Genomic DNA, 61387 nt, shown 5'->3' with positions numbered 1-61387 from the left:
AAGGAGGAAGCGATGAAATCCACGGGAATGGATTTCAAATCCCGTGTAAGGGTGAAGGATTCTCAAATCCAGTGTTGGTGGGATTTCAAATGAATCCCGGGATTTGAAATCCGACCATTTCTACAAACCAAACGTAGGATTGGAATGGATTTCAAATCCAAATCCCTCCAAATCCCTCAAACCAAACGCGCCCTAAATCAAAATGATGAAAGATGACCAAAATACCCTTTCTTTGAATTTGTATTTTTTTTCCTTGAACTAAAAATTTAAAAAAATTGGTTTAATGAGATAATTTTGTCATCCTAAGAAAATTGGTTGAAATGGAATTCCTTCGAAGGAATGATGAAATCCATGATTAATAGAATGTATAGAATTCAATTCCATATCATAGGTAAACCAAACGTCAAAATGAAATTTGATCGACAGAATTGATCATTCTCATTCTCATTCTCATTCCAATTCCAACAGAATCAAACCCGCTGTGATTCTACGATTATTGGAGTCATGTCTTCTTCTATTTGCAACATAAATCATTCAAGTGCATCTATCATTGTTTTTTGATCATTTCAGCTATTTAAAGTTTAGCTTCCTGATTTCAGTTGTCAGTCAAATGTATAACCATGTAGCATGTAATATGGTTATTCGACAAACACATAATAGAGAAAACTTGTGAATGAAGTTATTAAGATATAATTTTTGTGACGATACGTCATTTTCAAACCAAAGTACATTACAGTTTTTCTCAGACATCATAAAAGTTTCGTAATTTTCACTAGAAACTATAGAAGAATTTCATAAACTAGAATTTATCGTTCATTTTTTCTTGCTGGAGAAAATGAAAATATTAACCTTGTTTAATCAATTTTCGGGTAAAAATAATCAATTATTTAGAAAACCTGTCTGATATTGATGTTAATTCTTGAGGTTTTAATGTATTCCAGGTAACAAATATCGTCTTCACCTGAGAACTGTTTTTCCAAAGGCCCGATTTCTGCATTTTCTGTGTCAGTGAAAATCCGAGGCACACCTGCAAAACGGAACTTGAAAAATCATAAACCATGAAGCGGAGGCACGTGATGCCATATGTAGGTCCACCCCTCATTCACAAAAGTGGCTATGTGGATGAGAAGGGCAAATCACTTTTGCATACTTGTTCCTTGCAGGATCTATGAGCAATTGGTGCACCATCAAATAGTACTTTAGGTCTAAGCTAGTTCATAATCTAAGGATGCGTTTCGTACACTAGACAGGACAGAATATAACATAACAGGGATCACTGTTCCACGTTTGGTAGGAGAGTAGAACAGAGTCGAAGAGACGTGTTCCATACCCATCCCATGGAACAAGGTGGAACAACCTTATATTTTACCAATATAACCTCAAAATAAACCCTAATTCTCTTCTACAACATCAAAGACGCCTCACTTTTTACATTTTATTCATTCTTTAAATTTTATTTATTGTATTTTATGTTCTTTAAACTTTCACCTTATTGTCCTCAAAATATTATTTTTATGCGGTTTCTATATTTTGGTTAATTTATGTATTTAATTTTTATATCAAAATAATAAAAATATTTTATTATAAATTACATAAATTAATCAAAATATATAAACAACTCATCAGGGGTAAATTCGTCATTTTATATGTTTTATCCTGTCTAGTTCCGTCTTACCAAACAACTCTTCTATCTTGTTTGATACCAAACACACCCTAAGAGAACAAAGAAACGACTTGAGAAAGAATGTAGATGGTTTATGTACTGACCATGAAAACGCTCCCTCGCTTCTCCAGACATCAGTACAATATCGCCACTACGAAGGAACATAGCTAACGGTTCATCATTTCTGGACTTCCCTCCAAGAAGGAAAATAGCTTTGCATCCCAAACTTGAACGAGAAAGAAAATACTGTGTCAATGTACGGTCCAACACATATACCAATCCCAACTTGAATACATGAAAGGATAAACTAATCAAGCAATATACCCAAGACTCACCTCATGCTTACAATAGGTTTACTCCAATCTGCCTCCATGTCATCAAGGTGACCACCCAGCATATCACCTGAAAAATGAATAGATTCGATTACCATTTAATCGAACTACAAGGCTTTAAACATTTACCAATAACCTTATGAAATTAATCTTTAGAAAAATAGCAGGACAGTTGACACATGGATCTTGGATATTTAGTATGCAAATAGTACCTGAACCAAAGTAATTAACTATTGCAGCTTCTGGTTGAAATTCTTCTCCAACTGACATCGCAGGACCAGCCATTTTCTTAGCCAGTAGACAAAGTGCATCTGGGATCTTGTTGTGAGGGAGGGAAACATTATAGCTCCTCTACATAAAGATATATGTTACAAAATTTTAGAGTTGATTGACGAGAAAAATGAAAAATAAACATGTCGTAGTTAGATTGTTTCATTGAACATCTCTTCTTGATAAACTGGATATGCCCAGTGCTGAAACGGGGAATATTTTTATGCACTAACTATAAATAGTCATAGAGACGCAGCACATCACAATTATCATGTGAAGAAACATATTCACATATGTATATACAAGAGCCAATGGTAGCATATTGCAAAGCTGCATGTACTAAACAAGAAAATAGGCATATGACAGGATAAAACAATCACAGTGCACATAAACAAAACAGATAAGCTCTTTTCACTTGAAAGTGTTAGGGTCTTTTAGTTAGCAGCTTAATGAGCTTATTGGGACTCACAGCTTATTCGGTCAGCTATACATGACTGTTTGGTAGTGGCTTAATGATAAAGAAAGTGGTTACTCAATAACAATCTAGGGGAAGCTTTATGCAGAAAGCCAAGTTTTTTCCTTCCCAAAGAAAAATATGCTAATTAGTAATTCCATCTATGAAAAGATCCTCTCGAACAAAAACCTTCCCAATTTATACAGACAGATTAATCCACGACAACTTTATCCCTGCTGGACTTAATGGGAAACCAACCAAACAACCCCTTACTCTAGGTATATAAAAGGCAGGGTCATGAAAATAACAAAAACAGGGCTAAATAAGGTCATTACAATTAATGATGTGCAACAAGAGTGGAGTCAAAATTTTACTACCCAGTGACAATTTCCCAAGAACTAAAAGGCAAGCAAGTCGTATTGCAAATTTTCATCATAAATTATCAAGATAAAGTCTTTAGAGCTAATTTCAAGTTACAGACTCTTTTATACATATTCTTTGAAAAAAAGTTAGATTTATATCAAGAGAGTCAAGCAATTGCATAATTTTGAGGATGGTAACAAAAAGATAACCTTCGACCAGTCAAATTGCAGACCGAGGGTACTCCATCTCAACTTCCGTAGCAAGACAGATGCTGATATTGATTTACAAGTATTTCCACTTAATGATGAAGCAAGTTCTTCAGAAGAAGCCCACCGATGACTACTAACATTAACATCGACGTCAGTGGAATTATCTTCACCAGCTATCTTCTCCTCTTCAACTAACAATCGTCTATCTTCTGCGGCATTGAACAAATCAGGTATGGCTCCATAAAAAGCATTATGATTTGTTCTGTTAGGAGGCTGAGGGAAACTCACTAAGCTCTCCTTAATCCATCTGCATTGTTCCTCAATACTCAATGCAGCAGGGATGAAATAGAAACCTGCACTTGAGACCATATCACCATCACATATATGAATGCATCAACCACATAACATATATATCACCAATCAATATGCTGTATTCCAAACAATCCTATAAATGCAACAGAAACAGCATATACAAAGTAGAACACTGGCAAAGGAGTGTAATAAAAGAATTCAGTTTTGTAACTTTAGTTTCTGACTGGTTATAACTTCAAAACTTCCGAAACCAATTTGAAATCAAAAGAAAATTATCTGCATACCAGGGCAATCGTCCAAGCAGAAAACAGGTCTATCGAAGTGACACTCAAGCCTCGAAACTCCAACCGGAAGATCGCCATTTGTAGCAAAGGACTCCGTAATAGACTTGAAATCGATAACCTCCGATAAATCAACTGGCCTTGGTTGCTTCTTCCTAAAATCAAACAAACCAATGCACCAAATAGACTCTATAAGTAACAATCAACAGTAAAGAAAAGCACTGAAAACAGATTAATGGAACGAATTTCTTACCGTTTTGAAGATTTGGTATTCGGGTCGTAATATAGCTTGTACTTTTTCTCGGTTTTACGAAAGGCAGTTCGATCTGAATCGTCGTTTACGCTGTCGGATCTGTACATTTGATGTATATTCGAGTTTGAATCAAACGGAAAGAAAATGGGGATCACGAAATTAGGGTTTATCTTCAACAAGCAAAAAAATTTCTTTTCGAGCAAATTACGTTTTTTCTCCCTGTGGTTTATCGAAAATTGCAGATTTCACATCTTTAGTTTTGAAATTACAGGTTTCATTCCTATGGTTTGATATTATTGCTATTTTTTGTTTTTGTGATTTAAATTTCATTGCCTTTTTGTTAATGATATTTTAATCCTCGTATTTAAAGCTTGAAATTAGTACAAGTAACGAAAATAACAATGATTTATAAATCATAGAAATAAAAACAGCAATTTCAAAATTACAAGGACAAAATCCATAATTTCTAACAACCTATAGGAACGAAAAGAAGGATCTGTGAACGAAAAAAGGTTCTAGTGAAAATTGGAGTGAAGGTGAGAAACATAAGAACAAATCTCATCCTAGCTCATGAATTACGTCTGATACGAAAATTAACCTGATACATATTGATAAATTACATTACTCTTGATCCCGAACTATGATTGATCATTCCCTTTGTTTATCAACATAACTTTGTTCATACCAAAAACCAACATTTTTTATATAAAGCGGAAAATAGGATTTTCCGGCTTAAAATATATATTTTCATATTTACCCCTTAAAGGTAAAGGGCAATTTTGTCTTTTTATGCTATTGACAACCGCCCTACATCGAATGAAAACAAACTTCCTGCAAAATCTCTCCACCATTCTTTGGCGCGGAAATTTGCATAAACTGAATTCCGAATTTCCGATCAGAGCATTGTTTTTGGAGAGATAGATAGAAAATGGCGCGTAGGGCATTAATCAAAGCTGTGAGTCTGGAGGAATTATGGCGAACTTCCGTTGATCGCACCTCTTTTTCGTTATATCTTAGCCGGCAGAAATTTCAAACTCCCATTTCGAGTGGGAGATGTAGGTGTAAGATTATTACAAACGTTAGAGATTGCTGCTCGGAGAGACGAATTGATCCCCAGATTAATTGCTCTCGTGATGAAAATCTGTCGTCGTCCTCGTCAGTGGTTGCTGAGAATAGCCACGAACCGCCTCAAGAAGTTGATCTCCAGATTGTTTCAGGTCCTAACATGTAACCCTAATTCCCATTTCTTCAATTTGATTGCTCAGAATCTTCTATTTGTGTCTGAATTATGTTCTATTTTTGTTCTTTGGTGGAATTTGTGCTACTGCATTGAAAGATTACGAAGGTAGGGCATTGAGTGAAGAATTCTGAACTTCTTATTTAGAAATTACAAGGATACAATTGCTTCTAGGAGCTTGAAAGAATTGAAATTTGTGGTTATGAGAAATAGATTAACTAATTTGATGATGCATTGTTAAGCTGGCTAAGTTTTGTTTCTGTTTCTGACAATCTTAATCGTAACACTTGCTTCAAAGCCAGTGATGGACCTAGGGATATTTTTCATAGAATTGTCATTCATCTGTTCATTAGTTCATTGTTTTTCATATGTGTTCAAGTCTTTATTTGCAAAAAAAATCAGAAAAATAAATGAATCTAAACTTAAAAGCTAAAAACCATGAAAATGACGCTAACAAGATTCGAAGCCGGGTCTGGGATGGAAGAAAAGCCTTGCAAACCAACTCTACCAAGGGAAACTTGTGTCCTAGTAGTTCCAAAATATATATGATGGCACTTTTCACGACTATAATTTCTTACAAAGAAACGAAGCGGTGGCCCATGCCACCATATCTAATACAGTAGATCCGTCCCTGCATCATGCTAACCGCTCAAAGTAGCAAGTTTACTCGATTAACTTTCGAACGACTTAAAATTATGATGGAAAGTTGTTGGTAGACAGGGATCTCTGTTCATGATCATTTATAATATAGGACTAGATGTTATAGTCGGTCAATATTGTATAAGATACTCTGTCCTAAAACTCCAGAATCTGCGAAGATGATGAATACACACATTATCTCACATTTTTGTAAATGGTTTTTTGCAAATCGAACTTTTGAGTTGGGGAACAGATGGAGTGAAAATAGAGGATAACATGTTAATGTCACCAAATGCATTAGAATTAGGTAGGAATTACTAATTAAGGAGATGGTAAAACTAACTATTGGGTCTGATTCAGACACTTCAAAGACAGAAGGTAGAGTTGGACAAACCACAAATATGGTTTTTGGAGGTACGGTGATTGATGGTTCGACCTGTGAGTGGCTAACTCTTAATCAAAAGGTACTGATTGCTATTACTTTTATCTTCTATTTGATACTAACGAGTGTTTTATCCCAAACTAGTTGAGGTAGCTAGGCTAAGGATCAATGAAGAACTCAACCAATTAGTTTTCCTATCTAAGTGACTCCTTCCTTTGTCCATTTCTAATCCTTTTGTTTCCGTTCATCCACTCAATTTTCGTATTCTTTTCGTGGTTCAACATTCTTGTTCATAAATCGTTGCTCATCATTTTCCTATAAAACATACCATCAACTAACTACTATACATGTTTCCACTTTGGGGTCGTATACAACACCAATTGGGTAAGTGCTAACCAACTAAGATCATGGTTTGGGTAAGAGGTTTAGTCTGGTGAAGCGCCAACTGAAAATGGTTGTGTTCCGAGTGTTCACTGACAAAAGTAATTAAGATAATCACTGTCTGACTCGGTCAATAATATATTGATGGAAGACTTAGTCAGCACCTATGGTTTCTGTCAGAAGTGTTAGTAAACAACATCATCTCTAGGTGCTTCTAATGTAGCATCAAGAAAATTATCATCAGCAGTCCAATTTTTTCACTTCCCACTTGGTGCTTATTGAATGCGGCTTGATTTCGTATGTTTTGGGAGCTTTTAATGTAGATTTTTCAAAATAACTGGTTTGATGTATTTACTTGATAGGTAAACACTTACCCAAGTGTTCGAAGGTTTACAGCAATTGGGATCGGAGGCGATGATTTTGTGCAATCTATGGTTGGTGCTGTGGAGTCTGTCATTCAACATTCGATCCCACAGGTACACGTAGCTTGTAACTGTAGAACTTATAGAAAGATCATGGTTGTTTTTTATTTAACAACTATAGATTTAGACATAAATGGAGTGATCATGTTTAACAACAGGCCCATGTGAAGCAGAGAGTTTCATCAGGAGGAAAATACGTCTCGGTGAATATTGGACCCGTTCAAGTCATTTCTAGGGAACAGGTTCTTTCTCTTTATCAATCTATCAATTTTAGTTATAAATTGAGATAGGAAGCAGAGGCGGACCTAGTTAAGAGCATATGGTGGCACGTGCCACCACTTAATGGTTCCGGCATAATAAAAAATTACGTTTTTGAAAAGTGTCACCGTATTCTTTTTGTTGGGTACCCTTATATTTTATGAAACTACAACAATGGCACAAATTCTTGATGTTAAAGATGATTAGTTTGCTACCCTTTTGTTCAAAGTGCGTAGGTTCGAGTCTTTGTGCCCTTTAGCTTAAATTTTGAGTTATTTTTTTGTGTTTTAAAAAAAATTCAAAGATAAGACCATTGCAATATTAAAAGATGTTCCTTTTTCTGGGAAAGGCAAGAAACCAACTAACAAATTTCTAACAATTTTATGAAAAGTTTCTATAGATTGTTTTTTCTTATAGTTAAATGGTGCCACCATTTGAAAAAAAAATCTGGGTCCGTCTCTAATCGAAAGTAGAAAATCTTGATGATGACATACAAAAATCCATATGTTTTTCCAGGTTCGAGCTGTATATAATGCTATGAGGACCGATGAACGGATGAAATTCTTTCTATAACATACTTCTCTAGGAAACTATGTATATATAAAACCCTATGGAATCATATATAATTATACATAGAACTACAAAAGTATGGAATCTGGCTGCGTTTGGTTTTGGTTATTTCCTCCCTTTCAATTTCTGCTTTGTGGGTCTTATCTTAAAAAAAGTACTTGCATGTATTTTTCACCCCGGATGGAATTACAAAACTTGACTTGTCTTGTTGCAAATGTAAATGTAAATCATTCTTCGTGAATAATACAAAGTTGGACCACAAATTGTTTGATTAGAGTCAACATATAAGTGCATATATATATATATATATATATATATATATATATATGTGTGTGTGTGTGGTTAGTTCGTAATTAGCATTTTGCATGTGTCCAAAAAGACTTGATGCCTTTCGTCACAAGTGTTCTCATTGTCATTGTGATTAGATAATGTATCCATCGTTTGACTCATTCTTGTTTACTTGTGTTTGTTATCTACAGTTTTCTCAAAATTTGATATTATGTATTGTTTTAGATGTAAACCACTCATTGGATGATTTTGAATCAATTGGAGTATAGGGTCACATATGGCTTGGCCCACCACAGGCATAATCTTCAACCTGGCTCATTCGACTGGTCCAAACCGGCATAGTAACATTGAATATGGACAGTCTCGGTTTGTTGTTAAATCTTATACGGTGCGTTTGGTACACTGGACAAGAAATGATAAAACAGAACAAGAAAATCAATGTTCCACGTTTGACGTGACTTTAATGTGGAACAGACGAGAACATCGTAAAATAGGCGTGTTCCACCACCATCCCATACAACAAGGTGGAACAAGCATATGTTTTACCAATATACCTTCAAAATAAAACTTAATTCTCCTCTAAAACATTAAATACGTATAAAAGTAAAAATTGGAAATTACATAAACTTCATAATTTGTAATAAAAAATATTTATTTCATTTATAATTTAATAAATCACGTTAATTATTTAAAATACAGAAAAAATTATTCAAAATATAGAAAAGATATAAACAATTCGTCAAGAGTAAATTAATAATTTTCCTGGTCATGTCTTACTCTTACCAAAAGTTGAATAGTGGTTTTGTCATATCATGTTATGTCTTGTCTAAATACCACACACACCAATAATGAATAAGAGAAAAGAAAAGGATGTTGAACACATAAAACATCATAATTTAAACGGGTTGTTCTATATTTAGCACGACATTAGACTGAGACAAGGTAGTATTTGAGTGAGAAAAATGCAGTATTTATATCCCACCAAAATAATTGGAACAAGGTATTAAGAATGTGAAAAAGTATCAATATAAAATAAAAAATCTAAAACCTTTCACATTTCTTTCACTAACTTACTTCACTTTAATCCAGTCTTATCTAAATACCAAACATGTTAAATGGTCAAATAAAATAGGCTTTGGGTTTGAGTTTGGGTTTCAATAATGATCACAATTGGGGGTTGTACGTTTTGCAAGAACATTTGTACACTTGAAGAAAAGATGTGCATTTGAATCAAGAATATGGAAAAGTAAGGAGGTATTAATTAAGACTTGAGATGCCATGAGAACAAAATTCCAAAGTCGTAGCAAGTATGGTTAACCAACCACCCATTCCATTCTATCTATGCCTAATGCCTCTGCCTCCTTGTAAAGTGGTTTGATGAAATTTTAAATTCAAATTTAAGTTCAAGATTTGGCTTATAATTATATCTTCCTTTGATTTAAACAAGTTTACAGAGCCATGGAAAATCAAAAACACAAGTATTTTGAGTAAAGCTTAAGATTATATTCTCATATTTTATTTTATTTTTTGTTTAATAAAACATGTCGCTTATAAATAGATTATTTCATTTAAATCAATTAACAAATTGATTTTGTTACATAAAATTAAAAATTCAACATCGTTTTATATGAAAATAAATTCAAATCAATGAAAGCACGAAGAAAAATCACACATACAAGATAATATCGTTATTTATGAAAACGGAATGCAATATAATTATATATAAATAATGCATATTTTTGTAAAGTATGACGCATATTCGTTTTATTTGAGTATCTCCTTATAAAATATGTCATTGATTTTAACAAGTGGGGTCCACGTTCTTTCTTTTTTTTTTGAAATAAATTGGAGGGGTTTTGACAGAAAAATTGTATATATATAGAGAGAGTTTTATATTTGTAATAAAGTAATAGATAAAATGGGAGGTGCGACCATGCCTACCATTTTATATCGAGTAATTGCAACATGACCCCAACACACGTCCTCTTCACCCCCAAAAGATTCCAATCTTTTTTTAAATCCAAGTGGGGATTGATGGCATTTGGAAATCTAATGAATGTTCAACATGTCACCGTCTCTTCATTGTTTTTATTACCAATTTTTATATAAATTTATTGCTATTCATTTGTTTTACAACTTTTTAGAGGTTACCGGTTCGAATTTCTCAAGATTATTGAAGGTTTTTTTATTGTTCTCTAAAAATATTAGGATTAGTCATGATTGAACATCCACGTTTAAAAAAAAAAATACGAGTATGGCAGGGTTTATTTTTGAGTTTGCAAACCATTAACTATTAATGCGTATAATTGGATTAGCATTTAGTAATAGTTCAAACACTATATTAGGACATGTTATAGGTGGTTGATGCCTATTTAAGAGCTTTAGAAGTTCGATTTTGTTTTGAAAATGAAAAAAGGTCGGTGAATGCTGTAAAAGATGTAAGGGAAAAATTAAAAAAAAAGCTAACTAATTTTCTCATTTGACTGGTTTAGTCTCTAAACTATTTTTTTTAATAAAAAAATCATTAAACTTTCTTATTTTAAATAATTAAGTCCATAAATTATTATTATTTTCATTGAAAAACTTATTAAACTTTTACATTTTGAATAATTAAGACCCTTGATTTTTTTACAAAAATAAATAAACCATCGAATTTTTACTAATTAGTTAATGTGACTTTTTTAGATTAAACGTATGTAAGCAACCAATTTTTAAAAGTGTGGTTCAATCAAAATGAAAAAGTTTAATGGTTTTTTCATTAAAAAATAGTTTAGGGACTTAATCATTTCAAATGAGAAAGTTTAATGGTTTATTCATTCAAAAAATAGTTTATGGACTAAACCATTCCAAATGAAATTTTTTGTTAGGTTTTTTTGAAGTTTTCTCAAGTTTTAAATATGTCACATATTATAAATACATTAAAGGACGCTAGAAAGGTACTCGTACAATATGATCTCGATTTTAATGTTTTGTTTATTTTTGTTGTCTCAATCAATGTTATAATACAGTTTGAAAAAACAATAATGTTTTTATTTTTTAATATAATATAAATATGAAGATATTATAAAATTTTAAAAATATATATATTGATATTAGTACCAAACTAACTTTTAAGAATTCTTTTTTTTGTATGTAATTTATTTAATTCATTTTTTATTATAACTTAATTTAGGTTTAATAACGAAATTTTTAATTTTTAATTTAATAATATAATTTTTTATGAAGATAATAACTAAATATTTTGTTAAAACTCAACAATTATTCTAACTATATTTTAGATTTTTTATATTTAAATGAAATATTTATTCTCTATTTTATTATATTTATCTGCAGTTAGTTACATGAATTTAAATATGAAGCTTTAATAAGTTATATTTACGCACAATTTTTACTTGTAATCTTAAATTTTAAGTAATATGTATCAATAAACAGTACTTTATGCAACAAAAATGATTTTTAAGAGTTTTTGCAAATATTATATAATATAGTATAGATAATTCAACTTTCAAATTATTTGTAAAAATACCATAAAATGAAGAAAATACTACCAACTTCAATTAATTTAGTGAACGAGGGGGTACATTGTGAAGGGGACACTATGTAGTATGTAGGGTGTAACAAAAAGGGGAGCCACACGCATGGCGATGTCGTGGGGAGGTGGTGCCATGGGGAAGGGAGGTCGATGGTGCCCGGAATGATCCAGAATTTTATTTAAACTGTGGCATCATGTGACTATAAAAAATAAATATAGTGGCATCATTTGACAATAAGAAACAAATATAGAGAAAAAATTCAAATGGTGACGCCATTTAACTAAGAAATTGATATTAACATGATTCGATCTCGAGTAGAGGTGGAAGAAAAATCTTACACACCAACTCTACCAAAGTAAGACTTGTTCTGATTGTAGTTTTAAAATACATACAGTGGTATACAACACATTAATATGGTGACACTTTTTACGACCCTGAGTTTTTTACATTACAACAAATAAACAATATTGTGACACAAGACATCCTATGCTCTACACTAGATCTGTCCCTACGATGGTGGTTACTGGTGGATGAGGGTTGGTTATACTTGTACAAATTGCACAATACAAGTCGTGTTGCATGACTTTTAAATTTCAAAATGAAAATTGAAATTTTAAATTCTACAAAATTTGCAATCATATAACCATTTTTAATTAAATTTTGATGAAAATGATAGCGTTGGTGAATAAATATATGATGTTTTAAATACTATAATTTTATAATTGATTTGAATATTATCAACAACTTGGAGTGAGAGGATTAGGCACGGAGTCTACGTCACTACTATAATACTTTTATTTTACTTCTTCTTAACATTTCTTAAATTTTAATTTACCAATTTTTTTTGTATTACAACTTTATATATAATTATTTTTATAAATCACAAAAAAATAAAAATATTCGTAAGTCGCTTTAAAGTGGATTCGAGAAATTTCTTTTATAACCGACTCCCGGTTTATTTTATGCGTTCCAAAAAACATATTCAACTTTAAATGTTATATTAGTTTGTTTAAACAAAAAGTTGACAATTACATTCAGGTGGAAAATTAAATTAATAACATTTTCTGATTAAAAATTTAAAATCTTTTATGCTGATTCTTTGACTTGGGAAAAAGTTATTTTCTTTTTATTATATTAAAAGCAAAATAATACTTTAATTTTTATCATGATATCATTAATAATTACATGTTTTTGTTTCATTAGAAACTTACATTGTGTTTTCGAAAGAAAAAAAATTTATGCGTGTCCATGAAAAGGAAGTAAAATGAAATAATTTTTCATGTTCCTACACAGAAGAGAAAGGAAAGGAAAAGAAAGATGACAGTTTTACCGATATACTCTTTAAAAATATATTCTTTATAATGAATGATTAGATCGTTTTATAATTTTATTAACCTTTTTAATTAGATTTAATGTCTTTTCTTTCCTTTCACATTTTAGAGGAACAGGAAATTTATCATTATTTTCTTTCTCTTTCATTTCATTTCATTTCTCTCCTAAGAAAGTTTTAGAACATGAGTTATTTTTTCTACTTTCCTCCTTTTCCCCTCCCTTTCATTTTCTTTCCTTCGTAAAAAAAGTTTTAAGAACACAACGTTAGAGTATCTTCAATAATTGTGTTAAAATAGTGACTTTGAAGATATTTACGATATATTTTTACTCCAATAGTTAAGAGAGAGGGTAGAAATCTTCTATAAAATTTCATATTTATGATAGAGAAGTTATATTTAATTTTTTCTCCCCAACAGGAGGCATTGAAGATTTGAAGTTAAGTATTTAAGAGAGAGAAATAATATTTTATAAAATATATAGAAAATTTTAATATTATAGTTAACGCCAGATGTGTTAAAATAGAATCGTTGTTGGAGTTGAATGTAATTTATTTCTACTTTGAGACATGTCCTATATTTAGATAAAATCACTCCATCTCTTAGTCTTTTACTAACCAAGTCACATCTTATCATATTAATTATTTTATAAGGATATTATTTATAAAAAGGGGGGGGGGGTTCATTCAATCATAAATGACATATTTAATGAATAAGTAATATTTGAAAAAAGATTAAATATTGAAATAATGAAAATAGGGGCAGGTGACGCCATTTGTAGGTATTGTTTTTTTATTTGCTGTCTCCTTGGTTTGTTTATAATACTAGAAAGGGTGACATGTTTGATGTGTTCATAACCTTAACCTTAACCTTAACCTTTGCAACCTCTTCTCCATTCTTTGTTCACCCATGGGAAGAAATGCACAAGAACAAGTGATCCTACAACAACAATCAAAGGTATACTCAAAGTTGTGTTTTCTACGTATTTTTAGTAATTTACTGAACGATACTAACAAACTGCTACAACTTTTTTGTTTTTAATTTAATCTAAGATGGATGAAATTGAAATCGCAAAATCGATGATAACTTCCTTGCCAACTTCACCAAATCACAACATTGGAAGCAGACCAACAAGCATGGTAATGAAGGTAAGTTCTCCTTCTCTTCATTTTACCCTATTTCAAAATTGTTTGCTTTATCATGAAAATGAAAAGAGCTCATATTATTTATGGTAACTTTTATCAAATCAATGCTTAATGATCTAATTTTTGCACCATGATATTTGTTCATCTTTTATTCAAAATAACTCGTATTAATAGATTTTAGGATTCTTGTTTTCGTTTTTACGAATGGGATGACAGATTTATAATGGATAACAATCTAGAAATCAGTCTCTATTGTAGAAAACGCTGCATCAGTTCATATCTTCATCCAATATATAATTGAACTCATAATTCACAGTGGTGGTCTCAAATACAAGCACCAGTCTTTTAGGTTTTGGTTTTTTTTGATATATATTCCATTTGTTTTGAATATGATAACAGAAAGCACATACGGTGTTTCCGGCACACTTGGTGGCCGAAGCCATATCAACGCTCCATGGACTCGACCTGAGATGGTCAGGTCCGATCACGCCACAAGAAATGGAATACGTGAAACAATATATTTTTGCAAAGTACCCTGAATATTGCAACGGACTTATTGTTGAAGAGGGAGACAAGATCGATTTATACAATATTTGTAGCAATGATGAATCAAGTTTGGAAGCAAGTATAATTAGTGATGACAAACGAAAGTATTCCCCTAGAGTTATCACAATAAAAGACTCATCTTCGCCCTCATCCTTCAGTCCTACATATGATCTTGATGGTACACAATTAGAGCCTTCAAAATTGCTTGAAATTTTGAACAAAAAATCCTCGTTCCAAGGTAATTTCATGTCCATTCCGGAGATCCAAGTCCGGAATAAAGCCTTGCAAAATTGCGGGTTACAAGAAGATGAATATCTCGTCTTATTCACACCAACATTTAAAGAAGCCATGGTGATGATAGGGGAATCTTACCCTTTCTTTAGAGGGAATTATTACATGAGTATTATTAATGAAAAAGAAGATTCTGTTAGAGAATTTGTAGGTACTAAGGACTCGAAAGTCGTAGCTGCTCCAGAGTCATGGTTGGATCTACGAATTAAAGGATCACAACTTAGCCAGTATTTCAGGAGAAAGTGTAAATACAGTCCAAAAGGGCTTTTTGCATACCCTGCCTATGTTAATGGGACTAGTTATTCAATGCACTGGATTTCAGAGGCTCATCGGAATTCTTGGCATGTGCTTTTAGATGCCACCGAATTGGAACCAACAAAGGAGCGATTGACATTGGCGCTTCATCGACCCGATTTTGTGATATGCACCGTAGATAATACGCATGCTCAACCATCAAAAATTATTTGCCTTTTGGTGAGAAGAAAATCGTTCGAGACTACTCAACCTTTAGTGAGTGATTCTTGATATGAGTCAAAAGGGTTTGTATCTAAAACGTTTCTACCTGTGTATGATTTCTTTGAGTTTGAGGTGTCAGAGTCAAAAGATTTTTACAATATATGTAATAATAGAAGGGTTGATTTATAATATTTGAGTTTTTAAATAATAAATTACAAAAATTCAAAACTATTGGCATGATATAGTTATTATATTGCTATTGTTAGATGTTTATGCCAAAAGGGTTTGTAAGTTACGTACAACCCTCATTATTGCCCCAATTCACAAGTATCGTGTGCATATGACAAAAATTAGAACGCACAAAGACTTCAAATTTTGCAACAACAAACATATAAATAGCAACAACTTCAAATCCTAACCCTACAAAGATATAAATATCATTAAAATTAACACTTAATAAACATACTAGTTGTGTATCCGTGCAATGCGACGAATGCAAAGTTTTGTTGTAAACCGAAAACAAAAAATCAATACAATTTTTTATCAAAAAACAAAATCCAAAATTTATATGTCAAATCTAAAAAAATTATGTAATTTATTTTTATAAAGTACGTTTATTTTTTAGATACAAATAGTGATGTCTTATTTAGTTAAGATTCATTAATTATCATATATTTGAATGTGTTTATGAATTAATTGTTAATTAGTTTATAGAGTTTAAAAAATTGTACATATACAATAATCACCTGTAAACTTGAAATTTAAGGATAATATATTACTAAGCATCTAATGTTTAATAAATTATTTTTCAGATTTTTATCTAATTGATAATATGGTTTGGGAAATAACATGAACACTTTAACACTAAACTCCACAAATTTTCTTTTTTACTATTTGATCCCTTTTAATTTCATATTTGAAATTGCCATCGGATCTATAAAGTTCTGACTTTAACAATTAGCATCAAACATTAAGTATTTTTTTTTTTTATTAAAATAAAACTTAGGGGCCGTGTATCAAAAGTTTACCCAAGTAAGTGTTTACCAAGTCACATTACCTTATCAGTTAAATATGATAATGACCAAGAATCTTAACTGGTAAAAACGAGGGAAAGAACGATAGTCTTACTCGGTAAATGATGGTGGTAACTCTTATCATGATTAGCACTTACCAGATAAATTGTTGCATGTGATGTTATTTTTGTTGACTAAAATTTTACCCGATAAATAAATAATAATATTAAATTTTACCGATAAACATTTATGTGATAAATTGTTTGGTAAATAAGTAATAAACTAAAAAATTAAGGAAGCCCCTAGGCAAAGTGGGTAGTGGGTAGAGGAAGGAGCACAAAATCTTGAGTGAGGGTGAAGTTTGAAAGTGGGGTCAGCTAAAGTTAATGTATGGTTTTGCTTGTAAAATTCAGCCCTATATATTATATATTTATATGTTTTATTAAAAAGGTATCCTTTTTTTCTCATAAAATCATCTGAGCGACAAGGACAAACTTGTAATTTCACTTTGTGGATGTCAAATGTTAAGTTAATTTACTTTGGTTAAACATACTAAGACAACACAAAACAACCAATTTTATAAATTTAAAACTACAACCGAAGTGAACAAATGATACATAACATGACCAAATAAGGGTTTAAAGCTAAAGTTCTTGAATAATCATGTTGCCTTGTAAAATCTAATGTGTTAGGTCAATTTATTGAAGTTATCATCACGGCATAACTTTACTGCTAACCTTGCAGTTCATTATCTCAGTCAATTAAAGAAGATTCACGACGTTAAAAACTCTCCATCTTAAATACATTAATAAAATAAACGGCATGGCAATCAAATAATCTAGCTCATACCTATTCTTATTACCATAACTCATAAATTGACAATTTAGATCGAAAGACGAGCCCTTTTTAAATAGTGGGAGGTTCAATTAAGAAGACAAAATATTGTGAAAAAGTGTAAGAAAAGAAGGCATGAGAAAGATTTATATGTGAATCATTAAAAAAAATCCATTTGAATATATATATATATATATATATATATATATATATATATATATATATATCCATCTTCAACTAGATTTTTTAGATTGTAACTGTAACTGCATAAGCATACAAACATTTTGCTTCTTGTCAATAGACAACTATAATAAATTAAATTAGTTATTTAATGAAAATACAAAACANAAGAAAAGAAGGCATGAGAAAGATTTATATGTGAATCATTAAAAAAAATCCATTTATATATATATATATATATATATATATATATATATATATATATATATATATACCCAATAATCTGTAATGGTGGTTCACTGTAACTGTAACTGCATAAGCATACAAACATTTTGCTTCTTGTCAATAGACAACTATAATAAATTAAATTAGTTATTTAATGAAAATACAAAACATTTTCAATAATGCAACACCCAATCATCCTCTGTAAGGCCCCAAGCCCAATGGGGCACGCTGATTTAAGATTTTCGATTTCGATTTTAATTTAAATTCATAATAAAAATTATTGATAATTCATAATTTGAGGTTTATCAAGAGTTTACAAATCTCATTTTTTTTATTCATTTGGGATGAATTGTTACAATCTTACTATCAAAAAATTTATCTTCATAGCCAAAAATAAAATACAATGTATTGAGAATAAGGAGAATTCTATCTTTACGTATGTTTATATATATATATATATATATATATATATATATATTAGTGTTTAGTAGTCATATCTATGCTTGTGCACATTTAACGGTTTTCAAAGTCGTGCTATATATGTTATTTTGATAAACAATTGACTTGCGTCATTTTTGCAAATATTACTAAAAATTTGAATTGATAACGACATGTTCTGTGTTCGTGTTCATTTTCCGATCATATTTAACTTAACAACTCATGAATGAAAAAGTAGATAAAAGCATATAATTATGAATCAACATCAACTAAATAACCACTCAGAATGGGAGGAAATAAGGTGCATCTATGCAACGAATTAAAATACGATATGAAATCCGTAATTTATTAACGTTTACTAATCCTTGGGTTACAAATTTCTTCTATGAACTCAAGTCAGATCCAAGCTTTACAAGTGAATATAGGCTCAATTGGCCTTTCATACTCGCTTTAATCCGGTTATAAAAAATGACTTAATAAGATAATATGTTCTTATTCGTGATGAATTTATATTAATGCTTGAAGTTTTTTATACATCTCTGATGCACAAGCATTCTCCTATCATTTCCTTTCAATGGTTTTAGTGTTTTGGGTACATAAAATTATGTGAATTTGAATTGGGCTATAAAATGGTCAAACTTTCACTTGATTCCTATTTTGGGGAACCAACTTTAAAAATCGTCATTTTAGGGAATTAACTTTCACCTGATTCCTATTTTGGGGAACCAATTTTCAAAATCGTCATTTTGGAAAACCAACTTGCATATAATTCCTATTTTAGGGAACCAACTTGCAAAATAATTATAGAAAAATGGAAAAATTACACCAAAATAGAACCAACTTTCACTTGATTCCTATTTTGGGGAACCAAATTTTAAACTCATCATTTAGGGTATCTGTCAAACTTTTTGTTCATTTAAGGGTCTGGTTGATCTGTTGAACACGTAACAAGTAATTTAAGGGTCTCTATCAAACTTTTGGTTGGATTTGCCAAATTTGATTTAAACTTTAATATTGACACAGATTGGTTAGATATAAAAATCTTGAATTTGATATTTAATATTTATTTTTTATTGCATCAATTAATTTTTTCTATTAAATTGATTTTTTTATTGCATTGGTAAAAAAACAATTTTTATCATGGTAATTTGGATTTTTTTCAAAAAAATATTCAATTTGATATCTGAATTTAAAAAAAACGAGATTTCAAATGAGAAATAGATTTTATTGCATTAATTTTTGAAAAAAAAAAACGAATTTTAGTTATTTTTTATAATTATTTTGCAGGTTGGTTCCCCAAAATAGGAATCAGGTGCAAGTTGCTCAAAATGACGGTTTTGAAAGTTGGTTCCCCAAAATAGAAATCAGCTGAAAGTTGGTTTCCCAAAATGACGATTTTAAAAGTTGGTTTCCCAAAATAAAAATCAGGTGAAAGTTAGTTCCATTTTGATGCAATTTTTTCAAATTAAAATGTATACTTCAACAATTAATTGGGCTACAAAATCTAAAAAATAATTGCATTTTTTATTTTGAGTACCTGNCACCCCACAAATTCTGTCTTATAGCATTTCATTGAAACCAAAAAAAAACATTTGTTTATTTACTTTTATATACACCGTTATTTCAAATAAATAGTTTCAAATTGAATTTATTTTAATAATCTTGAGTAAATCTATCTATCTATATATATATAGAGAGAGAGTTGAGTTATTATGTAACCATTTATATTTGTACAACCAATATAACTCAATCTCAATGGTTCATTTAATTTAATGAATATGTGATTTCATAAAGTTTTGGTTGTTTTCTTAATATAAAGTATTGATCATAATCAATGAACCATAGTCATCTTACATAAATATTTAAATCATAATAAATGAACTCTCGTCATTTCCATAAATATTTCAATTGCATTGGTTGTACAAATGTATGAGTTGCATTTGAAACGTCCTCCCTCTCTCCCTCTCTCTCCCTCTCTCTCTCTATATATATATATATATAAATGTTGTGGCATTCTAAAATTTGAGTATTTTAAAATTTTAAATTGTGGTGTACTCTTAGTTATTTCATATTGATTAGGAGATGAAACATTGGAGAATGAAAGTGTGTATATTATAGGATGACCGGTAAATTTAAGAATTTGAAATGAGGTGATGTCTTTTAAATCTAAAAGGGGTTGTGCAACTTTTCGGTTTTCCTATTTTTGGCCAACCATCATTCATTTAAAAAATTTATTTACTAAAAATGAATACAAATAGAATAAAGTTGAACTATAAATCATAACCATAAAAACTCTAGAAAGGATGCATATCTAAAAGGAAGATGGTAGATGAATGAAATGAAATTGCTAAAAAGATGATGGAATAAACAAAACGATATTTTAAAATTTGAGAATTCAAAATCCTCAATTTTGATGTTATTTTGGTTATCACACATTGAGTAGGAGATGAATAACGGAAGCATGTATATTAAAGAAGGATAAGATGAGTTTGATAATATAAAATGTTGTCATATCTTTCAAATCTAAAAGGGTTTAAACAACATTTAAGTTTATCTCTTTTTGACCAACCTATAAATGTATACAAAAAATAAAACTATCTATTCCATATATATATATATATATATATATATGTATATATGTATGTATGTATGTATGTATGTATGTATGAATGAGTTGCCAAATGTCCCTTGGAAGGCCAGTCTACCACAAGATCAAGTTAAAGGGACGTAGGAATTGCCCTTAACTGTCTGGAAGGTTGAATTAGCTTTCTATCTTAGTCAAGCTTTGAAGCCCCTACTAGGAGGGGATATTTGAAGAAGCGCATGTTTGGAACCCTATATACAAGGGGCTGGTCTCGATCTTGCATATATATATATATATATATATATATTATTTGAGTATTCTCAAATATTGCTTTACAGTATTGTTTTGGTTATCACACGTTTGTAAGAGAATGCTAGATTTGAGAACTGAGATGGGTATAAGAGAGGATGAGGGATGACTTTGATAATTAAAGGTTTTACTTGGCTAAAAATATTTTTTAACCAACACTTAATAGATTTTTTTATTATAAAATATGACATAAAATTATATATATAAGTTCAAGTTTAGGGAAAAACTGTAAAAATATATGTAAATAGAAAAATCATTATAAAAGAAATAACCTAGAGTATTTGAGGTGAGATTATGAGATTTTTGTATTCTCAATTCTTTCATTGTGGTACTATTGTTTTAGTAATCCCACGTTGATAATAGAATGTTAGATTGAATGATGAAGGCGACTATAATAAATGAGAAAACAACACTTTATATAAATTTTGAAATGTCTTTAATTTGATAATATCCCACATTGATGAGAAAGTGATATTTTTTTCAATGAAAGATGTAAATATATTGTTCAGCGACGTGTCTTTAGAAAGAAGATTAAAAAATGTATGAAAAATGTGAGCATATATTGATGAAAGAAGATGATGTTTTTTTGACAACTTATATGGTTGGCTAGTTTTCGCCGGCATCTTTTTTGGAAAAAAAATCTTTAAACTCTTCGTAACAACAACAAAGATATGGTTGTGGGATATGTTTTTGAGTTCTAAACAACAAAATTATTACCAACACATCTCAATCTCTTCGTAACCAAAAGCGATTATTAATATATGCAAACGAATCACTTATGGGAATACATTCGGTGTTTTAAGTTGTATCTAATTAATTGTTAATCGAGCAATTACATTTTGTCTTAACCCACTCAAGTACTTGCTTAAAATATTTATTGTTACCATGCAACACACTAGTGATACATAAAAGAACTTGTAAATGAAATATTTCCTTTTTCGGTTTTTCTTTTCAATTATCATTAATTATTATGACTTTTATATATATATATATATATATATATATATAATCATGTTAATAAATATGTATCTTTTAGTTCAAAATGAAAAGGTTTTACGAAATAAGGGATGATGAATAGGGAAATCAAAGGAAATAGTTATTTTTATGGACTAAATTAATTCCTCAACCGTTTTTTCCTAGAAATTTCAAAAAGAATATCATTACCCCTACAAGTGCAACCTTGATGCTTGCAAAAAAGCTAAAAGACAAAAAAAAATCAATTTTCACTCAAATGCGTAAAAACACCTTCACAAACAGATGATATTTGAAAAAAAAAAATTCACTTTTCACACACGTTCGCAAGTGAATGAAAATTGATTTTTTATTTTTTTTTTATCTTTTAACGTCTTCACAAGTTAGGGATGTACCATTTACAAAGAGATAGTGATATTTTTAAAATTTTCAAAAAAAAAATGGCTAAGATTTTTAATTTCTCATGAATATTCCTTACCCCTTGTGAACTTAAAGTAATTCTTTTTTCCTTTTGCTAATAAGTTATCATCGGTATTTATATTTAATAAGGATTTACTTTAATTAAAAAGGGACATGTATTCATCTATTAAACTGGAGCCTTTTATTTTTCAAAATGAACGCAAATAGACGCAAATGGTATAGAGATTTCAAAAATAAAAATAAAAATAAATTACTAAAAAGTCCAAAAACACTCGTCTCCTACCAATCATCCTAGCAAAACCAACCGCCGTCGGTCACGTTACTCGCCGGCGGTATCTCAAAATGCCACAACCGTCCCACCGCATGCTTCAAATACTTCTGACACAAAAACTCGTTCGCGTAAGCTTTCTCCACCTTCCGATTAACATCGTGCAAAAACACGTGCGTCACGCCGGACTTTTTCCTGTTCCTCGCCATCACAGTCGCGGAGTAAATCGCAGCCATCCTTCCCGGCGCTGCATCAAAATAACCCCTCGGTGCATCGATCATTATCATATCCCACTCGTTATCGTACACCTCATCAGGTAAACTCGTGAGTGCTAACCTGCACCGGGTATTCCCCCGGATGTATGATTTCGCCGGAGCACATTCCGGTTCCGATCGGTACGTATTCATAAGCTCATCGGCTTCGGAAAGCTTCGTTCGGTACTTAACGACGGCGGCGTTGAGATCCGGCGCGTCTTTCAGCACCGTCTGAACCCACGTCGGATCTTCTTCGAGAAACAGCGTTCTTCCACGGCTGTTAAACGAAGCCCACATCAGTGAATCGTGACCGAGCCCAAAAACGAGGAAGTTGCAGGGGGAAATCGATCGGAGAACGTCGAAGGAGATGGTGATTTCCGAGAACGATTGTTGAGGGACGATTCGGGAAGTGGCGTAGTGGAGGATGGCTTTGAGTTGAATCGGAGATGTCATGGAATGAAAGTTATCGGAGATGGGTTGATTGCAGAAGAAGCGGCGGTTGCCGGGACCGGTGAAGGTGAATACGAGGAGGCCGGCGGCGATGAGAGTTATGGCGGATAAGGCGATGAAGAGTCGCCGTTCAGGGAGGTGTGGGAGATTATTTTTCATGGTTTTTTGTGAAGTGTTTGAGTTTTCCGACCAATGGGAAGGACATATGAAGATCTAAGATTTGGGTTTATGACAGTGGAGATATAGATGACGGTGTTAGACGCGTTGAAGAAAAGATAACGGCGTTAGACTGGAATACTATTGGTTGGTTCGTCTTGACCATTCTATTTTGGATGTGGGTTTTAGATATTTTAGTTTTTTTGACGTTAAAGATTTCATGAGTAAATGCTCTATAACATATTTTATTAAAATTGCAAAATTAAATGTTAAAATTACAGAGATTCAAAATAAGATTAAAACGTTGTTTGACCATTGCTAAATGGTTTAGTGTAGAATAATTAAATAGTTAGAATCATTAAAAGATTCGCATGATATAGTACAAAATAAAATAGAATTATTTGGTAATTATTTAGAATGAAATTATGACGTTGAATGATTAATGGAGGCTCAGGATACAAAATCATTCAGAAGGTTTTAGAACCATTAAGAGACCGATTTTTTTTTTGTCAAACAAAATTCACCTCTTAACGATTTAAATGTTGTCTCTTAATGAAATTATTAAGAGGTAAACAAATAACCATTAGATTTATACTTTTTTAATTTAATCTGAAATAAAATATTGAATTTAAGTGGAAATTAACCTGTTATATATTATATAAACATAAAATAATCAAATATATATATACCCACATATATATAATCAAACACTCCTTAAATGATTTGTATGTTTGTGAATTTAATTTATATGATATAAAGTATTATATACATAAAAAGGTGATAATTAAGATATATGTGTGAATTTTATTTATATTATATACCTAAAAATTTTGTAATTAAATTATGTATGAATTTCATTTATATTATATAAAATATGATCTACTTAAAAGATTATGCTTAAAAAAACCCGGGGTGTATGAAATGTTAATATATCACGATGTTTCATGCTATAAAGAATGAAACAATTAAAAAGATTCGTGCATCGCAAGTTATTATATTTTTTGAATAAAACAATTTGATGATATTTCTATGCATAATATATATTTGGATTTATAACACATTAAGAAAAATAAGATTTTAAAGTGTTTATTATAAAAAAATTAAAGAAAATATAGAAAAGATGAAAGTATCCATCTCAAATATCTTTTCTATTCCCCACTAAACTAAAGCTCTTTTATTAGTTTTATCGCCGGTTACTCGATTATAAAAGACTCGTTCGATATCTTGTTTTAGAGTAAACACTTGTTTTCATACTTGTCTTTTTACTCCACTATCGACAACTAGACATGACTATAGTGTTTGTCCTTTTGTTTTATGTAGAAATATATAGGCAATCTAGACTCTAAATACGTAGATGCGTAGCATGTGTTGATATATTAATAATTACGCAAGTCGTCGATGTTTTAGGAAATAAAAAGTTTGTTAAATTCGTTTGTTGAGTAAATTAAAAGCAAAATCTATTAAACGATATGAAAGTATAATTTTGAAGCAAGCAAAATGCAACAACAACATCAAATCATAGACTAGGAATGGATCATATAGAAACTTTGTTCAAAAATGTGGGAATTAAATGCATTCATATTTTAATCCTAATATTCATATTGTAATCCTTAAAATTAAAAATTTACTGAAGTTGAAGTATATTATATTCATTCCAAAATAAATGTCTACAGTTGAAATAGCATATAAATTTAAAAATATGTAATTATTAAACTTTTTAATCAGTCAAAGAACAATTTTATCCTTAATAATATATATATATATATATATATATATATATATAGTTGATCTTATAAAGAGGGTTGAATAGAAAAGTAGTTATTTATGTTTGAAAATAAATATTTATTTTTAAAAATATAAGAGAAAAATATGCACAATTGGTCTTGTATAGAAGGTGTATTTTTTTAAAGAGCAAATTGTATGAAAAAAGTAATGTACTTTAACTTGATTTTTATTTGAGTAAAGTATTTTTAAAACTTTCATTTTGGTACCTAAAATATAAAGTTTTAAACATTTAAGTACTCAAGTAACCGGTTGAAGCATTAATCGGTTATCATGCTGATGTGGCGAGTGATGTGGTATCAAACTCAATACTATTTGCTATTCAACTCAATTTCATCATAATCGGTTAATACTTCAACTGGTTACTCGAGATACTTAAATGTTTAAAACTTTACATCTTAGGTATCAAACAAAAAGTTTTAAAAATACATTACCCAAAGTAAGAATCAAGTTAAAGTATGTTATTTTTTCATGCAATTTGTTTTTTTTTTAAACTTGAATTTTTGTTTTTCCATAAAAATATAAAGAAAGAAAGTACGTGGAAATGTTCCAAGTTTCATTTAGAAGAGGTATGGCTCCATTTTGTGAAGCGTCAAAGTCAACCAACGAAGACATGAACTTGTATAAATTAAATTTGTAAATTAAATTTTTATTTTTGTCTTAAAAGTTATTTCGTAATTTTTTTTATTTACATCTATTGACTACTAATTAATAAGTATCATGAAATATGTAGTAAGATTATTAATTACGGTCACCAATAACAATATTTACATTTTATCATAATCATTTACATCATGACTAAATTAAATATTTTCTTTTTAGAAAGACAACAATTTATTAAAAAAAAGGATCAAAGCTATGAAGTGCTATATCGAAACAAAAGATTGACTTGGAATTTGTAAGGGAAAAAAAGATCCACGAGTCAAACTACAGGGGTTAGGATGTAATTAATGAAGTTGAGGGACTAAAATCAGATTTTTGGTGAAATAGAGGGATGAAAAATGCAATTGACTCTAAATAATACTGCTACTTCTACATATGTGGTGAAGTCGTGTTGAAGATGGATGAGTGATGGGAATTAAATAGTATATTTGTCAAAGTAATGTTGGCACAGGCTTCTTGATTTCCGTGACTCCACTACGTGCCGCCACGTACCCCTTCCCTTCCCACAAATCTTATTTATTAATTTTAATTTAGTTAAATCTCGTGGTTTCTCTCTGCAAAATAACATTCTTTCAAATAATTTACATTTATATTATATTTATAAAAAACGTATATATCAAGAAAATGCTTTTTTTATTCTTTAACCATTCCCAATTTCTCCCTTTTTTATGTCTATTTTCTTGTAGAAATGTAAACACAATTTCCAACTCCATCACACTCCCTCAACTCAAGCAACCGGAAATGCTTAAAAAAAAAAAATCAAAGTAAAATTTATAATTTTCTTTAAAGATGGTTTTATTGATGCTTATATAATGGAAACATTTTTTTTAATCATTGTGTTTATTCTGTGTTTGGTGATTATCCTATTCTTATATTTGATGTATGTGCGTTGAAATCTGATCTACATGTTTTCTGATATTTTCACTGATTAGTTCTTTATTTTTTTTTGTTCACTATCAATATATTGTTCATTTTGTCAATATTGATTTTGATTACTTCTTTAATATAAAAAGACACCTACAACCATAAATTTTCAACGTGTACCAACTAAAGTTATTGGTAACCAATTCAATTGATATAAAGACTTTGATGGTTTTCCGATTGGGTTTCAATTATTGATAAAACGGTCATACTTCCTTCATCTAAACTATAACTTAATTTAGCAGCTCATTTCAAAATATGTGAACGTAGATGTTAGTAGTTGATCTTTTTACCAGTTATAACTGATACAATTCTTGGTATAGGAGAATTTTTTTTTGGATTCACACTAATAACACCCCCACATTGATGGTAACCCAAATTTTGCTAGCATGTAAATTTGAAAAATTAAAAAGCATTTCAATGTGAGTTACAAATAAAAGTCATGTTCTCATAGTTATGTGATTGTACGAAATCGACCCAAAAATTTTCAAATTGTGTAATTTAAATAAACAAGGAACTCAAAAAGAAAATCATGGCGTTTCGAGTGAAAACGTTAGTCTCGTGATTGTGTGATGCTACTTACACAATCTTGGCTTGATAGAAACTCAAAATTACCGTGATGTATTTTTTTTTTAAAATAAGCAACTTGTTAAAATATCAACTCGATATAACTTAATTGATAATAGCTTGATAGTTGCTCAGTAGAAACCCTAATTTTGTAGCTTGTTGATCTAGAAAATACAACAAAACTGAAAATGTAATTTTTATTCGGTCTAAGAAAAACCCTATAAAATTAACCGATAACCAAAATTTAAAAACAACCAAAGATGAAACTATACGCTTAATAATGGTTTTATTTGTCTAAAAATAACAAAAATTGTTAATAATAATAATAAGATTATTATAAATATAAAATATATTCAGTTTAACATGAACCAAATAAGATAAGTGAGGATGGAAAAGGAGAAAAGTATTGGGCGGTTAATGCGTCCCCAGTCCCGAGATTGTTTAGGCCCCTCATCCCCGATCCATTTAATCCCTAATGGGTTCGGGGAACCCATTGGGTACCCATTTAGTTAAAAAAAACAATGTCATTTAAAATTAAAATAATAATAAATTGTCACTACATTAATTACCAATATTAAAAATCGAATATATTTGTTATGGTACTAAATGTTTACAAACATACATATATTTGTTTATTTATACACATTATATACATATATTTAACAAAAAATGTTAATCAGAGTTGGATTAGGGGCGGATAATGCTATTCCAACCCCCTTTCAGGTATACAAATAAACGTCCGTTCCCGTCTTGTTAATTGTCAAAGCGGAAAATCCTTGCTCCATTAAGGTCGGGTACCCATAGATACCCGCTCCAATGGATAAAGTTTCCATCTTTAAAGATAACCGAAAACCAAATTAAAATAACCGGATTAATAATTACAACTATAAACCAAATGACTCATTTAAGTTAAAGCATAAAATAATGATGTATGTCATATTTGATATCATAAAACAAATATCAACTTAATTTATATCGATAATTTAATTAAAAAATTAAATGGAAAAACAAACCTCGCTAAACATATTGTGATATTGCTGTTCTGTGGGTTCGGCCGACAAGCGAAATAAAAGAAGTCGTGTCACTGTCAACTGCTGGTGAATTGATATTGATTTTGGGCCGATATATTGGGCTATTTACTAATGGACTTTTTTACTTCATATTATTGGGCCATGAAGATTAAAAATGCTATAGTTGGACATGGACTTGGATTGAAATTGAATTAGGGACTTGTCTTAATTGTCTAAATTGCATTTGCAGGTGTTTATCTAATCGTGAAACTCCTAAGATTCGTTTTTTGGGCGTGAAATTATATAACTAAAAGTTGCCAATACATAGTATGACTATAATTAAACCATTAAATTGGAATAACATTTGAAAGGTTCGAAGTACGTCGAAACATCGATATAAATAATAATGTAATGTTGTACTCGAAATATGTTTGATGGATCCTCGTAGCTCAGATCAAAGAGTGGATGTTGTATGACATGAGGTAATAATGGTATCATCACGTTTGATATATGATCAGTCTAACATAAGATTATGTGTTTTAGAAGAAAACTATAAATGTTCGTGTTTAGTGGTTTTTGTTTTACTATTCAACCACAATACAATATGTGGTCAGAAAATCGAAACTATTTTTAAACTAGGCATGATTTATATGACAAAATTGTTTCACCGTGTCATTATAATTTATTCTCCAAAAATAGTTAACGTTGCCTGGAACCTATGATTTTTAATATAGGGAACAAAGAATGTTAAGGCTTAGATATTTTCGATTCGAAAATACCTACATTTTTTAAAATAATTTGTTCTTAGTCGAAGTAGGAAATAGTGTTTGATAAAATTCAATATATTTAAGCTTTTTTATGCTTTGAACTAATGGTTTTTAAAAGAGTGATATATCATATGAAGTATTTTGAAGTTTGGGGTCTTGACAATCAAAGCACCTAGAATAGATGTGCTTCAAATGATGTAAACAATCAAAGTATTTTAGAGTTATGTTGTTTATTTAAATGATTTAAGTAGCTAAATTTCATGCTTTTTTATATTAAAATTTTAACATAATTTAAATACACATTAAATAAGATTGTATTGAGATACAAATTTATCAGTGACCAGCTAGACATATAAAAATTATTCCATTACAATCTTTATTAGTTTTCATATAGAAATTATGACTAAACTAAATATGAAAAGAACCCGTACAAGCCATGGTCCATTACACCTACTATCGAGATTAACCGTCCAATAATCGAGATACAAGTATGGTTATCATTTTGTGAACTGTTTTCATGATTATGTTGATACTCGTACATTTAGTTTCAACTAGGTGACATTAATTGTTAGATGGTTGCATTTAATTTGACTCCTAATGTTGTTGTCTATGTAACTATAATTTCCTTGTTAATTTTTGGAAAGTACAATCAACCGAGTGTTTTCTGAACAACATTATTCATTTGTTTTAAAATAAATGACTGTATTATTATATTAATTTGTCTCAAAATAAGCACTTACTTTTAAACGGAAACGTTTATTTTTTATTAAGGATAAAATTGTCATTTTAAGCTAAAAAAATGCAATAATTAAGCATTTTTTGTTATGAATATTTATCTTAACATCCATGGATTGAGTTATGCGAGAACGAAAGAAAATATTTATATTATTGAATCAATCATAATTGAAGAATTTTAATAGATCAACATTAATAGGAAGTACCAAATCAATTCATTTTTGAAATTCAATTTAAGATTAAAATTGATAAGAATCCGAATTTACTTTTACATATAAGTATTTCCACTTAACTCTTTATTATCACACGTTATGCATATTTCATATAAAAAAAGATTTTTTTTAAGGCTGATGTGACTTATATAAAATAATAATATTAATTTGAACGGTTGGATTAACATTTTGATACAATAAATTCTTTAAGGGTGCGTTTGGTGCGCAGACAGGACTGGACAGGACAGGACGGGACAGGACGGGACAGGACAGGACAGGACAGCTGTTCAGCGTTTGGTAAGACAGGACAGGACAAGACAGAACTGGTTAAAATGACCAATTTACCCCGTAAACCAATTCATCAACAACAACATTCAGCAATCATAATCAATTCAGCAATTATAATCAATGTAAACCAATTCATCAACAACAACATTCAGCAATCATAATCAATGTAAACCCTAAATCGATTGCTGTAATCCTCTTAGCATAAACAAGCTGGTAAAAATGTAGTTGCTGTAATCCTCTTAGCATAAACCCTAAATCGATTCAAACCTAGCAAACCCTAAATCGATTCAAACATAGCGATGGAGAAGGAGAAGGTTAGGGCAATCATGTACCTGATGAAGGAGAAGGTAATGTGATGGAGGCAGACTGTGTGTATGGACTAGAACTCCCGTCGCCGTCAAGATGGAGGGTGTGCGATGGAGGGTGTCGTCGCTGTCGAGATGGAGGGTGTACGATGGAGGGTCGCCGATTGAGGCTGTGCGATGGAGGGTCGCCGATTGAGGCTGTCGAGATGGAGGGTGTACGATGGAGGGTCGCCGATTGAGGCTGTGCGATGGAGGGTCGCCGATTGAGGCTGTCGAGATGGAGGGTGTACGATGGAGGGTCGCCGATTGAGGCTGTGCTATGGAGGGTCGCCGATTGAGGGTGTGCGATGGAGGGTCGCCGATTGAGACGCTGTGAAGTACGATGGAAGAAGACGGTGGAAGGGATTGAGGGTAAAGGGGTAAAAAATTCCTTGTTCTAGTTAGTTCCAGGGGTAAAGGGTGGACTCCCTTGTCCCACCCTTGTTCTAGTTAGTTCCAGTTAGTCCCACATAAAACCATAACAAACATGGTACAAGTGTGTTCTGTTCTGTCCTGTCCCACCCTGTTCTGCCTACCAAACGCACCCTAAAGAAATATTTATGAAAGTTTAATGCATGGTGACGTGGATAGACTAGCGAGTTGACAACTCATCCATCCAAACTCATTTAACGGGAAGCAAATAAATGACAACAACCACCTGCTGTCACCGCCATTACTTCTTGCAACAACCTCTCGTCAATTATTAAACCATCCCTCCATTCCTAGATAAAATACAAGAAAAAACCAACTTAATCACACAAAAACTGCAACAATTTCCAAAATGTGGATCAAAAATGGATTTGCTGTTTTGATCACGGTGGTGTGGATGAGTGGTGGTGTGACGGCGGCGGAGCAGTCGTTAGGGGAGCAGTGTGCGTCGAAGCTGACGGCGGTGATGACGTGTGTGGCGTTTGCCACCGGAAAAGAGGCTGCGCCGCAGCAGAAATGCTGTGACTCGGTGAAGGAGATGAAAGATAGTAATCCAGCGTGTCTATGTTTTGTTATACAGCAGATTCATAACGGTACAAATCCAGCTTTGCAAAAGATGAAGATTCAAGAGAGCCGCCTTCTGCAGCTGCCGGCGGCGTGTAAGATCGCTAACGCCAGCATCACCGATTGCCCAAGTAATTAATTACTCTCTCTCTTCTTTTAACAGTTTCAAGTTCTAATAAAATACTTTATAGAATTTAGTTCCTAAGCAACTAAGGTTATAAACATATATATTTTCGAACTCGATTCGTTCGAAAGCTCGACTAACTTCACGAGCTGAGCCGTTCAAACATACATATTTTCGAACCAAATATATTTATATGCTTACAACTTTTATAATCAAATATAAAAATCTTCGAACTTGAGTAAATAAACAAGTTAATTGATCTCAAATTCGAGCTTAAAAACGGGCATTGAGCTCGAGCTCAAACATTGAAAAAATATTTGAACTCGAGCTCGAATCTGACTTTGAAAAAGTTAATTGAGCTCGAGTGCTTGATATTCTTTTTTCGAGTCGAGCTGGAATAACATGCTACTTGACTCAATTCTATTAGTTTACACCCCTATTCGTAAGACCAAAACATAAAATTAAACGTCATATTTAAAAGCATTACAATAGGTTTATTGGATGTTTTCAGTTGTTCTATAACATATTCTTTAAATCGTTTCTAATAAAATGTTTTATTAGCTATTTTTTATGATACTTCTGAAAAATGTTATATGAACCCATTTTTTTTAGAACGTTTCTACATTTTTTACATCCTATAAAATCAATTTTGTTGTAGTGTTTATTAATTAATGAATAATAATTTTTATTTTTAATCTTTATAATATGAAAATAATGATAGGGCTTCTGAAGCTACCAGCAAATTCACCGGATGCGGCCATATTCACTAGTAATAGTTCGATCGTCCCTACGACGGCCGGAGGAATGCCATCGTCAACGTCGTCGTCCCGTTCAGATGCGGTGAAGTATGATGCACCGCTGGTTGTAGCTTCCATTTTCATTCCTGTAACATTGTTGTTAGCTACAAACCTTTTATTTCCGAACCTAGATGGCTAAGATCTTAATTAGGTCCATGGCTTGGCTTTTGGTGCTTAATTATTATCTTGTCCATGGTTTGTGGTTTAGTCTTTGTTTGATGCATTGGTTACTCGAGACCTTTTCTTAAATTGGATAATGTTTGGTAGTTTGATTTTTCCATAATAATGTTTTTTTAATTTCGTGTTAATGGTGTTATTTTGGTTTTCTATTGAAATACGACGTACATTTGTTTGAGAATATTTTTTTTTATTGAAATGTATTAAGTTCATGCTCTTCTTACTTAATATCATCATATGCCACTGCCAGAGACGAAACATGTATATAATGATAGTGATACGAGAGTTCCTAAACGACTTGAAGCTCTTATACTGTAACAACTGTTAGATTCAAACACTTGTCTATTTATATACTCCAATGTTACGCCTAGATAAAACATATTGGACACTGATTAACAGGCTCAATTGAGCAATTCAATCGTAGTTTAGAATATTCAAACCTATTAACACCTGTTTTGTGCACTTGAATGTAGAAATGGTAGTCAAAATTGTCTTTTCCATTTTTCTTTTTTACAATTTTAAAAATATAAATAAAAAAATTTAAAATAGTTTTTGGATCACATAACTTAGTCTTATTTATGGCTAATTTCGCCCCTACTTAAACCATAAATAAAGCTGATATAAAGTTTTAGATATATTAAACTTGACAGTTACATCATGTATTTTAAACAAATGATAATAAATATTTTAAATGAAATTTCATACTTGATACATGTTATAAAAACCTTATGATTTTCTTGAAATATAAAAAATAGGAAAAGAGCTTATCAGTCAGTCTATAATAGTTATATATACCTAGGTTTTGGCTTGTCACAATTAATTGTAGGTTTTTTTTTTTTATTAAAAAAAAAAGAACTAGAAAAATCTGTTTGTACCTCACACGGGAAAATCTTTTCATTCTTCCCAGTTCCCAATTCCCAATTCCCAATTCCCAATTCCCAATGAGGTAAAAAATGTATGAATGCTGTTGGAAATTAAATGGGCTAAACTATCGGGCCGGACTTACATGAAACATCATTGGGCCATGGTCTTGTATCGGATAGTAACATAACATTGCTGGGGCTGGGGCTGGGGCTGGGGCTTGATCCGATGTGAACCCTTTATTTGATCTCCAGCAATTTCGTCACTCTCCTCTTCCTCTTCCTCCCTGTCACCAAGTCCCTTCTTCATAGCCAATTCAACGAATTTCTCCGATCGCTATCGTGATGTCTCAGGTAAATCTCCGTCTAGAGCCTCAAATCAATCACTAATTTTATACCAAGATCTAAAATTTTGAACTCGATTATTATCCTTTTCGATCCAAATACCTTTTTTTCGCAGATTTAAGAAATAAATATTAGGTTTTTTAATCCCAACTCTCATGCTTTTCCTGTGTTTTATACGATTTGGTTTTGTTTTTGTTTGTTATGTGGTTTTAGGTTGATAACAGAAACTCCTCGGCGGCCAAACGTGCCAGAACTGATGGTATGCCCAATTGTTAAAGCGTTTGTTTATTCCACTGTTTGTTCATTTTTTTTCTTGTTTATTTTGCTTGTTTGTCAGTGGTTGACTATGTGAAGGGTTTATCCTTAGGACGATGTTGTTGCTTTCTTTCTTTGTCCCTGAATTGGAGTCCCTTTTTGGCTTTTTTTTCTAAGTGTTGAACGGGTTAGGTTAACTTCTAAATTGGTAGGAATTGCTTTGGGTTATAAGGGAACAACCAAATAGCCACATTCTTATATGAAAAAGCATTTCAGTAGAGAACATTCTGGGATCGTAAACCAAAACCACTACGCAAATTTTGATTGTTCAAAATGATATTTTAAATTTAGAGTAGACTCTAGTTACAGGAAAAGGGGAGCATGCTGTATGCATATTCTTGTAACTTAGTGTTTCTTTGTTGATATGTCATATGTGATGAAGGTGTTTCAATTCACATTGGCGTCTCAAAAGTTGATAACTGTTTACAAGCTTTCTCTGATGTAAGCCAGTGTTTAGGACCTTAGATCTCAAAGGATTTGCAATGATATTGGATGTCCTTTGGTTCAAGATTTGATCTGATTTTGCTTCAAGGTCCATGATATGCAATTTTATTTTTAAAGACACCAATAGGTGTACTCGCAAGTTGTTAAAGTATATATTTATAGAAAGTTGTTTTATTTCAATCTAGTAAAACCACAGGCTTTCTTTAATTATGATACATAATTTAAAAAAGTTTCCAGGTTCTGAAAATTAAACCCTGCGTTAAAGGAGGCGTGTTGTAATGGTTTCTTCCAACATTATCTAGTTCCCAATACTACAGATGTCTTTATTGGAGTTGTTTATGATATTAGGTGGTCGTAGAGAAGATGACTGGACCTGCCCCAGCTGTGGAAATGTCAATTTCTCTTTCAGGACAACTTGCAATATGCGCAACTGTACACAACCTAGGCCAGCTGATCATAATTCTGTACGGTCTACATTTATTTCTATTAAAATATTTGTAGATAATTTCTCCTTTTCACTGAAGGGGGAGCTTGTGATAAGTGTTGCATTTTATTTATTGGTTGGTATTTATTGTGATGCAGATAAGTAATGTTTTATTTCATTGACTTGCATATAAAACGGAAAAATAACTAATGATGTCACCAGTTGCAACTTGCTCTGCCTCCCTTTCTTTGTCTATCATAGTACTATTTTAAGATCCCACATCGGTTGGGGAGGGGAACAAAGGTTGCCTTATAAGGAACTGAATACCTTCTCTATCAAACGGGTTTTAAAATGGTGAGTCCAAGTTATGCATGTAGGGATGTTGCAACTATAGTAGTTATGCATGTAGGGTAAGTTTGGCACCAACAGAGATAGTGCCTTGGTGCAAGCACCAGACATCATTTTCTAAGCTTACTATGTTACTTTATTGGTCAATATAGTAGGTAATATTGTATGATGTTTTTATGTTTTTTAATGTATTCACATGTTTATATATGCACTCATTCATTGTTATTTCGTACAAGAAACTTGTTGTAAGTAATAGTTATCTAACTTTCCCTCTCTAAAGTGGATATAACATGAGTGACTGCAGCTTGCTTTACTTCAAATGATAAATTGCATTTACTGATATCACATCCATTTTAGTTTGACAGAAAAATTAGCTGACTATAACTTGCAAGTTTTTGATGAATGGATATACATATATATATATATATATATAATACATCAAACACCATCACTTACTTTGTTGACTGATGAAGTAACATTGAACATCATAATCTTTCCGGTTTCTAATAATATTTGTATAATTAATAATACATTTGTGCTAATTGTATACTTCTAAGTCACATTGTAAGTTGTAATACAAAAATTAAACGTATCGATTGATAATGATTTCTTCCATATTGCGTTTACCTGCGAACAATGTACCAGTTCAAAATTTTCTTTCTCAGCATTTAAGATCTGAATGCAAAAATAAAATTAATTTAGGGACACATTGAAGTATTTCAGGAGACTGTCTCCGTGTCATGCACTGTATCCAAGAATGACGCGCATGGCACTTGTTTTTTTTCCTTTGAGTGCATCATTGCAGAATGCCATGACATGAATGTTCTGAGATCAGACATGCTACTTGGAACTGATAAGTTATAGTTGCTTTTGAAGATAGACGATGATAACTACATCACACCATACTGGTATTGGTATTAAAAGGGAAACAGTTGGTGTCAAAATTTTGTAAAAGTTTATTAGGATTATGAATATTTCTATGTATGAACTGTGAGGTTGAGTTATTTTATTAACTTCATATAATGGTTACCACGTATCATATTGTTAGCATAATGGTACTACCAAATTTGCATGTACAGAAATCTGCTCCAAAGCCAATGCAGACCCCACAAGCCTACTCTTCTGCTGCTCCTTATGTTGGTCCTGGTGCTCCTTCGTCAATGTATATTGGCGTTCCACCTTATGGTTCATCTTTGTTCAATGGATCATCCATGCCTCCTTATGATGTTCCATTTTCTGGAGGCTCTGCTTATCATTATAATTACGGAAGTCGTATTTCTGGAGGTAGCCCTTATCGACCACTACACCTTTCTGCTCCACCCCCCTACTCTGGTGGATCCATGATAGGTAATGATGGTATGTGTCATTCTAATAGTTCTACATTTGATAGTTTTGTTTACTTTTATTCAGGAACGATAGTTGGCATCCATTTGATACTATTGCCCATTTTTTATGTAGTGCAAGACTTGACTACCAATGTAATGTTTTTTTCTGCATCATTTAGTAGCACTTATGCATGACTAGATAATTGGCAAGAAGTTGGGATCTCTTTTCAACGTTTCATTTTGTGATACTGAGCTGACGAGTGCTGACTGTGATCTCTCTCTCTTGTATCTAATCATTCATATTCTAAAGCATTTGCTTCTCTAGGTGTTTCCATTATGAGGCTTTGATGTTTTCCATTTTACATCTGTTTGTGCAGGTGGCATGTATGGCGTACCTCCATTAATGGACCGATATGGGTTGGCCTTGCCCATGGGCCACAATGCTATGGTATATTTGAAATCTGTCTCTAGCAATATATTAATTTTCTTTAAATGAGAATTCCATTGAATTCCCTTTTCTGGTTAACAACTTTTCTTTTGTCATTTGAATACCAAGATAAAAGCATTTCTACTGATGCTTTAAGATTACACTATATCATGAATTGATCGGTTTGACCCTTGAAACTCAATAGGGACCACGGCCTGGATTTTACCCTGAGGAGAAGGTTCCAAAGAAAGGTATTGGATAAATGATTATTTCATATGCTTTAAACCATTAGACAAACACAGGATTTATTCGTTAACTAATGTTCTTCTTTCCTTCAAAACACGTAGATGGAAAAAGTGACAACGACTGGAAATGTCCTAAATGTGGAAATGTCAATTTCTCATTTAGGACAGTTTGTAACATGAGGAAGTGTAATACTCCAAAACCAGGAGCTCAGGTATTAGCTATTTTCTTTGCTTTATTTTACTAGACTTGTGTTAAAGTATATCCGTGGCATGTCGGTTTCTTGTTTGATGGTATTCAAGCATTTTGTATTACATATGCTACTAATGACTGACTGTGAAACTTTGCTGTTTAAATTTGCAGGCTGCAAAGCCAGGCAAGAGCTCCAGTAAGTTGATTTTCCTATACTTTGCTAGTTTTCTGTATATAACATGTCATATTCGGTATTCGTAATCTATGTGTGTGCCTATTCTGTTTCAGAACCAGATATGCCTGATGGGAGCTGGAAGTGTGATAAATGTAACAACATAAACTACCCATTTAGAACCAAATGTAACAGACAAAACTGTGGTGCTGAGAAACCATCAGAATCGCAGAAGTCCCCTTCAGAAGAGGCAGAAGAAAATGATCAGGTCTGTCTTGTAATATGTTTAGTTCAATTAAACTTATGTTGTTTGAAAATGTTTTTATTTTCATTTGCTTGTACCCTTTGTGAATGTAAAGTGAAACATCTCGGCAGCCATTTACCTACGTTGAGCACGCACTTCTCTTTGCCATTTAATCTTTTCCATTTTTCGTTTATTTTAAGTCTTTCTACAAAGTTACTTTCTGTTGTTAAAGGGCGTGGTCATCCAGTTATTAATTTGCATTTATCTACTGTTCCAGTGAGTACTAGGACATGTTCCAGAGTTGTCGAGCAATTGCCCAGTATTGGTCTGAAAGTCGGTCATGTCGTCGTCGTCGTCTTCTTCATGTTGCTGCGGTTTTCGAGTTACTCTCTTATGGTTTGTGTCGTCAACTTGTATTGAATGGAAATTGGTATCTTTTTAATGGTCTTTCTATGGATTTCTTTTATTAGATACAACAGTGTCCCTTCCCGTCATGTTGTGGTGAGATGTTTCTGGTTAGTTGCTCTGGTAACTGTTCTAGGTGGTATATTATACCTTTTTTTGCATTTTTTCAAGTAGGTGGTACATCAGCACTGATTTGCATTTGGTAACTGCTGCTCAACTCCTAACATGGTATCAGTGTCTCGTGTTAGAAGTTGTATAAGGGGATGTTTGGTTGGTTTTACATCAAGTCCAGTATGGATACGGCTGTCTGTGTGGATTAATCTGTATAGATTGGGAAGGTTTTTGTTTGAGAGGGTTTTTTCATATATGTAATGAGCATGTTTTTTAATTGGGAATGGCAGGTTTGGGAAAAAAACTTGGCTTTTTGCATAAAGTTTCCCTTTAGAAGCTTACTGAATAAGACACTTTCTATATCATTAAGCCACTACCAAACCGTCATATATAGCTGACAGAATAAGCTTTAGAGTCCTATTAAACTCGTTAAGCTGCTAACCGAGTAGCATTTGATTTGGTCAATGGAAAACATCACCTTTTTTTTCTGGCCGGTTGTATGTCTTTTAGTTGTTTTTTTTGTTTGCTTGCTTGGACATGGGAAAACATGAACCAGATGGAGGAAAAGGTTTCAGTTGCGGTTTTGTGTTGTATAGATTTGTCTTTAAGCTTCCTTTTCCAGTAAATAAAAGGGGCTTTTTGGCCATTGTTGCTTGTTAATTCTATGTGGGGTGGTTTGGAGGGACTGGTTAGGTCGGTCTAAGGTCCGATAGTTGTTGACGAGATCTGGGTGCTGGTTTTTCATTTGTTTTTGTTTGTCATTGGTACTAGATATAGGGGGTTTCTTTGTTTCCGGACCTAACGTGTTCATGTTTTGGTCCCCAATCGAAGTCTAATGTTAGTGTGGCCGGGCCAAGGTGTAGTTTGTTTGTGGTATTTTTATCTGTTTGGAACTTGGGGTGTTTATTTCAGTCTTAACAATTTTGGTTTTTGAAAGTAGTCAGTTATTGTTATTGTTATTGTTGAGATGTCGAAGGTTTGTGGTGTCAAAAGATCTCTTCCTAATCGCTAATTAACATTCTAATTTGGTTCTGCACCTTGATTGAAACAAATTAAATACTGAATAGCGAGTTGTAAAGAAAACCATAAATGGTAAGTAGGTTTTACATGTTAGATGACGAACAACTTATTTGCATTCGTTATTATTGTATTTCAAATAATATTTAATGAAAGACATGTATGTGATTATACCCAAAAGATGCATTTATTGACCGTCTTCTTTTTGCCTGTTAGAATTATGTGCAAGTAGGGCTGTATACATGGGTATATACATAGACCAAGTATCGTGTCATAATAGGAGCTAAAAAATTTGGATCCTTGATCAAAACAACCCATGAATTATGTTTTAGAAGAGATTAATATAGCGTATCTCATCTGTGTTGATCTAGTGTTTTTTTTTTTCCAATTAGGATTGATCCAATGATAGAGATCACTTCTTATCTTTCTCATCATAACTTTCATTCTTACTGAAACTCAATCTTTTATATATATATATATAGAGAGAGAGAGAGAGAGAGGGGGGGGTAGGGTTATGATGTGAAGGTGAGAATAAATTGTTCATATATACTTGTATACTTTTATTTACTTATTTTTATCATCATGATCGAAACTTTAACTGCATGCAAAAGTGATTGATTAAATATATATAAAAATGACTGAAAGTGAAGACAAAAACTCATTGTTTTCATCATAATTGTTATTCTCATAGTATCTTCCATCTATGCATGTATAAAATCAGGATGATGTAGGAATTCTTTTTGTTGGGATATGTGGGTAAAATATCAACACATGTGACTTTATGTACCACTTGGTCTCCAAGAACCCTCAAAATGTATTGGGAAGTGGGAACCCCACTTTATGAATCACTGTGAATGTTTTGAACAATTGTCAGAGCATTATGTCTTGCGTCTTCAGTTGATTAGAATCCAAGTACACAATGCAATAATTCAATTTACTGAAAGGAAGGGTACAATGATCATTTAATACCAACTTACTTTCTACTTCCATCATTATTTTTGGCATCTACCTAAGAGCCACATGTGCCTTGTGGTTGCATCAAATTGTGGGAATAGAACATGGGACACATCTCCAGTAACAATTGCTTCATAGCTAGCCTAGGCATCACACTACAAAATGTTAAATGTTTTCACCAACACAACACTTTTATATTTGGATAATGCTATCTTGATGTTAAAATCAAGTCAATTTATACATTTAAACGGTAAAAAGTAGGTTTTGATGTTAATTTATATAAGAAATAAATTTATAGGTAGGAATGTAATTAACCCTTCCCTCGTATCTTCTGCTGTCTGATGGCGTTGGGGTATTTTCCCCAAAGTATCATCACTGGAAAAAGGCATTAATTAATCAAAACGTTTTATAGTAATAATGCACAATTACATTTTAAGAAAATGTTGAATCAATGGAAACATCAAGTCTACGTGGTGGGTTGACTTTGCATTTAGCCTAAAGTCAACTCTTGGTTCTTACAACAGTCCAATCTTTTAACCTAAGAATGGAGCTCAAGGGGATTGGATACATCATCCATTGGGGTGGAATAGAAAGGAGTTCTCATATGGTGATTTGAAAATCTGGAACTCCTGGAAATGGTTATTGGTTTTGACATGAATGCTGGGATCCATGGACTGCTGATCAGCCTGCCAGTAGTCTTGGGAAGAAAGTGCGGGAACCGCAGGTTGAGGCATGCTGGGACTAGCTGAATGCTGCATCCGATGATGATGGTCGAGCACTATGGAGTTTGGATCGCATGAACCCCAGCTATTATTATTGTTTGACAGAAGAGAGAGAGCACGTCGAAGATCAACTGCATCTACATTCGAAGACAACGGTTCTTCGAAACCTGCATAAGAAACTAGTCATCCAACGCGGACATGGATACCAAAACAACGAAACTAGTTGTTATCTGACATGTGAATATATTTGATATACTTTCAAACATTATATTAAAATAGTCTGTCCATGAAAAGTTATGAATAATTAGGTCTAATTCCTGGCCACTGAGTTTAGTCACAATCTGCCGGGATTAGTCTCTGCAAAGCCCAGGACACCCTTTCAAAAAGAAAAGTCATGAATAACCCATCATTTGTTGTTAGGGTTCACTGGAATCCATCCTCCTTTTACATGCAAACCCCTAAACATTGCAACCTAAGCCAACGTAACATCAAGGGATCATATTTTGCCTCGAGTGAATGAGCTTTCCGGTTAATGTATTTGTAGTTTTTTTTGCAAACCAACAATTGTACTTGTTTGAACAAAGTTGGATTGACCGATTATGGACCATCGTATTTGAAGTTTCATTGCAAAATAATAGTTAGGAATTTCCTGAAATCAGCCATCTGGGCATATACTGTAGTCTTTCTTTTTGCCTTTAAGCAAGGATAAAGGTTAGTCTGCAATGAAACCACAAGGACGATGGTTAAAAACCTAATTCACTCGTTTTGCCACTAAGCTTAAGGAGCAAACACCAGCCATATGCATCAAATTGCACCCAACACGTGAAAGGGCCAACATATGCCAAATATTATGATGGGAAACTACAAGTTTGTCATATTAAACGTAAATCACCAGAAACTAGGTCTTCATAACAAACTTAGAGCAACGGTATCTTTTTAAGCTGCATGCATGTAGGTTTTCGATTATCCCTAGTATCATTATGATTCTTGGCACAGAGCAAACCATTTTCTGCAATTTTCAGACACTACCATCTCCTATTAAGGCCACTCTTACCATCTTTTCAAGACGCATTAAGGTTAATGTTGTGCAAACCATCCGCTATGATTTTCGGAAGCTATCATTTACTATTAAAGCACTTAATTTAGGAAAGAAACATTTCAACTACTAATAAGAATATACTAAGAATTGATCTTCTCCGGAGACATGATTAGTAGGCTTCTGTTTCAATATAGAATTTGATAGTTATATATTGCCGACTTCAGCTAGTGGTTCTCAGGTTGAAACAAATTATTGTTTAATCAAGTAGCATATATGACAAGCATTCCGGAGAAGAAAAGATTACTTATCTAGAGAGAAAGCAAGAAAACTAACCTAAATCAAAAATCTCGGCTCTGGCACCCTTGGATGGCACCGATCTATTGAGAGCAAGGGTAGGCATGTTGAGAGCATCTGATAATTGAACTCCTGTAGAATGAGACAACACATCAAAGCCCCCAAAATTTTCAGCTTTCACTTGTACCACAGAATACTTGGAATTGCATGTGCTTTCCCAAGTAGAACTTATAGCAGGTCTAGTTTGAACCAGATGAGTATCTGTATATATAAAAGCATAAGGGTCTGTTTGTTAGCAGCTTAATGAGCTAAATATGACTCGCAGCTTATTCGATAAGCTACACATGATCGTTTGGTAGTGACTTAATGATACAGAAAATGGCTTATTCAGTAAGCTTCTAGGGGAAAGCTTCGTGCAGAAAGCCAAAGTCTTTCCAAACATGTCCCTCCCAATTAAAAAACACGCTACTTTTATCTATGAAAAAAACCCATCTCAAACAAAAACCTTTCCAATCTATTCAGACAGATTAATCCGCACAGAAAACTTTATCCTTGATGAAAAACAAACCAAACCAAACCAAACATCCCCTGACAGAGCATGATAATTAAGGGGATCATAAAGTTAATTCGAAGATGGATTCAGTACCATAGAATGATGAATAAGGACTCCTTGAGTTAAACTGGTTTGGTTCCTGCTGTGGTTTCCTACGCCGTGCATTGTGATCAGAAAGTCGCCTTCGGCAGCTTCGCTTCTCGTCATCAAACTCCGACATACTGTGAAATCTATACCAATTGCAAAGAAATTATAGATGGATATGTTGATGAAATCAAGGAGAGACCAAGGTTGCATATGCTGACCTGCTACATTGTTGGCAAAAACGACGCTCAAGACCCGCCACAATAACTTTTGGGCATTTGGAATGAGTATCACAAACTCTATGTTTGCGATGGTACTCCTTAGCAGATGAGAGATCAAGGTTGCATCCTTCAACTTGACAATGGGAAATAGGTGTACTTTGGCAAGATGATTTAACTTTCTTCCCCATCGATACAGATGATACAGGAATACCCAAGATAGAGGATGATTTGTTATTGCTCTTGACATAAGTGTTCTCAAAGTATGTTCTTTTCCCAAGTTCCAAACCAATGAATGGTTCACCAGAACAAACTGAAGCCTCTAGAGGAGAAGTAACATTTAGCTCACCTCTATCAAACTCTTTCTCTTTGCTATAAGAATCAGGGAAACATCCAAATCCCTCGAATGAAATATTGGATCCTTTCATACCATCCTTGAATGAAGATTCCGTTGAAGCCGATATTGAGCTCTTTGTTGATGAGTTATTCCCTACATCAGATGCAGAACCTCCATCTCCAGCAACAACTCCAGACAGGTTAAAAGACCCCTCTATGTCCTCACCCTCTCCGATCGCCCAATAAGCCGATTGCAACTTTTTAGAACTTGCAGCACCTTTCGAATTGAATACATCAAGATTTTCCCAGTCCCACTTCGTATTCCACTCCATTTCCCAGAGACGATTTCTTCAGATGCTTTCACTTGGTCCTCTTACACGAAGTGGAAGTTGACTTACATCCACGATATCTAAAAGAAAGAAAAGGGAAAGTCTAATTGGAATTAGTAGAATATCAATTACTTGGTGAACAACAACACAAGCGGAATTCAGTGGATAAGATGAAGTGGAATGTTCCCAAACTTCCTGCAAGCTTTATGGCGAAATTATAACACTTTTACAGATTATAAGCTTCCATGATAATATGGTGACGAAAAGTCTCTCTCTTTTTCTTTGGTTTTGTTTTCTTCTGTATCTAACCCCAATAATTGAAAGAGAGAAATTAAAGAAGAAAAGAAAAAGAGGAATCTTATAAAAGAACCCCCTTTACTTTCTTCCCAAAGGGACAACAAATACAAAGTACAGAGTGAATAGGACTCAACAGTAGCGACCAAGAAGTGTTGGATTATTTTCAAACATTCCCACCAGAGTACCAAAACCGAACCATTAGACTCTTTTGCACTCGGCTGTGTCCTTGAATATATACACAGGAGAACAGACCTGGTTTATTTTTGAGAAAGTATTGATTCGAATCTTTCAACACTTGAGGGTGTATTTAGCATCCAGACAACACAATACAGTGCGGACATTGCATGACAGAATAACGACGGTCCCCCATCATATATGGAAAGCATTTAAGAACAAGTAAAAATACTACGCAGTTCGATTAGATATCGGTTGATCCTGACGTTGAAACGTCGTTTTCCCTAGCTAGGAAGTAATAGAAAAAGGGAGAAATCATTTACATTCTCAAACCATATAGAAACTAATTCATTCATTTGAATTTTCACTTATTCATGCACATTTGAAAGGATTCATTAGTAGATTAATATTAATAAACAATCATTCACTAATACAAGTAAGATAACTACCATCGAATACAATTCCTTTTTTTTAAAACATATGGTAAATTCCAAAGCTAGGGTTTCCAAAACGGGAAATCCTAACTTTTGAACTAAATTGAAACAGTAAACAACGACTAAAAAAATAATAATAATACTAATCAGAATGATTGAATCGGCTTGAAAAATGCACGTTTCCTAACGTCTGTACTTACGAATTCCCAAAAACTTGAGGAGAAAAAACTGAAAATGAGAAGATTGTAATGCATGTATGAGTGTGAGTGTATGCATATATATATATATATATATGTATATATAGCAATGAGAGCTTACCGATCAGGGGTAGAGTCTGCAACATTCCACGAAAGTGAAGGAAAATCGGAGGAGTTTTACTTTACCAAATGAAGAAAGTTAGAGAGAGAAAAAAGCAGGTTGAGAGAGTATAATAATGGCGGGGTTGTCCACACACAGCTTTTTTACTGTGTTTGTGGGGAAGGGAGCAAAAAAAATATTAAGCAAACTGTAATTTGCACTTTCGTCCCTCTAAATTATAAAATTATCATTTTATAATATTTTTTAACACATTTATCAATACCCATTTTTATTAAATATAAATCATAATACTATAACTATACTTCATTTAGAACGACTCATATATAAACACATGATAAATTTTCGTTAACATACGATTCTTTACTGTAGATAATAGGACTAATTACAAATAAATTTTTTGACATATGATTTGAGGATGTTTGGTTAGAACTACTTCACAACAATCAATAATAAAAGAAATTATTTGGTTTTATGTAATATAATGAGTTTTTAGAAGTTCAAATTTTCATTTGAGGTTAAACCGATGAGAATAAAAATGTTTTATTCCTTGTTATCATTATTTTTGTCCAAATTTTCATTCTCCTACTTGAACCAAACAATCTCTTAGTTAAGTTTCATTCAAATTGCTTTCATTTTTCATTGTGATTTAAATTGCCAAGTTGGCAAATGATAGGAAAATTTTGTTCAAATAAAAAGACAGGTTACGGGTTCCATTATGGACCCTTTGTTACTCCTAACCGTTGAGTGAGTCAAAAAATGTTTTCTCGTATTGTTGTCTTTAGAAGAAGATCCTATATAAGATCAATTAAGGTTGACGATAATCAATTTTTTATCGGAGTTTATATTACCAAAGTTATTGGAGTTGTAAAATATAAGTTAATTTTGGTTTGGGGGCATAAAACGAATTTTATATTTAGAGATGGATCAAAATGCAAATCTACAGAAAGGGTGTGAAAGTGGCGGGTGAGTTAAAATCAGGTACAAAGGTCCGCATAATAATGTCAAGATGTACTCGCTAGACAGACTTTTTTAGGTTAACTTCTTCTGTTTTTTCTTTTTGCTTTTTTTTTTTTTTTTGGAATTTTGTAATCTTTTAAAGTAAATTATAGTTATATCAAAATTATTAGGATGGTTATTTTTTTGAAATATGTTTATATTAATCATGGTGATTTATGGTCGCAAGAAATTAGTCATGATTAACTCAATAGCCACAATTATTATGTACGTCTAGAATTGAACCATAAACATATGAGATATTTCGCTGCATCCTCCAGAACCTCAACCACTACGTCACAACTCTTATAGTTTGGCAGGATGATTATTGTGGTTTTCATTTTTATCATGATCAACTCCCTCCTTCTAACTCCATTAATTTTAGGTTCATTAAATGGAAGTGTTTTTGTCTTTTCTTCAACTACTTTTTCTCAATGCATAAGTTTATAAATCATATGTAAAAATGTGATCAACGTGTCGATAAGCACAAAATGCACAAAATTTAAATCAACCCCCTCCCCTTCACCTACTCACCCCTTCACTATCCTCACCGGCATCCCTACACAACAAACAATTGTCGTCACCACCTCTACAAACTCTCATCCTCATCTATGTCCCCAAATCCCCTATCTCTTCCTCCCCCGACTGTCATTGATTTTTAAAAAAATGGCATGTAGGAACGAGGAGACAATGACATTACGAGATAACAAACAATGATTTTGTCAAGTAATTTATCAAGTTTAACATAGTAAAAACAAAAGTTTTAGACCCAATAATCTAATCCGTAACAAATTGTAATTAATTATTTGAGGGACCATGTTTGTAATTTTCATATAACCACGTGAAATTTTTTGTAATTTACTTTAATTCCATGAAGTGGACGGGCAACTCTGTTTATACAGTTTGCCTTTTCGACTCGTCCATGAGACCATATATTAAAAATAAATTTATCAATTTTATAAATATATAATTAATGTAGTTTCTTGATTAATTAAAATAAAACATAAAAATATTTAACTAAATGATAAAATTTTCTATAAAAGTTGTGAAAAGACACCAAGCATTTGACGCTTTTGGGGTTTGATGTTAAAAATAGAAATGTAAACTTTTTCGTTTTTATGTGTGAGCAAAACCTTGTTTTTAGTAAATGGAAGATACGTGGGCATGCTTTGCCGGGCTTTACTTAGATCACGATGTGGATTAGGATTAAATTATTAAATAAAACTGTTTATGTAAAACTCCTTTATTTGAAATTGTCACAAGAAGTCATCAAGGACAAAAGATATTATTATTAAAACACAAAACAAATAAAACTAACAAGACTTTATTTGATTACCCTTCCTTTTGCCTTTCAAAAAAAAACTCCTTTATTTGAGCATCTTAATGATAAATTTACATATAATAGTTTATATTAATTAAAACCTAAGATCTATGTTTTCAGTTAATATTTATCCTGGAATGTAATGATTAATATTTAGTTGTTTCGGGTTCGAGTTCTTGAGAACAGTCAGTTATCATTAACCATACTTGTACTAATTTATTTATGCCGTCTTAGAATATTAATCATCGAGTTTAACAATAGCTTTTGACGTTTTAAAAATATTATAATTGGCTTTTGATGCAAATGGAATCATCATAGTTTGGGTTGTTAGGAATAAGCAGTCACCCATAGAAATATGTATCATTTTATTGAAATGTAATACATTTTTTTGATAAAAGCAAGTGTTACGTAATTAGATTATTGGTTGTGGATTGTGTGAAATGTTTATTGTGCTACAGCAGAAGATTGAGATTTGGTAATCTTGTCCAACATGGCGTCTTTGATGAGCCTTCTCATGATCTTACCGGAGGGTGATTTTGGTATTTTGTCTACAAAATGAAGCACCCTCACCTTCTTGTATTGTGCTACATTGTGAGCAACGTACTTCATCATCTCTTCTTCACTCTCTTTTGCATCTTTACACATTACCACATTTGCCCCTGGTATCTCCCCTGCTTCTTCATCCGGCAACCTACATCAATCCATCAAATTCCATTATAAAACTACCTTTTTAACTATAAAGTTATTCCATATGTAAAAATACACTATTGTTTCATATGTAAAACATTCAAGACAGATTTTTCTTACAATAAGAATTTTTTTTTGAATTTTCACATATGAAACAACACTGTATAGACAATTCATTTTCATAATGGGTTGTGGCGTAGTGATTGAGATCCTAGAGGATGTGTTCTCATCTGTTCATGGTTCGATTCCAGACGTACGCAACAATTGTGACCACAGAGTTATTTGTGGTTGATTTATTACAGTCACAATTAGTCTGGGACACCCTTTAGAAAAACACTATATTTTCACACGTGTTTTTTAGAATTACCCCACGACTGCTGCGTCTTCCACTGAAGGATGTCCTAGAAGTATTCCTTCTAATTCAGCCGGTGCAACCTGTATCCGTTCGTCAATCAAAACATAGATAGATTAGTTGTTAGTTAATTCAAGTTTGAATTAATTAGTAAAAACTTACTTGAAATCCTTTGTACTTGATTAACTCCTTCATACGATCAATGATAAAGATATCACCTTCTTCATCAATGTACCCAACGTCCCCGGTGTGAAGCCACCCATGTTCATCGATTGTTTGAGCAGTCTCCACTTCATTCTTGTAATAACCTTAATTAATTCATCATCATATCAATTCATATTCTTTTTTAAACTGAATCTGATGTGAGATTTAATATTTCATTTGTACCTTTCATGACACATTGACTTCTAACACATATTTCTCCTGGGGTGTTTGAAGGTAGAGAACGACCTGTATCCGGATCAACAAACTTCACTTCTAGATTGGGTAATATGTAGCCAACCGATCGTTTTTTCGCTATGTGATGTCCTTTTCTTGGGTCTCCGTGGGTTAGCGTTATGCAACTATGCTCCGTCATGCCATAAGCCTATCGATTATTTATACAGTATAATCAAATTAATTAATTGGAGCAGTCACTTAATTAATCAAGACATTACACACGTTTAAGATATTCACAAAGTGAAACTAGTATAAGGGATCATTTATTAAACACTTATCCGGGGGGTTAAACACTTACCAAGTTACCTTACCTAATCGGATGAGTATGACAAAACCAATAATCTTATTTGGTAAGAACGAATGCATGGATCGAGAGTTATACCCGGTAAATGAAGACGATGACCCTTACCATGGTTAACACTTATTAGGTAAATTGTTTTATACGATACCGTTTTAGTGGACTAAAATTTTACCCGGTAAGTAAGTTGTAGTGTTGAATTTTTCCGGTAAGCGATTGATAAACGGATCTTAATTTTTATGAATTATCACAAAAAAAAACCCACATATTTAGCAAAATCCATAAGGAAAAAAAAACCCTTTTTTTGCAAATTTTTTTTTTTTTAATCTTTTTCAATTTGTGTAGACCACTTAACAAGATTTTCAAATCTTGTTAATTTGAAACTTGGTTTACACTTACCTTCTAATTTAGCTAAAACGAGCATTTGATGATAAAAAATAATATGATTAATAAGATTGACTATTTTAAAAGAATTTTGAAAATAACCCACAATCGGAAGAAAATATTTTGTGTCTAATTTATAGTTATTTTTGTGTTTCCGTTTACTTCATTACCTCCTGAACTTCTACTTGAGGGAATTTCTTTTGGAATTCCTCGTAAATCTCCGGTGCAAGAGGCGCCGCAGCTGTCATGATCGATCGGAGTTTGAGCTTTTCAAGATCTTCGGCGATCGGATGCTTAACCAAGCCTAAAAGAATCGGCGGAACAATTGGCGCGAAAGTTACTTCATGCTCGATCAGCGCTTTCAAAACCGTCGACAGATCGTACCTTCCCATCACCACCACCTTCCCTTTGTTTTTAAGCGTAGCGCACAAGATTCCGGTGAGTCCGTAGATGTGGAAGTAAGGAATTAGACCTAATATCGTCACCTTTCCGATGAGTTCAGGGCCAACACTGAAGAGAGTAGAGCACAAATTGGCGACGATATTCCGATGAGTTAGCATTACACCCTTGGAAAGCCCCGTGGTCCCAGACGAAAATGGAAGAGCACATAGGTCGCTTTGATTCACCACGCTTTCGATCCCATTGTTGCTAGCTCGCTCGGCCGCTTCCAGCAATTCGTCCCACCAAATAGTTCCTGCTACTCGTCCTTCTCCAAGTATGATCACTGGTAACCCTAATTCTTTCACCTGTTATGTCAATTCGATATATCATTAACAAAACTATAGTTAAAATCAACAGGACATGAGAATAAGGGAAATTGACATAGATAACCAATCAGCGAAGTTTTTCTTTTTAGCCAATCTTTTTTACCCAAATTCAACTTTAACTAATTCTTACGTAAGCCTTATGCATACAGGATCGGTATTTGGCTAAAAAGAAAAGAAAAAGAAAAAGAAAAATCCTTAAGTAGAAACCTTGCGAGTATGCATAAGGGTTCTTTTTTTATTTTATTTGTCGAAAACCAATCCCCACGGATATGTTTATTTAAGAATTGACTAAAAACCGAATTTAGGTTAAAATATGCCTAAAAGGTTAAACCACCTATCAACTTTGGCCATGGACGGACTCAATATAGAGCATAGGGTGCCCCGTGCCATTTTATTGTTCATCCGTCGTAGTATAAAAAATTATAGGGTCGTGAAAAATGTCACTGTATTAATTTGTTGTGTGTCATTGTATATGTTTTGAAGCTACAATGAGAACACAAGTTTCTTGGTAGGGTTTTGCTAAACTTTTCTTCCACCCAGACCCGAGCTCCAATCCTGTTAGTGTCATTTTCTTAGTTTTTAACTTTTAGTTTCAGATCAATTATGTTTATGAATTCTTTTGTAATAAGAGACTTGAACACACAATCTCACGTATGAAAGCAATGAACTAGACAACAAAATGAGATTTTGTAAAAAATATTCCCATATTTATTTCTTATACTCAAGCCACCATTCAATTACCTTATTGTAAGTGTGGTCATCGGTCACAATTAGTTTGGCATCTGCCAATTCTGCTTGTTTCTTGAGCTCAGACGAATGGCTTGACGGATTCGCACCGGAAAACACACCACCGGCGGCCATTATGCCTAGAGCCACGATTGCGTATTCGGCCATATTGGGGAGTACGACAATGACTACGTGGCCTGTTCTAAGGCCGAGGGACCTCAAGGCCTTTGAAAATCTTTTTACGTCTTTAGCAACTTGACCATAAGTGTAAGATTTATTGGTGGCAGCCTCCACGAATGCTACGTTGTCGGCGTAGGATTCTGCATCCTTAAGCACAAACTCCGGCAAGGTGAGGTCGTCTGGAATGGGGACGGAGGGGTATCGACTTTGGAAAACAATTTCTTCGTCATCTTCTTTTGTGGAATTTTGTGTGTTTTTGGCCATGGCTGCTATTGATAATGCTATGAAATGGAGGATGGAAGAATTAATGGATTTATAGGAATTGTGGAAGGTTTTATAAATTAGGATGAGATTAGGAGTAAGGCGGGATTATCGTGGTGGTTTGTATAGGTTGGAGATCGTTGAGTCATGTTTTCGGTTCCATACCCACCCAAACGTGTTCCAATCATTTCTAACTCATTTTAAGATTTAAGGGTATATTTGTTAATAGGGTGGACGAATTTAGTGATTTTTTTATACGGTTGTACCTTTTAAAATAATACAATTGTATCTTTTACGAACCTAAATTCTTTAGTTAACGATGGAGCATGCCACCGTAGCCACTTAACTGGGTCCATTTCCTTCCCTTGTTAGCAATGTAATGAGTTTAATTAGACTTACAACTTATTCGATCGGCTATACATGACTATTTAATAGTGACTTAATAATATATAAAACAACTTATTCAGTAAGCTTTTATAACGAACTTTATCTAGAAAGTCAAGTTTTTTTCTAAACTTGTCTCTTCTAATTATAGAACATTGTTTCTTCCATTTATGAAAGATTTTTCCAAAGAAAAACCTTCTCAATCTATACAGACAAATTAATACAAACAACTTTATTCATACACGACTTAATGGAAAACCAAACAAACAGCCCCCCGCCATCTATACTATATTAACAAAGTATGGGATTAAAATTATTAAAATATCATTTATTGATGCATATTTTTTTTAAATCAAGGTTCAAAAATGGCGTGAGCGCGTGGCTTGGCATTAAGCCTCAAGCCTTAGGAGCCACGGAGGCGTGACTTATGACGACAAATCTTTATATCATATAGATTATTATACATATAAACATATATTTCCTACTATTACTCAGTGAATCAAGGATGTTAAATAATTTAGATTAGGTTATACATTAGAAACTAACAAATAACACATCAAAAAAGTAAGAAAAATAAAAAAAAATGTTTTTTTTTAAAACCATGCATTAGGTCATAGCGCGTCATATGCGTAACATGGCGTGAGACACAAGCCTTAAGTTATGGTGCACCACGATAGCTGTCACAACGAGTTTTTTCTAACATTATTTAAAATTCAAGTATATATACATTATTATTGTATACATGCAACTATTTTTTTTTAAAAAAAAATTCAAGTTTGAATTTAGTAAAACTACTTGATTAAGGCATTCAAATATATGATAAATGTTAATCTTACTAACATACGATAATATACTCTGTGAATTTTGGACTTATTTTCAATAAGAAAATAAGGAATTGTACTAATTTTCTATTTTCTATGTAGAATAGCCTTATGAAACATTTGGGTAAAAAAAATTAAATTCCTTTAGTATGATCTACTAAGCATTAAGTACAAATTTCATAAACTCTTAAAATTATTTTGAGTACAATTTTTTAAGTATTATGTACAAATTATTCTTACAACCTATTTATCTATGTTATTGGTTTCGGTGATTCTCGCCTCAAGATGAGAGATTCATGCTACCAAAGTCGACAACCTCGGAGTTTCCATGTTCGATCGTGTTTCTCACATTTTGAATTTCTATTCATTTGTCACTTTTCTTTTTTTCTTTTAAGTTATGTAAGTGTACAAATAAGTAATTTTCAATCAAAACAAATATTTATTTTCAATGCAATCTAATCTTGAAATGGATTTCATCGATAATTTTATATTTTATATTTGTCTTTTTTTTATCTAGGATTTATATTCTTAAATATTTTGAAGTTTTGATTTCTCTTACTTAATTCAAACGATAAAAAGTGTAGACGACTCCCTGCATATAAAAAAAATCCAAGTGTTTGGTTTCAAAGCACCAATCAAATGCCTTTGAAGCATATGATTCTTTTCTTTTTTGTCCGTTTATTATAAAAAATAAGAGTGTTAAATATTTAAAGATCTATGCTTCATAAAAAAAAATCAATATACTTTAGCATATTTAGTAATCATTGTTTATATATAAATTTCTGAATTTTAATAGTTACACTAAGTTTTTATTCTTGATTTACAGTAAAATTATCAATTTCAATTGTAACGCACAGACACATGATTGAAGATTTTAAGAAAAGATTGTGCTAGTGCTACAGCTATTTGGTGGTTAGTTATGGGCTAAATATGTGTAAGGCCCAGGCCCAATTAATATTTGGTATTTGGTAATGGTATTGGTAATGAATTCATACCACAAACTCTAAACATGTAGGTGGTAAATTATACATGTCTAAAAATACCCTTTTTGTGTGTCAAAATTTGTGCTACTTTATGGACCAAAATTCTTCATGATTCATTTTGGATCAAGCTTCGGAAAAAATGTTTGCATTTATTTTTATTTTTATGTTGCAACTTGCAAGTATTATTTTCCCTCTTTTAGATTTGTATTTACAAAATGATTAATCAATACTATATTATAAATCATTTGATAAAAACTCTTAATAACTATTTTTTAAGCATGAAGTACTGTTTATTGATGCATATTACTTAAATTCAAGATTACAAGTAACTTATGTGTATGTACAATTTATTAAAACTTTGTGTTTAAATTCATGTAACTAACTACAAATAAAAATAATCAAATAAAGAAAGAAAATAATAATAAATTATAAATAATTGGGAACGAAATGTCAAAACTATAAGAATGAAAATCATAATCTTAGAACAAAAATCTTAATTCACTCTAAATAATTAAAGAATCTATTTGGACTTAAATATAAATATTTTAAAAGATTTTGAGTTTTTTTTAGAAAATCTTTAAATATCCTCGTGATATCACAAGTAATGCAATACAAGATCCCGCCAAAAGATCTTTAGTCGACCGTCTGAGTCCCACGACCTACATATACTCGCTTTCAAAAACTTGCTGTTTTCAGGTCGCACATACTTTGATTTGCATTTCAATTTCTCAAATCGAACTCATCGTTCTAGTGCTTTTCGTATCGATCAATCAGGGGAGCATACGATAAATTTTCAGGTAAAGAATCGGCTTGGTTATGTCTTAGAGTAATATACTGGAGTTTAATGTGCTTCACAGAAGTTACAAGCTCGTCGTCAGACTTTTCAACCAGATGCAATTGAGAAGAACACTATTACCACTTGTTTCATTAGAATTTGAGAAGTCGAAATCGATCAGGACGGCATGGTTATGAATTTTTCATCCGATTAGAACTCTACATCACCATTTGCTTCTAATATGAACATACGTGAAATCAACCACAACTTTTCTGGAGTTTATACCATTAAAACTTGCCAAATCTGCAATATCACAGTATTCTGCATTTCTTCGTGCAAGTCTCTGTGACTCTCGTGCAGTTTTCCAGAAAAATTCCAAGCTCAGGTTCTTCAATTTATGCTGACGTTTTTTTGTCTAAATAATTGCATTCATATACATCTTTTTTCTATCAAGTCAAGTGCCTTGAACACGGATATAATTTTGATCTCGAATTAGTCCAATAATTTTTGTTGGTTGTAATTTGCAAGTCCAAGACATTTATGTTGTTTCGATTTTCCTCTATTTTGCAGTTAAATAGCAAATCAGCTCATCTATGGATTCATACTCACTTAAGTCTGTCTCAGATCTACCTGATCCCTTCCGTTCAACTTTTAGTTTCAGGTATGCCTTCAATAGTAATGATTTTCTATGTGTGCGGAATTAGTTATGTAGACATGTGTGAGTTGTGACTTTTTTCAGCCTCGGATGTAGTTTACATGCATCACTACTTCAGGTTATCACATAGAGTAGTGAATTGATGCACAATTGCTGATACCTATTAGGTTGATTTTTTGTATCTCAAGTTATGCATTTAGATTCTACCTTTTGTATTTCCAATACTTCATCACTTGAATTGCAGTTTAACTAATATCCCAAGTAGTGAGATAATTTAGTTTGAAGATAGATCTCATGCCAAATCTACTTCCAATAACAGAAAAATAATGATTTGTTCTATATTTTCAAGCTTCGTTATCTATTTTTCATGTCCCCTATGGCACTTTGCTACTTGTTCTTGGTGATAGTCTCTCTTTAGATGTAATAATAGCATCTTTTCGTCTGCGATTTCTTTTAAATACAGGTATTTTAACTCGCTGCAGAGTGAATGTTTTTCTGCTTGTTTCCACTCCGATATGAACATGGTTATTTCAGCACCAACAGGCAGTGGGAAGACGGTGCTTTTTGAGTTATGCATATTGAGGCTTCTGTCAAAGTTCATCTCCCAGGAAGGAAGATTTATTCATATGAAGGGAACTCTAAAAACAGTAGGCTACATCTGCTTTTATTTTATTTTTTTGGGTAAAAGATCAAGTTTTGCTTTGTCTGCTTTGGGAAATGAATTATGTCCGCAATGATCATCAAAAGATTTATCACCCTAGTGCTTGAGAAATTATTGAGATGATGAAGTTTTTAAGTTTTCCAGACCAGTGCTGCATAAATATATAACATATTCATGCCGATTCAAACTCTGTTCTGATTTATATACTGAGCATCTATTGTTTTCACCCTTTACATATGTGGAAACTCTATCCTTCAGTGATTGTTGCTCATAATTTGTTATAAATAGTTTATGGCAGCAAGAGTGAGGATTTTACTTTATTTAGCTTTATCTTCTCGTGTGAAGATATATATATCCCCATCCAAGGCTTTGGTACAAGAGAAGCTCCGGAGTTGGAACCAGAAGCTCGGGTCATGGGGGATAAATTGCTTGGAGCTTACTGGGGATAATGAATCCTACAGTGTAAGGAATATACAAGAGGCAGACATTGTCCTGACTACTCCTGAGGTCGTATATAGATTTACTTGCACAGTTTCTTTTTCCATTGTTTACGTAATACTTATATAATGTTCATCTGCAGAAGTTCGATGCAGTGACTAGGTTTGGCATCAAAGATGGTGGCCTAAGCTTTTTTAGTGATATATCGCTAGTACTTATTGATGAAGTTCATCTGTTAAATGATCCTCGTGGAGCAGCTCTAGAGGCAATAGTTAGTAGAATCAAAATGATTAGTTGCAGTCCTCAAATGGGAAAAAGTCCATTGGCCCATGTGCGTTTCCTAGCTGTTTCTGCAACAATCCCCAATATTGATGACCTTGGTAAAGTTATCTATTTGTTCTATTGTGACTCTAAATTAGTGACACTTTGTCGTAATCTTTTGGTAATTGAGGCCACCAGATAATCATTGACCATGTCTGGCTCTTGCAGCTGAATGGCTTATGGTTCCTATCCAAGGAATTAAAAGGTATTATCTGATAGCATGCAATGGATGGGTGTCAATCTCTGCTAACGAAATGACTCTTTACCATTTGTATAGGTTTGGTGAGGAAATGAGGCCTGTAAAGTTGACTACCAAAGTTTTCGGTAATCCCAATCACCATTGTTCTTTTTGATTGTTTTCTTAAGTGCCTTAAATTCATAATGCATGTAGTTCTTGCTGTGTTTTTGTTTGGCATTTGCTTAACGTTGAAGTTTTTTCTTGCAGGCTATGCTCCAGCCAAAAATGACTTTCTGTTTGAGAAGGTAAGGTGCATCGTGCTATTGTATTTAATGGTTTCCTATAAAGGTTTTAATATTCAATCTTTCCCTTAAAAATCACTTCTATCTTTCCTACTATAAATAATGTTGATACTGACAAATTTCCTGGCTCTTTTCATTATCTTTCTTCTATAATTAAGCGGCTTCAAAATTACATATTTGGTGAGCATAGACCTCTATGAATCTTATGTCCATAACTTCTTTTGGTGAGAAGACCTCTATAATGAACACAATGAAATTTCTCAATTCCTAAAAACTGACATGCAGATCTCCTTATGCAATATTCTAGTGGAAAGTCTGCACTAGTGTTTTGCTCTACTAGAAAGGGGGCACAAGAAGCAGCACAACGGCTGTCCCAGACAGTAATGACCCATGGTTATTCAAACCCCTTCATCAAAAGCAGGGATCAGCAGGAAAGGTTGAAGGAAGCTTCACTTTCATGTGGTGACAAACAGATGCAATCTTACATCCTTTATGGTGGCAAGTGTTCATATTTCTACAAGTGGTGAAATAATAAGTTCTTTGAAAGGAAAATAATAATTGCAAGTGAATACACATCCTTTTTGGTGGCAAGTTTTCATATTCCTACAAGTAGTAAAATAATAAGTTTCTTGAAAGGCAAATAATAATTGCAAGTAATACAAAGGGACTGCATAATGATAAAGTTGACAATGTTCATTCTAACTTATCTTTCCTTGATCTTTCTCATTGCTCAGTTGGTTATCACAATGGTGGACTTTCCCCAAAGGATCGTAATCTGATTGAAGGCCTCTTTCTCAATGGTGATCTTCAAGTTCTATGCACCACAAACACCCTTGCCCATGGAATTAACCTCCCAGCACATATGGTTATAATCAAATCAACACAGCACTTGTAAGTCCAGATCTACTTTTCTTAAGATTTTTAGGCTAAGTTCCAGTCACCTGACTGTTTTCATACTTGTTATCTTTCCTTTTCTTCAGCAACAAGGAGAAAGGGATTTACATGGAATATGATAGATCAATGATATTGCAGGTTTGACACTTATCTGTGCACTTGTTTTTGGTATAATTGTGGAAGTGTGCATCAGAATAACTTTGCTATCAGGACGTAAACATTTCTACATATGGTAGGTAATTAGGATACATCTGTTCATTATTACATTATTTTCTTGTAGCATCTATCTTCACATCATTGGAGTTAACAATCTACTGGTACCTTTCCCTATGAGAGCATAATCTGCTGTTTTTGGTTGTGCAGATGTGTGGGAGGGCAGGCCGCCCACCATTTGATGATACTGGAATGGTCATAATCATGACAAGAAGAGAAACTGTACCCTCCTTTCTCTCTCTCTCTCTATATATATATATATATAATTATATATACTCTTTCTACACCCATACACACATAGGGGAAGTTCAAATGAAAACCACATATATTTGAGAACTTGACAACCCACTATTTCATGTATTATTCATGATGAATAACCCTGAATAACGATAAATATTATTCATCAAGATATTGTGCATTTTCATAACTCATGATATCATGCATTTTATTATGTATTTTCATAACTCATGATATCATGCATTTTATCATGTTTTTCATTATAAGTATTTTTCATAATGAACATCTATCATGACATTCATCATCATCATGAATACAAATGAATAGTTGGTTCCCAGGTTCTCAAACTATTTACCATTCTCATTTTAACCTCCCCCTATATATATAGACATAAAGAAGGGTGCATATTTAGAGAGAAAACTACTAGATGGATGTGTATTTGTAGAATCTGAGTATCAAACAATGATCATTATCAAATGGTGATCTACTCCACTTATTCTGATAAACATGTTCTATAAACATGATCTTAGGTTCATTTGTATGAGAACCTACTAGGTGGATGCGAATTGGTTGAATCTCAGTAAGTCTCATGATCTTTTAACTCATTTTCAAGCGTATTACAGTCTCTGAAAATTATATGGCTTGATGCATGCTAGCCAACAAGATGTTGATATGGTCCATTTTCTGTTCAGATTACTTTCTTGTGTTACTGAGCATCTAGCTGCAGAGGTAGTTCAGTTGACTGTCCCAGATATAACAAGGGCAATAGAATGGATGAAATGCTCATATTTGTATGTGAGAATGAAAAAGGTTGTTTATGTAATGTACCAATAAACTATTGACTTATTTCTTGTTAATTATATATTGCTGAACTTTTCCCTTTGATGTTAGAACCCTCAAAATTATGCTGTAAAGAAAGGATTATCTAATACCCATGTAGAGAAGCATATACAAGGTACTTTAATACGAAAATCAGCTTACTTTTTCTGCATCTCAGTTTCTGATTCATTTCATGTACTGCAGAGGTCTGTGTTCAGAAAGTTAACGAGTTAGCACACTACCAAATGATCTGGACCGACGAAGATGGTTTTCTTTTGAAGCCTCTTGGTATTTAATCTATAAGATCATTATAATCATACAATTTCCATGTGCACATATATATATATATGTGTGTGTGTGTGTATATATATATATATATATTCAGATATTTCTCTGCTTGAACAAATATCCACATTTTTGTACACAGAACCTGGAAGGTTGATGACAAAGTATTATTTGAAATTTGACACCATGAAACACATCATGAAAGCTCCTTCAAGTTGCAGCATAGAAGATGCACTTCATATTGTTTGCCGAGCAGAGGAAATTTCATGTATGTTTTTGTTTATAAGTTTGTATCTAATGAAAATATGAGAATATGTGGAACCCCATATTACTCTCTAAAAGAGCCTTGAGGAGAGAAAGGAGGTTCCAACATAATGGTCCAAGTCTAGCCGATGTGGGACTCTAACATGCCTCCTCCAACAGGGGCTAGAAGGCACAAACAGAGTGTCTGAGCCCCTAGAGTGGTAGACCTTGACTCTAATACCATGTGAGAGTATGTGCCAAATTGCTCTCCAAAAGAACCCTTGAGGAGAGTTGGGAGGTTCCAACATATATAGATGAGAAATAGTCCAAGTCTAGCCTATGTCGGACTCTTAAAATAATATCATGAAACTGACTTAATTACTGGAAATTCGAATGAAGGGATACAACTGAGGCGGAACGAGAAGAAGCTCCTAAATGACATAAATACCGATAAAGATGGTAGGCTTCGTTTTCACATCCTTGGAGATAAAGGGAAGAAGAAAAGGCGCATACAAACCAGAGAAGAGAAGTTGTTTATTTTGGCAAATGATTGCTTGACTGGAGATCCTTTAGCCCATGATTTGTCTCTTACCCAGGTCAGGATCCCACTTTTTTACAGTTATAAAGTTTCTATGGGGAAAGTTAAAATGAGAACCATAAATATTTTGAGAACTGTGAGAACCCATATATACATTGATGCATATGCGCTATAAGAATTTCAATGAATATATGCACCAATGCATGTACTTGCATATATAATGTGTGTGTGTATATATACGCCGATGAATATATCATTGAGATAATACATATTTTGATAGTGTATATGCATCAATGCATATATACATACGTATATATATGTATATATGCATATACCGGTTCTCAAAAGATTTATGGTTCTCATTTGAATCTGTCTAAGTTCTTGCTGTCATGTCTTTATCTAACATTTAGCCATCTACAGGACATGAACTCTGTTTGTTCAAATGGGTGTCGAATTGCGAAATGCATGAAAGAGTATTTTATATATAAAATGAATTATAAAGGAGCTTTGAAT

The 61387-nt window shown here is 32.6% G+C and overlaps 9 protein-coding genes across 11 annotated transcripts in view; 5 read left to right on the top strand and 4 right to left on the bottom strand.

Moving 5' to 3' along the window:
- Nucleotides 1-667: 667 nt before the first annotated feature.
- LOC112525205 (alpha-ketoglutarate-dependent dioxygenase alkB) lies at nt 668-4297 on the bottom strand. The gene is made up of 7 exons (XM_025135218.1): nt 4138-4297; nt 3888-4039; nt 3292-3644; nt 2208-2346; nt 1999-2065; nt 1768-1889; nt 668-1027 (listed from the first exon to the last, which is right to left on the bottom strand). The coding sequence occupies exons 1-7, from the start codon at nt 4242-4244 to the stop codon at nt 888-890; spliced, it is 1080 nt and encodes a 359-aa protein (XP_024990986.1). The 5' UTR covers nt 4245-4297; the 3' UTR covers nt 668-887.
- Nucleotides 4298-5065: 768 nt separating this feature from the next.
- LOC112524244 lies at nt 5066-8029 on the top strand. The gene is made up of 5 exons (XM_025134000.1): nt 5066-5354; nt 6374-6477; nt 7139-7252; nt 7357-7440; nt 7973-8029. The coding sequence occupies exons 1-5, from the start codon at nt 5066-5068 to the stop codon at nt 8027-8029; spliced, it is 648 nt and encodes a 215-aa protein (XP_024989768.1).
- Nucleotides 8030-14030: 6001 nt separating this feature from the next.
- On the top strand, nt 14031-15800 carry LOC112525792. Its single transcript, XM_025136062.1, has 3 exons — nt 14031-14132; nt 14228-14323; nt 14720-15800. Exons 1-3 carry the CDS (start codon nt 14085-14087, stop codon nt 15680-15682), a joined length of 1107 nt encoding a protein of 368 aa, XP_024991830.1. The 5' UTR covers nt 14031-14084; the 3' UTR covers nt 15683-15800.
- Nucleotides 15801-22822: 7022 nt separating this feature from the next.
- Nucleotides 22823-23830, bottom strand: LOC112525575 (probable methyltransferase At1g27930). Its single transcript, XM_025135760.1, has one exon. It carries the CDS (start codon nt 23717-23719, stop codon nt 22880-22882), a length of 840 nt encoding a protein of 279 aa, XP_024991528.1. The 5' UTR covers nt 23720-23830; the 3' UTR covers nt 22823-22879.
- A 7918-nt stretch (nt 23831-31748) lies between these two features.
- Nucleotides 31749-33223, top strand: LOC112525534 (non-specific lipid transfer protein GPI-anchored 1-like). The gene is made up of 2 exons (XM_025135700.1): nt 31749-32129; nt 32844-33223. Exons 1-2 carry the CDS (start codon nt 31787-31789, stop codon nt 33056-33058), a joined length of 558 nt encoding a protein of 185 aa, XP_024991468.1. The 5' UTR covers nt 31749-31786; the 3' UTR covers nt 33059-33223.
- A 946-nt stretch (nt 33224-34169) lies between these two features.
- Nucleotides 34170-39042, top strand: LOC112525956 (ranBP2-type zinc finger protein At1g67325). 2 transcript variants are annotated; one of them, XM_025136292.1, is made up of 10 exons: nt 34170-34310; nt 34515-34560; nt 35409-35524; nt 36912-37179; nt 37535-37605; nt 37790-37835; nt 37932-38041; nt 38191-38215; nt 38308-38459; nt 38713-39042. In XM_025136292.1, exons 1-10 carry the CDS (start codon nt 34302-34304, stop codon nt 38713-38715), a joined length of 846 nt encoding a protein of 281 aa, XP_024992060.1. In that variant the 5' UTR covers nt 34170-34301; the 3' UTR covers nt 38716-39042. The 2 variants fall into 2 exon arrangements, with proteins under 2 accessions (XP_024992060.1, XP_024992059.1); XM_025136291.1 differs by having other exon boundaries at nt 36912-37188.
- A 2274-nt stretch (nt 39043-41316) lies between these two features.
- Nucleotides 41317-44711, bottom strand: LOC112525335 (squamosa promoter-binding-like protein 10). 2 transcript variants are annotated; one of them, XM_025135423.1, is made up of 4 exons: nt 43836-44711; nt 43624-43760; nt 43017-43238; nt 41317-41811 (listed from the first exon to the last, which is right to left on the bottom strand). In XM_025135423.1, exons 1-4 carry the CDS (start codon nt 44498-44500, stop codon nt 41492-41494), a joined length of 1344 nt encoding a protein of 447 aa, XP_024991191.1. In that variant the 5' UTR covers nt 44501-44711; the 3' UTR covers nt 41317-41491. The 2 variants fall into 2 exon arrangements, with proteins under 2 accessions (XP_024991191.1, XP_024991192.1); XM_025135424.1 differs by having other exon boundaries at nt 43017-43109.
- A 3705-nt stretch (nt 44712-48416) lies between these two features.
- LOC112525891 (4-coumarate--CoA ligase-like 1) lies at nt 48417-52130 on the bottom strand. Its single transcript, XM_025136207.1, has 6 exons — nt 51702-52130; nt 50364-50939; nt 49461-49659; nt 49236-49381; nt 49089-49156; nt 48417-48725 (listed from the first exon to the last, which is right to left on the bottom strand). The coding sequence occupies exons 1-6, from the start codon at nt 52128-52130 to the stop codon at nt 48479-48481; spliced, it is 1665 nt and encodes a 554-aa protein (XP_024991975.1). The 3' UTR covers nt 48417-48478.
- A 3553-nt stretch (nt 52131-55683) lies between these two features.
- The window catches only part of LOC112526033 (DExH-box ATP-dependent RNA helicase DExH17), a 9465-nt gene continuing 3761 nt past the window's right edge, over nt 55684-61387 (top strand). The window contains exons 1-19 of the mRNA XM_025136406.1: nt 55684-55751; nt 56209-56392; nt 56752-56913; nt 56987-57224; nt 57334-57370; nt 57443-57489; nt 57611-57648; nt 57804-57825; nt 57931-58143; nt 58380-58536; nt 58626-58677; nt 58903-58974; nt 59520-59569; nt 59682-59799; nt 59881-59944; nt 60013-60096; nt 60236-60361; nt 60736-60932; nt 61295-61387. The exon at nt 61295-61387 is cut by the window's right edge and continues 96 nt beyond it. Of these exons, the coding sequence (XP_024992174.1) occupies nt 55684-55751; nt 56209-56392; nt 56752-56913; nt 56987-57224; nt 57334-57370; nt 57443-57489; nt 57611-57648; nt 57804-57825; nt 57931-58143; nt 58380-58536; nt 58626-58677; nt 58903-58974; nt 59520-59569; nt 59682-59799; nt 59881-59944; nt 60013-60096; nt 60236-60361; nt 60736-60932; nt 61295-61387 (2022 nt within the window). The remainder of the gene's footprint in view (nt 55752-56208; nt 56393-56751; nt 56914-56986; nt 57225-57333; nt 57371-57442; nt 57490-57610; nt 57649-57803; nt 57826-57930; nt 58144-58379; nt 58537-58625; nt 58678-58902; nt 58975-59519; nt 59570-59681; nt 59800-59880; nt 59945-60012; nt 60097-60235; nt 60362-60735; nt 60933-61294) is intronic.

Source organism: Cynara cardunculus (assembly GCF_001531365.2).
Source record: "Cynara cardunculus var. scolymus isolate 2C chromosome LG 13, CcrdV1, whole genome shotgun sequence".
Lineage (NCBI taxonomy): Eukaryota > Viridiplantae > Streptophyta > Magnoliopsida > Asterales > Asteraceae > Cynara > Cynara cardunculus.
The sequence above is the reverse complement of the archived record's forward strand: the minus strand, read 5'-3'. Positions and strand labels throughout refer to the sequence as shown.

Coding starts and splice junctions, on each gene's coding strand:
- LOC112525205 (XM_025135218.1), bottom strand. CDS start 4,244: ATGTACAGATCCGACAGCGTAAACGACGATTCAGATCGAACTGCCTTT. Junction 3,645..3,887: donor CTGCTTGGACGATTGCCCTG/GTATGCAGATAA, acceptor TCTCAAGTGCAG/GTTTCTATTTCATCCCTGCT. Junction 2,347..3,291: donor TGCAATTTGACTGGTCGAAG/GTTATCTTTTTG, acceptor ATCTTTATGTAG/AGGAGCTATAATGTTTCCCT.
- LOC112524244 (XM_025134000.1), top strand. CDS start 5,066: ATGGCGCGTAGGGCATTAATCAAAGCTGTGAGTCTGGAGGAATTATGG. Junction 5,355..6,373: donor TGATCTCCAGATTGTTTCAG/GTCCTAACATGT, acceptor GGTCTGATTCAG/ACACTTCAAAGACAGAAGGT. Junction 6,478..7,138: donor GGCTAACTCTTAATCAAAAG/GTACTGATTGCT, acceptor TTTACTTGATAG/GTAAACACTTACCCAAGTGT.
- LOC112525792 (XM_025136062.1), top strand. CDS start 14,085: ATGGGAAGAAATGCACAAGAACAAGTGATCCTACAACAACAATCAAAG. Junction 14,133..14,227: donor TCCTACAACAACAATCAAAG/GTATACTCAAAG, acceptor ATTTAATCTAAG/ATGGATGAAATTGAAATCGC. Junction 14,324..14,719: donor CAACAAGCATGGTAATGAAG/GTAAGTTCTCCT, acceptor ATATGATAACAG/AAAGCACATACGGTGTTTCC.
- LOC112525575 (XM_025135760.1), bottom strand. CDS start 23,719: ATGAAAAATAATCTCCCACACCTCCCTGAACGGCGACTCTTCATCGCC.
- LOC112525534 (XM_025135700.1), top strand. CDS start 31,787: ATGTGGATCAAAAATGGATTTGCTGTTTTGATCACGGTGGTGTGGATG. Junction 32,130..32,843: donor CAGCATCACCGATTGCCCAA/GTAATTAATTAC, acceptor AAATAATGATAG/GGCTTCTGAAGCTACCAGCA.
- LOC112525956 (XM_025136291.1), top strand. Junction 37,606..37,789: donor CCATGGGCCACAATGCTATG/GTATATTTGAAA, acceptor GAAACTCAATAG/GGACCACGGCCTGGATTTTA. Junction 38,042..38,190: donor CTCCAAAACCAGGAGCTCAG/GTATTAGCTATT, acceptor TTAAATTTGCAG/GCTGCAAAGCCAGGCAAGAG.
- LOC112525335 (XM_025135423.1), bottom strand. CDS start 44,500: ATGGAGTGGAATACGAAGTGGGACTGGGAAAATCTTGATGTATTCAAT. Junction 43,761..43,835: donor TTTTGCCAACAATGTAGCAG/GTCAGCATATGC, acceptor CAATTGGTATAG/ATTTCACAGTATGTCGGAGT. Junction 43,239..43,623: donor TCCTTATTCATCATTCTATG/GTACTGAATCCA, acceptor TTATATATACAG/ATACTCATCTGGTTCAAACT.
- LOC112525891 (XM_025136207.1), bottom strand. CDS start 52,130: ATGGCCAAAAACACACAAAATTCCACAAAAGAAGATGACGAAGAAATT. Junction 49,660..50,363: donor CTCAAGTAGAAGTTCAGGAG/GTAATGAAGTAA, acceptor AATAATCGATAG/GCTTATGGCATGACGGAGCA. Junction 48,726..49,088: donor GAAGACGCAGCAGTCGTGGG/GTAATTCTAAAA, acceptor GGATTGATGTAG/GTTGCCGGATGAAGAAGCAG.